The following is a 72,089-nucleotide window of genomic DNA, read 5'->3' as shown; positions in this document are numbered from 1 at the left end:
CTTCATGTTCACACCAGTCATCAAATTTCACATAAATATTTACATTTAACACTTAATGTTTCAGATTTTAATTAGTCACATAAGAGAAGAAATGTTTCTAAAATAACAGTTATGATATACATGTATGTGTGTATATATACAAATATTATTTACACACACACATAATCATGCATAGATATATGCATACACACATAATATTTTAACCTAAATGGAACCATGAGATATACTATCATTCATCAGCTTTCCCTACTTACATTGTTTTATTCCAAATATGTCTTTCAAAGAGAACTGATGTAAGTCTTTCCCATTTCTTTCTTCTTTTACAGTGGTAAGAATAAAATAATAATATCTACTCCTCTTCCTTTCCTTAGGTGGTCTTTTCATTTTGTTTATTATTTTCCTTTGATCCATAGAAGTTTAGTTTAACATACTTCAATTTGTTTATTTTTGTTTTTCTGTTTTCTTGCTGTCATATCCAAAAATTCATTGCTAAGACTGATGTCAATAAGAAATATTGGTATAGATGTGGCAAAATATAAAAACCAATAAAAATGGCATGGCATTGGCATAAAAATAGATATGTAGACTAATGATACAGAATAGAAGATACACAGACAAACCCACATAAATACAGTTATCTTGTACTAGACAAAGGCACCAAAAATACACTGCTGTTGGAAATATAAAATATGTATCTACTTTGGAACACAGTCTGGTATTTCTCCAAAGGCTAACCATAGAGTTATCATACGAATCAGAAAATCCACTCCTTGCTACATGTGCAACCGAAAAGGAAAATATATGATGATGCATGAATGAACCTGTACATTAATATGCAAATTAACATTATCAAAAATTAAAAACTGATTCTGAAGTTAATATGGAAAGATAAATGACTAAAATAGTCAACATAAGGCATACTAAGCTTTTTTCTTGCAACACAAGAGACGCTTAATTGTCATTTCATCTGTTACTAGTGATACTAAGTTTCATAACTTGGTTAAGGTAATAAAACATTATATATTTAACCTGTATATTGATACTGTGTGAATTTGCTATTCCTCCACATTTTTCTCAGAGGTGGTAATAAGCATTGACAATACTTATTTGAATTAAATAGTATATTTGGAAGTAGAAAATGGTAATTTTTCCAATTATTGGCTTCTTTCTGAAAAACTTTACCTCAAAGTATATATCTTCAAGTAATTTTAAAAGTTTTAGAGGTTTCTTTTGGATTTATAAAATTTTGTGAAATTAATACAAAAAGTTCAGCTATATCATACACGAATATGTTCATATTATTGAATTCCATGCTTTTTAATATTTCTATAGTTCTAATGTTTTTCTGTTTTCTGATATTATGTGAGAAACAGTATTATAGGCATTTCCTAATAAAGCCTCTCAATTGGAATTTCTCCATTGATTTCTGCATAATTATACTAGGGATACTGGTTTGTGGAATGAGCACCCATATAGGTAAATTTGCATTTCATCATGTTTATCAACAGTAAATACAGTCATCATGATGTTATTCTTGAGACTAGCAGTGACAACCTGGCTACAGTGATGTTTGCCAGGTTTCTCCATTGTAATGTATGTTTGTCCTTCTTTATATACTGTGCTCATAAATAAGTCACTATACAAAAAATTGAGCACCAATTCTTTGATGGCAATGTATCTATATAAATCTGAGGCACACTTCTCCATAGGCTTTTGTCAATATGCCCTATTTATTTACTTTTTCCAACATTTATTTTAATCAATGTGGACTATTGGATCTTTATACCTTTATTTTATATCTTTTTATGCCAAATATAACTTTATTAATTTTGTGATTCTGGTAATTTCAGTTTCAGACATTGGAGTGGTATGTATTGCCTCCTGTATCCCTTTGACAAGTATCCATTAATGTGTATTTGGGGTAGTTTTCTGTTCAGTTCCTTGACCCATTTATTGATTGGATTGTTTTCTTCGTGATAAGATTTTGAGTTCTTTAAATGTCCTAAAGATTAGTGCTCTATCTGATGTGCATGTGGTAAAATTTGCTCCCATTCTGTAGGCTCTCTATTCACTTCATTGATTGTTTCTTTTGCTGAGAAGAAGGTCTTTAGTTTAAAATCATCCCATTTATTTATGCTTAATTTTAATTCTTGTGCTATAAGAGTCTTATTAAGGAAGTCAGGACCTAATCCAACATGATGAAGATTTGGGCCTACTTTTTTTTTAATTTAGGCACAGGGTGTCTGTTTTAATTCCTAGGTCCTTGATGCACTTTGAGTTGAGTTTTATGCATGGTGAGAGATATGGGTTTAATTTCATTTTCCTGCATATGGATTTCCAGTTTTCCCAGCACCATTTGTTAAGAAGCTATCATTTCTCCAATGCACGTTTTTAGCACCTTTGTATAATATAAGATAATTGTAATTTTGTGGGTTAGTCTCTGTGTCCTCTATTCTGTATCATTGGTCTACCGGTCTATTTTGGTGCTGATACCATGCTGCTTTTGTTACTATTGCTCTATAGTATAGTTTAAGGTCTGGTGTAGTGATGCTAGCTGCTTTGCTCTTTCTACTAAGGGTTGCTTTAGCTATTCTGGGTCTCTAATTTTTCCAGATAAATTTCATGACTTCTTTATCTATTTCTATGAGGAATGTCATTGGGATTTTGATTGGAATTGCATTAAATCTGTATATTGATTTTGGTAGTATGGTCATTTTGACAAAATTAATTCTGCCTATCCAAGAGCAAGGTAGATCTTTCTATCTTCTAAAATTTCTTTCTTTAGCATTTGGTAGTTTTCATTGTTGAGGTGTTTCACCTCTTTCATTAGGTTGATTCACACATTTTTTTGAGACTATTGTAAGTGGGGTATAATTTTTTTTTTGTTTCTCTTTCAGAGGATTTGTCACAGATATATAGAAATGCCTTTAATTTATGGGTGTTGATTTTATATCCTGCTACTTTGTGGAATCCATTTATTAGTTCTAGAAATTATCTGGTGTAATTTTTTGGGTCTTCTAGGTATAGGATCATATCATTAGCAAATAGTAATGATTCAAGTTCTTTTTCTATTCATATCCCTTTAATCTCTTTCATCTGTCTAATTGTTCTGGCTAGTGTTTCCAAAAGTATGTTAAATAGAAGTGGTGAAAGAAGGCATTCCTGTCTTGTTCCTGTTTTAAGAGGGAATGCTTTCAATTTTTCTCCACTTAGAATGATTTTGGCCTGGAGCTTAGCATAGGTAGCTTTTATAATGTTGAGATGTGTTCTTGTTATTCCTAGTTTTTCTAGTGTTTTGAATGTGAAGGGGGCCTGTCTTTTTTCAAATGTCTTTTCTGCATCTGTTGAGATGATAATATAATTCTTATCTTTAAGTCTTTTGATATGATGAATTACATTAATTGATTTTCATATGTTGAACCAACCTTGCATCACTGGGATGAACCCCAATTGATCATGGTGCATTGTCTTTTTGATATATTTTTGTATTCAATTTGCCAGAATTTTAGTGAGAATTTTTGTATCTATATTTATTAGAGATATTCGTTTGAAGTTTTTTTCCTTCAATGTGTCTTTGTCTGGTTTTGCAATCAGGGTGATATTGGCCTCATAGAATGAGTTTGGAAGCATTCCCTCATTTTCTATTTTATGAAAGAATTTTAGGATTATTCGTATTAGTTCGTCTTTAAAGGTCTTTTACAACTGAGCTTTGTTCCCATTCAGTCCTGGTCTTTTCTTTGTTGGTAGGATTTTCATGGTGTCTTCTATTTTATTGCTTGAAATTGATCTGTTTAAGTCTTGTATATCATCTTAGTTCAGTTTGGCAAATCATATGACTCTAGAAATTTGTCAATGCCTTTGTGGCTTTGTATTTTATTAGAGTACAAATTTTCAAAATTATTTCTAATTATCTTCTCTTTTCTGTAGTGTCTGTTGTGATATTTCCTTTTTCATCACGTATGTTAGTGATTTGAATTTTCTCTCTGCTTCTCTTTGTTAGCATGGCTAATGGCTTATCAATTTTATTTGTTTTTTCAAAGAACCAACATTTTGCCAATTTTTCAGTTGTTTATTTTATTTCAATGTCATTAATTTCAGCTCTAATTTTAATTATTTCCTGTATTCTATTGGTTTTGGTGTTGATTTGTTCTTCTTTTTCTAGGGCTGTAAGATGTAATGTTATGTCATTTATTTGTTGACTTTTTCTTTCTTTAGGAAATGAACTCCATTCAATGAACTTTCCTCTTAATACATCCTTCATACAGTCCCAGAGATTTTGATATGTTGTGTCAATATTCTAATTTACCCTAAGAATTTTTTAATCTCCTCCTTGATGATTTTTGCAACCCATTGTTCATTCAATAGCATATTATTTCATCTCCAGGTGTTAGAATAGCTTCTATTTTTATTTTATCATTGATTTCTAATTTCATTCCATTATAAACTGATGGAATGCAGGTTAGTATCTCTACTCTTTTGTATTTGCTAAGAGTTTTTTTGTGGCATAATATATGGTCTATTTTAGAGAAGAAACAATGTTCTGCTGAGAAGAAAGTGCATTTTCTTTTTGATGGAGGAAATATTGTAAATATATAAATTAAGCCTATGTTATTAATAGTATTATTGAGTTCTATAGTTTCTTTGTTCAGCTTTTGTTTGGAAGATCTATCCAGTGGTGAAAGAATATTATTGTGTTGTGGTGTATTTGGCTCTTAAACTTGAGAAGAGTTTGTTTGATGAACATGGATGCTCCATTGTTTCGGGCATATATATTTATAATTGTTAAGTCTTGTTGATGTATGGTTCCCTTGAGCAGTATGAAATGTTCTTCTTTATCCCTTTTGAGTAACTTTGGCTTGAAGTTTACTTTATTTGACATGATGACAGAGATGCCTGCTTTTTTCTGCAGTCCATGTGAGTGGTATGTTTTTTCCCAACCTTTCACCTTCAGTCCGTGGATGTCTTTTCCTATGAGATGAATCTCTTGGAGGCAGAATATTGATTTTTTTAAAATCCAGTCTGTCATTCTATGTCTTTTGATTGGTCACTTTAGGCCATTAACATTCAAGGTTATTATTGAGACATGATTTGCTTTCCTGATCATTTTTGTTATTCAATTTGACTTGGCTTCTTCTTTGATCAGTTTTTCCTTTAGTGTAATAACTTCCTCTGCTGAGTAAATACTCTTAATAACTTAAGCTTAACTGTTATACCATTGTTATTTTTCATTTCCTCCTCATGGAATATTTTTCCAAGGATGTTTTATAGTGCAGTCTTTCAAGTTGTCAACTCTTTTAACTTTTGTTTATCATGAAAAGTTTTTATTTCATCATCAAATCTAAAGCTTAATTTTGCTGGATATAAGATTCTTGGTTGGCAACCATTTTCTTTCAGAGCTTGGTACATGCTGTTCTAGGATCTTCTTGCTTTCAGGGTCTGGGTTGAAAAATCTGCAGAGATTCTAATTATTTTCTCTATATGTAATCCGTTTCCTTTCTCTCATGGCTTTTAAGATTCTCTCCTTATTCCGTATGCTAGGCATTTTTTATTATAATGGGTCTTAATGTGGATCTGTTGTGATTTTGTACATTTGGCATCTTGTAAGCTTCTTAAATTTGGTTTATCAATCAGTTTTCATGTTTGGAAAGTTTACTGATAATATTTCATTGAAGAGATTGTTCATTCCTTTCGTTTGAAACTCTATGTCTTCCTCTATCCCAATACCTCTTAAATTTGGTCTTTTTCTGCTATCGCATATTTCTTGAATGTTTTGCTCATGGTTTCTTACCATCTTCACTGTGTGGTCTACATTATTTTCAAGATTTTGTATTTTGTCTTCATTGTCTGAGGTCCTGTCTTCCAAGTGGTCTATTTTGTTGGTGATGCTTTCAATTGAACTTTTAATTTGGTTTATTGTTTCTTTCATTTCAAGGATTTCTGTTTTTTTTTTCAGAATCTCTATTTCTTTACTGAAGTAATCCTTTGCTTCCTGTATTTGCTTATGTAGCTCTTGAAATGATCTTTTGCTGCCTGTATTTGTTCTCTTACATAATTTTTTGATTCACAGAACATTTTAATTTTGTACATCCTCAACTCTTTCTCTGTCATTTCTTCTGTTGTGCTAGCTATGCATTCTAATAATGTAGTGTCTATTTGTTCAAGAACCCAGTCCTATTTTGTATTTTATTTAGGGACAGGGTCTTACTGAGTTGCTTAGTGCTTCACTTTTGCTGAGGTTGGTTTTGAACTTGAAATCCTCCTATCTCAGTCTCCTAAAACACTGGGATTACAGGTGTGCACCACTTGGCATGGCATATAAATATCTAGTTTAATTTAAAGATCTTTACAAATTTGTTTAAACAAATTCAATATAAATGTCTTACTTTAATTTTATTCACATTTTCTTAAGCATTATTCAAAACTAGAATTAATTCAAAGAACTTCTGGTCTCAAAGTAGTAAATCATTTTAGGCAGAAAATATAATCAATGTGTAGAGAGATTAATTGGTTACAGCTCACAGTGTTTTGCCTTATTTTACCACTGATGATTGACAGAAGCTCAGCTTCTGTGATTGACCAACACTCAGCTATTTGTTACAAGAGTGTACTCCTAAGTTAGGCTTTTTCTTGATTTATGTACTAATTTAAATTGCAGTTTTTTCCTAAGAAAACAAGTGCAGAGGTCCCCTTATACCTAAATTTAATTCAATTTAACAGTATTATATGTATGTGTCAGTATATTACCTGCAGCATTTGTAAGATATGTACATACATGTGATTGATAGTTGTATATACAAGCATTATGTACACATGTATATGCACATATGTATATGCACATATTGATGTAGATCAATATTATAAAATGTAAAAAATTGCTTAATCTATTATTTAATTTGGTTTAAAATGCATACAAGTATTAATTGCATTATTTTCTTGAACTTTGAAATTTTTCAAAAAATTTTTAGGTAACTGTGATTGATCCACTTGCCTCTTCAATCTCTTTCCATTTCACAGCTTGGATTCTTAAAAAGTTCTATCTCATGTTACTTTTGGTGTATGTTATTTACAGTATGACTTAATGGTTACCATTATGCATTATGGAGCCAGATATACTGGATTTGATTCCTGAGCTGTACCATTTATTTCTGTGGACAAATTATGAACCGTCTATCCCTTAATGTTTTTTTATTGAGTTATTGAAAATTGAAATATAGTAATGAGAGTGAAAGACTTAACAGATGTGCTGAATACTGAAGTGGATACTACTGAAAAGTTATTTGTAAGCTAAAACTGTATGTGAAGATTAATTTTGAGCATTACAAGACATATGTAAAATATAGGCAAGAGACATGAATGTAGACATGACTAAAGTACCATTTAATCATTTGCAAATAAACCATATTTCCCAAATAAGCTAAAATAATAAATAGATATATTGAATGAAATGACTATAAGAATTTAGTCCAGATATCTGAGGTCTGTTTTTTGTCAATCTTTTAACTGTTTTCTTTTTTCAGTGCTGACCATATTTCTAGATTAAATTCTTTCTGATGGCAAAATTAAAGAGGGCTCTGACAGGTTTCACAACCATAGACCATGACATTCAGAGGACGCATATTACTTTTTAATCTCTTTTAAAATAAAGAAAACTCATTTGTGAGAAACTTTCAGAAAAAAAATTATCTATATTGTCTTTTGGTTCCCAAATAATTCACATACTCTTTCATCTATAGATGTTTGAGGTTCAGTGTTGGTATGCATTAGGGTGGGTGATGCAGAAATACCCAACAAAACATCATGGGATTACTAAAAAAGAAAATCAATGAATGTAATTCTGACAACTGAAAATGCACATTAAAATACAGTTTGTGTAAACTATTCATTGAATTCAGAGCTTTTCAAAGTTTTTCATCACTGGATTTTTTTAATAGTCTTCAAACCTGTTTAAGACCCTAAGAGCCATTGTTTATATAGGTTATATCTATTAGTATTTACCAGGAAAGAAATTAAACTGAAAGACTGAAAAAATCTTATATTCAAACATAATAATAATAATCCCATTAACCTTTACTTAATAATTACAATGGAAACATTTTAAAGAAAACATTTAAAGAATGACTAATATCAGAGACACTATTTGAGTACTGGTAATACAAAATCAAATGTGATGTATTTGATATAGGAAGAGGCTAGTAGTTCATTTGATTTTATAAATAGTAGCAATTTATAATTTGTATTTCTTTGAAATGTTATTTATACATGTGTCCTGTCCTTTCTGAGATATCCTCAAGTTCTACTCTCATCACTTAATGTGTGAATTACTGGAGTTAGTCATTCCTCTTTCTCTCCAATCAATTGCCAGATCATCTTTCTGAAAAATGAAATCATATTTGCTGTCAGGAAAACAGGAATGTGTGATAGTTCTAAATAAATTCAAATTTTTTTGGGCAGCATTTAAGGTTCTTAATGATCTGATCCACATCCATCCTACTACCCACACCAAGAACTCTCCAACACTTTGCCACTTTGGTAGCTCTGTACAAATGTTTACCCCCTGTTCCCACTCCCAGTGACACACTCATTTCCAAAAAAAAAAAAAAAAAAACTGGTTCTGGTAATGCTAATTTCTGTTTAGCTCCCATGATCAAATATTTTTTTTTCCCTTTAAATGTAGTTTACTTCTGGTGTTATTAAATAAGTAAAGACCTTAGGTAATATAGTGTCCATTTTCTGAAACACCAAATATGAAGAAAAGACAGTATTGATTCAAAGTCCAGATCCCTGTGACTTAACCAACTGAATGAGCATGGGAAATTTATCCAGTATATAAATACATAAGGTTCTCATTAAAAACAAGTGTAACAAAGTAGGCCTAATTAATCCATAGGCAATACATGTGAAATATCTCAATTAGTACCTAGTAGTTAGTACATTTATGTATGTTATTTTTCTTGATATTTGTAATTTTAGTTGCTGAGTAAATATTCTTGTTTAGAGAATTAGGGTTTTATTACTTTTCTGAGAAATTAATGCTTGAACAACATTTCTTTTTGTTAATGAACATGAACATATCAATGCTTTTCATTGGAATCAGTTCATGTTTTGCTACTCTGAATGAACAACAAAACAGGTAATAATATCAGGAAGAAAAAAACTTGATTTAATTGATATGTTTACTCATTACATTGTAATAATGATGGAAAATAAACAAACTACATAAAATATTAATATACATATGGACTTCATTATGTTTCATATTATTAAAAATTATAGGTTGATAAATCACTAGTGTGTGTGTATGTGTGTGTGTGTGTGTATATGTATGTGTACATACACACTGTATTTCTGAGAATTTGAGAGTGAAAGCAACTGACAATATATTGTAAAATATTCTTGGATGGGTAATAAATGGTCTGCACGAGTACTTGTTCAGATACAATCTCAGGAAAGAACCAAATTTTCAAGTTGAAAATCAAATTGAAATACAGTATTAAATATATATCTATATATAAAATTAGAATTCATTGGATTTTCTTGAAATATGTAAATAATTGCACTTTGAAACTGATAAATATTTAGCCCACTTGTGATAGATATCACTATTTTAGATTTTGAATTATACTTTAGGATGATCTCTCATTTCCACTTTCTCAGTATTTGTAGGATTAGAAAAAAGTATTATTATCAAGGAGAAATCAATTTTCCAAGGGAGATGATACTTGTTTCAGAACATTACAAAATTGTCTCTTCTTGATAATTCTTTTTATAACATTTGTTACTTCCTTATTTCTTAGACTATAAATAAAAGGGTTTAATAAAGGAATGACTAGAGTATAAAAAATAGCTACAGGTATATCTTTCTCACCTTCATTAACAGAACTTGGTTGAGCATACATGAAGAGCAGAGAGCCATAGAATATTGACACAGAGAGGAAATGGGATGCACAAGTAGATAGAGCTTTTCCTCTTCCCTTTTTGGATTTCATTGTGAATATAGTGAAAAGGATATAGAAATAGGAGATTAAAACAATAGCAATAGTAAAGACTTGAATTGACCCTGCCAAGATAAGTAACATCAATTCATTAATATAAGGGTCAACACAAGAGAGTCTGTATAATGGAAGAACATCACAAAAAAAGTGATTGATTTGATGAGACCTACAGAAAGTTAACCTCAAAAAAGTCCTACTTCAACCATAGGATGCAGGAACCCTCCTATGTAGGCTCCTGTGGTCATCTGAATGCAGAGTTCCATTGACATCATGGTGTGGTACTGCAGTGGTCTGCATATGGCCACATAGCGGTCATAGGCCATTGCTGCCAGAAGAAAGCAGTCTGTAGTCTCAGCAAGACAGAGAAAATAAAATTGTACCATGCATTCATAGAGGGAAATCCTTTTGTCTTCAGAAAAAAAGTTCTGTAACATCTTGGGAGTGATGGCACAGGAACAGCAGGAATCCATGAGAGCCAGGTTGCCCAGGAAGATGTACATTGGTGTGTGAAGACGGCGCTCCATGTAAATCAAGGCCACCAACCCTAGATTCCCCACCATGGTGACCAGATAGATGGCAGAGAACACCACAAATAGAAGGGTCTTCATGTCTGGGTAATCCATAAATCCCATGAGGATAAATTCAGTTGTCATTGAGTGGTTGCCCTCAGTCATCCCTATATTGTCTGTTGAAATAGAAATTGTTGAGGTATAAGATTCTGATTAAAAGTGTAAAATTTCCCACTGTTTTTCTTTTTACAACAAAGGAGTTCTTCAAGCATATTTTGTACTCTATGAATTACAACTACATTTAATTCTATAGGGGTTTGTTCTCTTAAATTTTCAGTATATCTCTCCTCAAGCTGAGGACTGTCCACATTCACAAGAATGTTGTGATAGGTGCAGGGAGGATACTTTAAGTGGAAATGTTTTATCTTTATGCATTTCTGCAATGATAGCATAAAGTTTCGGTACCGATATTTGATCATTGTTCCAATGTAATTTTAGTGTCATACTTTTTGAGACCTCTAAAATAAATTTTAAATCATTCTTCCAATAATATGTATTTTTCTATTGAGAAGAAATTTATGTTTTAGTCTAGAGGTTCCAATATTTTTAAATAGCATATTATAGATATATTAACTTTATATACTAGAGATTATGCAAAGATCTTCTCATAGAAAATTACCTTAGATAGCTAAAGAGATAACTGTCCACACAATATCATTTGCAAACCCTTTCAGATTATTGCAACTGTTTTCATGAAGACTGCCTATATGTCACCAGTCTGGTTAATTTTTTTCACGTCTTTAAATCCTTGCTATTTTTTTTTAAAGCATACTTAATACTCAATACAACTCCATGAGATTTTAAACAAGTGTCCCAGGACAACCAAATCTCATTTCTTTAATTCAGAGAATGTTTTCTATACCCCATTATAATATATATTTTTTCATGTATAATTTACATGGCTCTGTTCTTTCACCATGTATCTGAACAATTTTCTATTGTAAGAATTTTGAGGTTAGTTGTTATATACTTCTCTGAAAGGAGCCCTAAGTTGTTATGGAATGAAGGCACAATGAATTCCAAACCTATCTCTGCCCTGTTTTCTGGAATGGGTGACCTTGTTTTCAGTATCCTAACAAACTTTAGTGACCTCTTATACTCTGCATATTGAGGAATGTTAACCATGAAGAAAAGTGTCCAAGGAAATTTTTTAAATGACAAAGTTGAGAATCTTAAGTGTCTTTTCTACTCTTTTTCTTTTTCCTCAGAAAATTATATAATATTCTCTAATGTATGATAGAAGACATGAAGGTAATAAAAAGTCATTTTAATACATCTTTTAAAAATACTTATTAAAACAGAAAACTTTTAAATCCTAATGTGTGTTTTTAATTCATATTTAGTTTGCTTTAAAAATTATTTAGTCTTATTACTTAGTGATTCATTGGGATATATTAAGTGACAGACAAAATCATAAATTCTGTGATTAAAATAGTTTGTATCTCCATGAGGAAAGCATCAAAATTAACATTGTATAAATTTTAAATATAAGCCATATAGTCATTTAAAATATAAATAACTTTCAGTATACTTGCTTTGTTTTTCAATAAGTTTTTTGGATCTTACCTCTGTATTTTGAAATTATATATTGAGATCAGGAAGTCAGATGAATTATACTTTTCTATTGCACCTCATGCTAGTTCCCAGTACCAATTTTGCTAAGATCTAGAATGAAAAACAGGGGATAAAATTTAGAATCCATGAAAACTTATAAATCATTCAGGGAAGCAAATATTTGTGGTTGCTAATATTAACAATAAAAATAAGTTCAAATATTCATCTTACCTAGATTTCACTGAGAAGAGTTTGCTTTTATGGTGAAGGCCTCAGAATTTGGAATATATATATGTACATTCTTGCTAGAACATTTGGGATTAAGAGAATACAAATCTCTGAGACAACCTTCAGGTCAGAGTTAATACTTATGTCCCTTATACAGCCAAGTTAAAGTTTTCCATCAAATCCTGGAGGGATTTCCCTGTAATGACATCAGTGTATTTCTATGGAGATATTAAGTCCTAAAAACATAAAAACTTGAAATTCATTAAAAGTGTCCTGTGAGACAGAAAAGTATAAGTACGTAACAGTCACTAAAGTCTGATAACCATCATAATTATTAGTATGAAACTGCCTTATGTTTTACAATTCTTTTCACCATTCTATCCATAAAATATAAAACACGCCAGAAATTTCTCAGGCTGTTTTGGTCTTTGTGGAAATGTGGAATTAATGTGTTTTATTATTCTTTGTTGTCTTTTGCAGCAAATTGAGTTAAATCCTGAACATGTATTGATTGCCTTGATTTCTAATTCAATGCATAATTATTTCTCTGAGTCATAAAATACATCTAAAATTATTTTAGAGGGTCCTTTATAGACTGATCACTATATTTGGAGAAAAACTATTTTACATTTGAGCTCAGAATTCTCTGAATGAAGCACTAACCACTTGTCAATATTTTTGTTGTGTCTACTTCAATGTAGAGACAAACTAAAAAAAAAATGAATAATAAAAACAAGTATTTTAAAGAATGCATGTTCATATTTATAGTGTAGATAAATTGGAAACCCATTATTGCATTGAGTTCACTGACAAACATTTTATAATAGCTTATTAGAGATGTAATTTTCTTTATTTTTAGGGAAATTGATATATTAAAAATTTGGTCTTTAGAAAATTGAGGAATAATTAATGAAAATCTAGGACAACTTTCTCTACTCATAGATCAGTGACAATAATTTTGTTAGACTTAGGGCAAGTTAAAGTTGTGTATTGATTATTGATTTAAAGGGATTTTCTTGGTGTTGACTTCAGGGTAATTCTGCATAAATTATAAAAATGTGTGTGTGTGTGTGTATGAAAGAGATAGAGGTAGGAAGGGGCAGCAGGGAAGATGAATCCTTCAGGGTATGCCCTAGTGACCCACCTCCTCCAGTCATGACCCAGGTCTCTACATTTACCATCCAGTAACTCACTGAAACCGTCACAGATTGATTAGGTCACCGCTCTCAGAATACAATCATTACATATGAGTATTCCTACATGAACACAGGAGCTTTGTGGGACCCCTCATATCCAAACCATTATATTCTGTTCCTAGTCCCCAAAAGCTCATGTATTTCTCTCAATGCAAAATTTATTTATTCCTTCTCCTAGAGTTCTCATAGTTCTCTAAACAGCTTCAACATTATCCAGAATTCCAAGTCCAAAGTCTCATTGAGACTCAAGGCATATTTAGGCTGCAATCTATGTAGAAATCTAAAGGAAGTTACATACTTTCCATGTGCCATGGTACAGAAACCAAGTTACATACCTCCAAAATGTAATGGCACAGAGAAAACATTCCCATTTCAAAAGGCAGGTTAGGAGCACATAAAGAAGAGATGGGACCAAAGCAAGTCCTAAACCCAATTAGGAAATCATTTCCTGTAGCTCCACATCTGGCATCTGGGGCAAATGTCATCTTTCAAGTATTTGGGCAACTCTGCCCCTTTGACCTTGTTGATTGTAACTCTTGTGGCCTGTCTTTTAGCCTCATGTGGCTCTTTCCCTGGCCAGTAGCTCTCCTTAGCAGATGATACATATTACTGGCATCTGTGAACAATGGGGAACTCCATTCTAGCTTTACTCCCATCTTACAATTTTATGTATCACCCTTTCAGGGTTTCTCCTTGATGATCACAGCCCTGCTACATTTTGCTTGACACCGCCCCCCCGCCACCCCCTGGCCTTCTTTGACTCTTGCACTCCAGCATCTTGCATGCTTGCAGAATCACCACCATATGGATTATGCCAAGGTCTACTACCAGCCTGAGCAATAGCTAAGTCCCCCTTTGACCATGGCTGCTACAGCCTCTGGGTGCTTGGGTTCATAAGCACAGTGAAAGGAATCCTGGAGAAACAACTTTCTAGGTGCTCCTGTGTAAGCAGCGTGCCCCACCATCTCTTAAATTAGTTTTCACATTACACTCTTGTCCTGCCATGGGCAGCCTGAGATACCCTCAAGGTACCTTTACTATTATCTCTGTACAAAGCATTAGCTTAACTTTAGTGATAGTAATCTCTTTAGCAACCACTTCTTACTTGGCTTCAGATTTACACATGATTTTCTGACAAAACTGTAGGTCTTTAAATTCTTCGTTCTCTACTTTCTGCTTCCTATTTTCATGATAAACCTTGCTAAATGTCAACAACAATACCCATGTCACTGCCAGAATGCTATGCTGCCTTAACTTATCCTCTGCCACATCAATTAGTTCATCACCTTTAAATTCACCTTCACATAAAGTATCAGGGTACGGGCAAAACGAAGACAAGTTCTTCAGCAGGATAAAATATGAATGACCTCTAGTCCGAATTCCAGTGGAATCCTCTCTAACCACTGACATATTATGAGTACAGTCTTTACTATCATCATTCCTATCAGTATTTTGTTCTTTGAATCTCTCACCAGAATCATCCATTAAGCTCTGCTTGCAACATTCTAGGTCTTCTCTAACCTGCATATCCAAACTCCTCCCACAAATGAGTTCAAAAGCATTCTGAACCCCAGTGTCAGGTTAGTCTTAGTAACAACTCAACTTCTCAGAACAAATTAAGTCAAAGTACTCATACTTCAAGCATTTCACCTCTGAATATCCTTTAATTAACATAGGAGCTGTGGAGGCCCTCTTCACATGCAAAACATAATAAAATACAAAGCATATTTGTAGAATGTAGACTAACCCACAGTAGCTAGAATTCACATAAATCCTAGGAATAGGATTCATAGATACAAACTAATGTTACAGATGAGCATTTTAAATTCTTGATTGAAACTGACTTTAATTTTCTTTTTTTAAATATATATTTATTTATTTTTACTTATTTTTATGTGGCGCTGAAGATCAAACCCAGTACCTCAAATGTGCGAGGCAAGTGCTCTGCCACTGAGCCACAACCCCAGCTCCTGACTTGAATTTTATAACCTTGTACTTGAATGGTATTTATTGCACAGTCACTGACTTACCAGCTTCCCACCCTGTATTTGTTACTAGTTTACAATCCTTAACTAATGCTCAATTCCAATCTGTTTCAAAATATACTGGAATATTGCTTGTGAATATTACTTGGGATTACTGGGCAACAATTTCAGGATTCTAGGTTCTATGGAACCATTAGTTTGAACCAGCTTTCACCCTTTATGTGAATTTGCACAGTACTGTTGTACACTGACAATTTCGTTTAGGTTGACATAGATTTGTTTCATTGGTAAGAGAAACTTCTTGTGACAATATTATTCTATGACAATGGTGGCATTCAGAGAACTATTTTCCTTTCAGAAGCAATAACTGCACAAATGGAACACTGGATTGAATTTTAAAATGTGGGCGTTAGTTGAGCTCATGCTTTTCTACATATAAACATGATATAAGTTTAGAATTTTCTCCATTCTCTGTAGAAATTGCTAAGCAAAATCAAATTTTAAAAGTTAATAATTGCCAAAATCCACAAAACTCAACCACTTTAAACCTGGAGGGAATGCATCATCCCAAGGAAATTGCCTATTTTATTATGCACACCAAGAAAATTCTGCAGGGCTAAATACACCTTCCCTTCTTAACAGAATTTATTTCATGCCTATTATGCCACACAACATATTTTAAATACTGATATATAAGTGTTAATACTCATATTACCTAGAATTCACTGAGAAGAGTTTTTTGAAAGTACATTGTTTGCTTTGTGCTGAGGGTCTCAGTATTTAAGAATATATACGTGTACCTTAGTTTTGCAACAATTGGGATTAGAGGATGAGAATCTCAGAGACAACCTATAGGTCAATGTTAATAATGTGTCCTTACTTTGCCAAGTTTTCCTGTACTTAAATAAATGTATTTTTTGGGTGATATTAAATACTAAAAACATTTTAGCCACTTGAAATTTATTAAAGATGTCTTTTGGACAATAAGATTAAAGCAAATGATGTTCCCTAAAGTCTTGTTATCATCTTGCTGATTTCTACAAAACATCTTAATTTATAACATTCCTTCCCACATGCTGAACATAAAATGTAAAAGAGTCCGAAAATAGTTTATGGCTGGTTTGTCCACTTTCTGGAGGAAGTAGAATTAATAAGTCTCATGAGAAAAAAGTTATTATTTGTAGAGGAAACCAGAAGTTGTCAGGTACAGAGAAGGTCATCAACTTCTTCACTACGTGGCTTGATTTTATGCCCATGTATTGTAATGCACTCAGTTCAAATTTGATTTTATTATTGGTCTAGTATACAAATTACTGAGACTTTTCTCTGTATGTCTTGTTCTTACCACCTACCCCTTACCTTTCTTATACTGTTCTTTTTCTCTCCCCCTTTCATTTTCGTACTGGTAATCACACTTCACTAAACCACATCTGTCAATACTTCTATAATTGGTCACTGCTTCTCCTTCCCCCATTAGCATATAGGTTTAGCAAGAAGGGATTTCTTTAATATGTCTAATCCTGTATGTCCAGAACTCTGAGTAGTGTCTGGCATTTTCTGGTGCTCATTTTTTTTTTGTTATTGAATGAATTAAAAACATGAGACTTTTTCTGCTCAAGAATTCATAACACTCATACATTGCTGGTGGGAATGCAAATTGGTGAAACAACTCTGGAAAGCAGTATAGAGATTGCTCAGAAAATCTGAAATGGAACCACCATTTGACTCAATTATCCCACTCCTTTTTATATACTCAAAGGACTTCAAATCACACACTGACATGACGTAGCCATATCAATTCTTATAGCAGTTCAATTCAGACAAGAAAAGTTATGGAATCAACATATGTGCCCTACAACAGACGAATTAATAAAGAAAATGTGCCATGTATACACAGTAGAATATTATTCAGCCATTAAAAAGAATGACTTTATGACTTTTGCTGGTAAATTGTTGAATCTGGAACTATTATGCTAAGGTAAACAAGCCAATCACCCCAAACCAAAGGCTAAATGTGCATTCTGATATGTGAGTGCTAAAACACAATAAGGGGTGGGGAGGAAAAAATAGAATTTCAGTGGACTAGACAAAGGTGAATGAAGGGAAGTGAGGAATGGGAATAGGAAAGAGAGTAGAAAGAATCACACATAACTTTTCTATGTTCATATATGAATATACCACCAGCGAAACTCCACATCATGTACAACCACAAGAATGGGATCATATGTCAAAATACTCTACTGTCATGCATATCTAAAAAGATTACAAATAAAAATACTCTTCATTGGAAATTTTTCTTTCAGAACTTTAATTATATCAATTCTTTTCCCCCAGTTTCTGTTAAGAAATCTCCTGTTGACCAAATAGGGATTTCCATATATAGGTAACTTGATGTTTTTCTTTTTCTAGTTTTAGCATTTAATTTTTTCCTTTGACTTTTGACAGCTTGACTATTTTAGACCTCCTTGAGGAATTTCTTGTTTGAAACTATTTGGGGGGCATTTAAGTTTATTGGACCTGAATATCTGCATCTTCCCAATATTAGTATAATTTTCAGCTAGTGTTTTGCAGATGGATTTTCTATGTCATTCTCTTTCTCCTTTTGGAATAATCATAATGCACACATTTGTTCAATGAAGTGTGTTTCATGAATTTTTAACATTTCTTGATTTTTTTCCTTTTGTCTGATCGGATTATTTTAAAAGCCCTAAATACAAATCCAAATGCTCCTTTTCTGCTTTATTTAGTATACTGTGATTCTCACTGTATTTTTTCCAATTTTCATTTCTTTAGCTCCAAGGTTTTTGTTTGATTCTCTTTAGTGTCATTAATAATAATAAAGTTAGAAAAATTAAAACAGCATGAACAGAAGAGGGATAAAGAGAGAACACTAAAGTATAGCAATTCCGTCATCTGGCACATAAATACTAGTGGTAATCAAATGTTATTATTTACAAATTATAAACACTGCAGATAATGGGGATTGTATATATGGTAAAGGTATTAACATAAAGAAAACACCTCAAAACTATACAGAGTGTCAAAAATACCAGAAGAAATTCCCCCAAAAGTGTGTTTAAAAAACATATAAATGAAGAGCAATAAACATAACATGATGCGAGTCAGAAATATTAAATGAGATAAGTCTGACAGAGGTGGGATTAAACCCATCAGTTGTAGAAGTTAATGTAAAGTTGTTAACTCATGTATTATAATATTTTTAGATTTTTTTCAGAAAGGAATACTTGGTTCTAGAGTTGCATAAATACAAGTTATATAGCAAATGTAAAGTGATTAAATGTGGGTAGAAAAAAGGAATAAGTAGAGATGTCTTGTAAAGTACTGACAAGAATCTCAATCCTTATCCATGAGCTTAAGGTAAATAAACACAGAGCAGAGTACTAGATGGCTACATATTTTTAAAAAAGAATGAAAGACATATTATCAGATACTGATAAAGAAAGACTTTATGATCGTGCTTAAAACTTTTTAAAAATCAAGGCCAAGATACTATATACACATTCTCTATACACACATACACATTATCACTGGCATAAAAAAGAAAAGGAAATCATTGTGTGTATATTTTTATCTACTGTTTGCTATTTTATTTATTTATTCATACATTTAAAATTTTAAACATTCATTTATTTGTTCTAATTTGTTATACATGACTCGCAGAATGCATTTCAATTCATAGTACACATATAGAGCACAAATTTTTATGTCTCTGGTTGTACACAATGTAGAGTCACATCATTTGTGTCTTCATATATGTACTTAAGGTGATGATGTCTATATCATTTCATGGGACATTCTTTTTTTTTTTTTAATTTATTTTTTTAATGTTGGTTGTTCAAAACATTACATAGTTCTTGATATATCATATTTCACATTTTGATTCAAGCGGGTTATGAACTCCCATTTTACCCCGTATACAGCTTGCAGAATCACATCAGTTACACTTCATTGCTTTACATATTGATAAACTCATGTCTGTTGTATTCTGCTGCCTTTCCTATCCTCTACTATCCCCCCTCCCCTCCCCTCCCCTCCCCTCTTCTCTCTCTACCCCCACTACTGTAATTCATTCCTCCCCCTTGTACTGTTTTTCCCTTTCCCCTCACTTCCTCTTGTATGTAATTTTGTATAACCCTGAGGGTCTCCTTCCATTTCCATGCAATTTCCCTTCTCTCTCCCTTTCCCTCCCACCTCTTATCCTTGTTTAATGTTGGTCTTCTTCTCGTGCTCTTCTTCCCTACTCTGTTCTTAGTTACTCTCCTTATATCAAAGGAGACATTTGGTATTGGTTTTTTAGGGCTTGGCTAGCTTCGCTTAGCATAATCTGCTCTAATGCCATCCATTTCCCACCAAATTCTATGATTTTGTCATTTTTTACTGCAGAGTAATACTCCATTGTGTATAAATGCCACATTTTATTTATCCATTCGTCTATTGAAGGGCATCTAGGTTGATTCCACTGTCTTGCTATTGTGAATTGTGCTGCTATGAACATCGATGTAACAGTGTCCCTGTAGCATGCTCTTTTTAGGTCTTTAGGGAATAGACCCTCCCTTTTGTCCTATCTAAAGTTCTTCCATTTCTCCCATGATCCCCAACCCCATTCCCATAAATCAGAGAAAACATTTGGCATTTGTTTTTTTGGGTTTGGCTTACTTAACATGATATTCTCCAATTCTATCCACTTACCTGCAAATGCCATAATTTTAATTTCTTTTAATCCTGAGTAGTATTCTATTGTGTATATATACCACAGATTCATCTACTGAAGGGCATCTAGGTTGGTTCCACAATTTAGCTGTTGTGAATTGTGCTGCTATAAACATTGATGTGGCTGTGTCCCTGTATTATGCTGTTTTTAAATCCTTTGTGTATAAACAGAGGAGTGGGATAGCTGGGTCAAATGGTGGTTCCATTACCAGTTTTCCAAGGAATCTCCATATTGCTTTCCATATTGCCTGTACCAATTTTCAGTCCCACCAGCAATTTATGAGTGTACCATTTTCCCCACACCCTCCCCAACACTTATTGTTGTATGTGTTCATAATACCTGCCATCTGACAGGCATGAGATGAAATCTTAAGTAGTTTTGATTTGCATTTCTCTAATTGCTAGAGATGTTGAACATTTTTTCACATATTTGTTGATTGACTGTATCTCATCTTCTAAGAACTGTCAGTTCAGTTCCTTGGCCCATTTATTTTTTGGCTTTTTTTTTCTGTTAAGATTTTTGAGTTCTTTATATACCCTGGAAATTATTGCTCTATCTGATTTCTATGTGGTAAAAATTTGCTCCCATTTCTATAGGCTCTGTATTCATCTCACTGATTATTTCTTTTGCTAAGAAGAAGCTTTTTAGTTTGAATCCATCCTATTTATTAATTCTTGATGTTATTTCTTGCACTATATGAGTCTTATTAATGAAGTTGGGGCCTAATTTGACACAATGAAGATTGGAGCTTACTTTTACTTCTATTAGGCTCAGGGTCTCTGGTTTAATTCCTAGATTCTTGATCCACTTTGAATTAAGCTTTGTGCATGGTGAGATATAGGGGTTTAGTTTCATTTTCCTGCATATGGATTTCCAGTTTTCCCAGCACCTTTTGTTGAAGAGGCTAGCTTTTCTCCAATATATGTTTTTGGCACCTTTGTCTAATTTGAGATAACTGTATTTATGTGGGTTTGTCTCTCTGTCTTCTATTTTGTACTATTGGTCTACCAGTCTATTTTGGTGCCAATGCCATGCCATTTTTGTTAATATTGCTCTGTAGTATACTTTAAGGTCTGATGTTATGATGCCACCTGCTTCACTCTTATTGCCAAGGATTGCTTTATCTATTCTGGGTCTCTTATTTTTTTTCCAGATGAATTTCATGACTGTTTTTTTATATTTCAATGAGAAATGTCATTGTATTTTTTATAATAAATCAAAAATATATACATCAGAAACAAGTGAAAATTATTACTTATAGGACCTCTTTGGAAAAAAAGTCTGATTCATTTTGAGATAGATATTACAATCACTAGCTTTGCATTCTCATATTGGAAATCAAGCAATCTATCAGAAATTACTGGGATCCTATCAGAAAAATTCAGGAAAGTTCTTAAGTTATCTAGAATAATTACAATAACAATTACTTCAAATAAGTAAATATGTAAAAAATGTATGAGTTTATCTTCACCATTCAACGTTATTCATAAATTTCCAAGGGTATTGGGAAAACAATTTATTACTCTGAAAACTAGTGATTTGATTCATATATTCTGTTTTTTTCTATGTGAATTTTATTTATTTTATACAACAGGGTTTTTTTCCCCCTTTCAGGAAGTAAAGATATAAGTACTCAACAAAAAAGAAAGGAAGGAAGGAGGAAGAAAGGAAGAAAGAAAATACAAGAGCAAAGAAAAGAAATGAATGAATGAGAGGGAAGGTCAAAAGGGGAGGGGAGGAAAGGAAAGAGACAGAGCCAAGCACAAAGCAGGATTATTCAAGTAATTGTTTTATGAACAAAAATCTAAAATAAATTAATGCAGGAAAAGCAGGTAGACCAATTTTAAACCCTTGGTTATGCTTGGGTGAGAGAGAATTGTGTGCAGATAGTGTAACAGAAGAAATTTGGTAGATAGAAGAGAGAGAGGATTGACAGTTCTTGTGAGAGTTTGGTGTGAAGGAAGAGAAATGAAGGATTACTTTTAATTTCTGACTTGCCCTTTCAGTTGGAGGAAGCTACCATTAGAAAAGAGAAGACCAGAGAGGAACAATGCTTAGGGGAAATTCAAGAGTTGTGTTTTGATCATGTTAAATTTGAGGTGTCTTTGAGACATTCAAGTTACCATGTGGATTAGGCACTGAGTCTGGAGATTAGGTGAATTAGCATACCTGGAAATCAGCATTCTGGACCATTTTTGCACTAAGACATCAAAAATAATAAAAAGAGTCACACAGAAATGAAGAATAGAGAAATTTGGTATCCTGTATATGAACTATCTCTAACCCAAACAGGAGACTGGGTAGAAGGCGAAGAGTCTTCTCCAGTCATGGTTTATCATGTTTCACTTTTGTTGATTTCTAAAAGTCTCCCTTGGCTCCTAGACAATCAGTGTAGGGATTGAGACTCTCTTGTGTTTTCTGTGCAAGACAGAGGCTAGAATTTGATCTTCCTATGTGTGCCTATATATGTGATTTTTATCAATGTGCATGTACAAAAAGGAGACATGAGAATCAATAAGGAAAGAATTCGTTAGCAAATGCTTCTGAAACTAATGCTTAGTCCTAAATCCAATTTTAATTCTCATTTCACAGTGTTGGAAAACAAGTCATACTTTAATACTATATATTAAAATTCAAGATATTGAAAATGAAAATACACAAATTTTTTATACAGATTTTTAAAAAATCATGTGTTCAATTAAAATATGTACACATTATAAATATTGAAAACAAGTATTAAAAGACTATTCACACATAGAGAAATTATTCATCATGGAGTTGAAATATTTTAACATTTTCCGCTGCAAACAATGTTACAAATAAATGTGAATCAAAAGTAGGGCTTATAGAAAATGGAGAGATGATTTATAAATATAAAAAATAGCCAATTAATACATATAATTTTCTTATATTTGTTGTCATTTGCTAACAAAAATACAAAATATATAACAATGTCTTCATTAATATGTATTAAATGTTTTGAGTTTTAATTAATATTTATTAAATGTTTTAATATGCAAGCTGCTGTTTTATATTTGATATTGTATAACATTGTTTATGCTTTCAATAATGAAACAAACCTTAACAATATTATAAGTTAAAGTATACTTTCTTCCTCCTGAATTTGTTATAATTTATTGTGAACGATTTTCCAAAAATGTGTTTATTTCTTCTCATTTCATTCTTTTTCCACTCTTGGAATCTCATCTAAATAAAACTTCATTACTTTAAATGCAGATTACTGTATTACTTTATTTCTGGTTTCTATCTCTTTAAAAAGATAACCTGTTTTGTGGGGGAAGAAAACAGCAAAGCCAGTTTTCTGAAAAGAAATTATTTCACTTTTTAGTCTAGGAATTTTTTTATTAGTTGTTCAAGACAATACAATGATCTTGACATATCATACATTTGATTTAAATAGGGTATAAATTCTCATTTTTCCACGTGTACAAATTGCAGGATCACATTGGTTATACATCCATATTATACATACAGCAATCCTATGTCAGTTGTAGTTTAGGAATTTTAAGTGTTACAAACACTCTACATAAAATCAAATAAGCTTTTGATTAGTAACTAGAAAACATTAATCAAAGAAGACTCCTAATATTTAAACATTAAATTATGATACTATGTTGATTTACTGAGATTTGGAACAGTAATTTCTCAAATGTAATGAAACTAATGAGAGCTGGCATAGCAGTTACTATCAAGTTTCTTTTGATTTATTCTGGCTATGTAATTTGAATTAAGATTTGTCAAACAATTTGGAAATTCTACTAACATATATGTTAACAAACACGACCTCATGATTTAAATAAGTATGTTAAAGAAAAAAATATTTTTTATGTTCATTATTTATGAAAACATTTCCAAAAATTAAAAACCGTTTGCAGTAGAGGCTGAAGTTTAAGAATGTTGTAGGTCCTCATGACTTTTTTGAGAACATTTATCACTTCCTTATTTCTCAGACTATATATAAAAGGGTTTAGTAAGGGAATTACTATTGTATAAAATATTGACACTAGTATACCTTTATACTCTTCTTTGAATGGTCGGATATATGTGAGAAGACAAATGTAGAATATTGAGACTGACAGAAAATGGGATGCACAAGTTGAAAATGCTCTACCTCTCCCCTCCTTAGATTTCATTCTGAAAATAGTGAAAATAATGTAAAGATAAGAAATCAAGACAGTGGAAATAGTAAAGATTTGAATTGGCATTGAAAAAATATATATCATTAATTCATTAATAAAAGGGTCAGTACAGGAGAGTTTATACAGGGGAAGGATATCACAGAAAAAATGATCAATTTTATGAGATCTGCAGAAAGTTAGCCTTAATAGAAAGGTAGTATGAATCATAGAATGCAGATTACTAGCTATTAAAGTTCCTATAGTCATCTGAATGCAGAGTTTCTTTGACATTAGAGTGTGGTACTGCAGGGGGCTGCATATGGCCACATAGCGGTCATAGGCCATTGCTGCCAGAAGAAAGCAGTCTGCAGTCTCAGCAAGACAGAGAAAATAAAGCTGTGTCATGCATTCATAGAGGGAAATCCTTCTGTCCTCAGAAAAGAAGTTCTGCAACATCTTGGGAGTGATGGCACAGGAACAGCAGGAATCCATGAGAGCCAGGTTGCCCAGGAAGATGTACATTGGTGTGTGAAGACGGCGCTCCATGTAAATCAAGGCCACCAACCCTAGATTCCCCACCATGGTGACCAGATAGATGGCAGAGAATACCACAAACAGAAGGACCTTCAGGTTTTGGTTATCTGTAAATCCCAGGAGGATAAATTCGGTTTCTAAAGAATGATTAGTCTCAGGCATTCCTGGCTTGTGCTAAGACATAAATTGTAAAGAAGTTCAATTGAGATTATAAGCAGAATGTGTTTCATTCACCCCTTTTAATTACTGTAAGAACACAAAGAAGACTTTTCTACTTCAAATCATCCTATGCTATCTCCTGAAAACTGGCACACTCATAGTATATGAAGTCTTGTGAGAAGAAATATATCACGAAGTGAGCACACAACAGGGATTGTCTGGGAATGTCTGTGTGAATTCCTAGGATGGAAAAGCTCTTTGTACATGGCCATGTACAGATCATGGTAGATATAATTATTTTTCCATTTCCCATCTTTAAAAACATTGTCTTACTGTAACTTTCTCTCTATGAATTAAAGAATAAGTTATAAATATAATTCCTGAGATTAATTTGATACTTAAAATAAATTATTCTTTAGACATTTTAATGAATAGATGTCTAAGTTTTTTTTAAAAATGTGCAGAGTCACAGTGTGTTTGAGAAATATATTCTATAATTTGGTAAATTTTCACAGGTAAGGTCACCAAGAGATATTTTAAAGAAATATCTAGTAATTCTTTAAGACAGTGTAGGAATATAAAACATACTAAAATTCTTTAATAAATTAAACATTTGTTTTATATTCCTTTTGACATATTCTCAAACCTACTTCTATCTTTTACATCAAATATTTCTGGAGTTATTTCTCTTAATTATCTGTTTGTCTCAATATTTGTCTCTAATTTAAACTGTCATATATATATATGCATATCTAAAATTATGAGACTCATTGACAAAGTTTCCATTCACAGTGTGCATATGTTTCATAATAAATGTCTATCTCCTATAATCTCAAACATCTTCTCTAGAAAAAAAAAATCCACTTTTTGTTCAGTCATATAGAGTTTCCCCACTTATTTCACTATTTAAACTTGCAGACTCAAATGTATGTTATGTTATAGCATATTCACAAAGGAAATATTATGACAAGTTCAAGAAGTAGCCAGTTGCATTCTTTTGGAAATCTATTGATTCATTTCAATGTGTTAAGTGCCTTATTGTAAAATTTTAAGTCTAAAACTCATGGTTTTCCTGACACATATTTCATTATGATATCGACTGTATGTTATTGAATAGTTTACTAATCAAATATGTATATTTCAGAAATTCTTTTCTCCTACATACCAGTAACTTAGTCATTGATCTCATGATATGAGATTTGAATTCAGGTTCTTTAATTTTTTTTAAGAGGAAATATTCTTTGGTTAGGAATGCTTTCCTGCTTTTGCTTTTGTGTTTGTAAAACATTTCAGAAAAAATTTAGGAGTATGAATATAATATACTCTTCTAAAATATGATTTTACATTTACATTTTAAGTACCTCATTGTTAGTTAAAACTAATTTATGTTTCTGCTCAAAAATTCAAGAGGCATTTCAGGTAAATGATGGAGTTGGAGAATATCATGCTAAACAAAGTAAGACAATCCTCCCAAAAAACAAAGGCTGAATGTTTTCTCTGATAATTGGATGCTACTCCATAATGGTGGGGGACATGGAGTGAGAGGAGGAACTTTGGATTGGGCAAAGTCGAGGGAGGGGAGGGGAGGGGAGGGAAGGGGGAATTGGGATAGGAAAGATGGTAGAATGAAATGAACATCATTACCATAGGTACATGTATGATTGCTCAAATGATGTAAACCTACTTCATGTAAAACCAGAGAAGTGAAAATTATGCTTCATTTGTGTACAATGAATCAAAAAGCTCTGCTGTCAGGTACAACTGAGTAAACAAATAAATTTAAAACTTTTTTTAAAAAGTTAAAAAGAGGATTTATGCACTTGGTTTTTAATCTCTTTGGTTTTGCTTTAAAATACTTATACTTTGTATTTATCCAATATTCCAGTGGCATCAATATAGTCTTTCAAAATAAATAAATAAGCAAATAAATAAATTTACAAACTCATTTAGTCACAATCTATTATATATTTATTGAGTTCAGTGGTCATACAAATGTGCTATATATTTAATATAATTTGGCAACTCTAAATTATGCTATTTCAAGTGCAGAAAAAAACGTGTTTTAAATAATGGTAAGATCATCTTCCGTTTCTTCAAGAAATTATTATAAGACTTTTGGTTTAACATACTGTAGACAGACAGTTTTGGATAAAAGCCTACTATAATTATTCAAAGGCATTGTTTTATACACATTCTGGTTAATATTTCTGTTTCTTATTCTTGTCCCCATTGAATTTCATACAATGTTTTTCTATTTGCTCACTTAATATGGTAAAATTCCAGAATTTTATGACTACAGGTTTATAATCAATAAATAAAATAAATTGCCCATTATATTTTAGGTCTATTCACTTTTAAAATATCCCTCAGAATTTTAATATTTTTTAAAAATAATATGAAAATACAAAAAATGCCAACTGCATCATTATTTTAGCAACTCTTTATTGCAAATATGCTGAAAATATTTATGTGGACTCAGGAGAAATATGTTTCATTTTCAGTAACCATTATCCTATTTAGGAGCTATTGTATCAGAATATAATGAGTGAAAACTTAATTTCTTTTCTCAAGTGCAAAGTGAAATTATTCATCTGAATCAATCAGTTTTTCTCTACAATCCAGAATTATTTTGCATGGTCCTTTATAGACTTACCTGTATATTCTGTGTTAAAAGGATGATGCTTTTGAACTCAGAATACTTAGAATAATTGCCACATTGTGTCTCATTATTTCTTTAAATGGTATCTTCAATTTAGAGATATAATAGAAAAGAATCAAGTGGATAAAATGTGAAGACAATAAAAATACTGAAATATTCCAAAGAAACATATATGTCTTCATGTTTATAGTAAAAATGAATTAGCAATCCACCCTCACACTTTGGTTTACAGATGAACATTTTATAATAGTTCATTGGGCACCTGATGTGATGGTCTTTTCTTTTAGGGAAATCAAGATAAAAAATTGGTCTTAAAACTTTGGGGAATAAATTACAAAAATCTAGGATATTTTCTCCATTCATAGGTCAGTGACAACAATTATGTTAGCCTCAGAGCACAGTTAAAGTTTCCCATTAATTCTAAAGGGATTTCCTTGGCACTGACATCAGGTTAATTCTACATAGATTCCCAATATGAGAGGAATGGTTCCCAAAACACCAGGAGCTACACAACATTAATTGAAGAGGGATACATGCTGAGATTCTGATGTTAAATCAAATGGCCATCACTAAAGTCAGTTTAACGATCATCTTGAGTTTTTATCCACTTAATTCTGCTTCTCTTTGTATCAAATATTGTTTAAATAAAAACTATAATGGATAGCAAAAAGATTCATACTGATCACTTGAAGTGCAAGTTGGAGATTTAAAGAGAGGTTTGGGTTTGTGAAGAGGCATAGTGTGGTGTGATGGGCAAGGGCAGCTTCTTTTCTCTCAGCTCCTACAGTGAGGAATGAAACTCTAACATTGTGTTCCTTTATTTCACTTATGCATCATAACAACTAGAGAAATCGTTACTGAAGTATGATTGGCATGCAAAAGGCTACTATACATATTTACTGTGTGTTGCTCCATGAATTTGAAGATAAGTATACATCCATGAAGTTTATCATAATCAATGGTATAGTCATAAAATAACTATGTTGGGGTGCTGGGAATCAAACCCAGGGTCTTGTGACACTAGGCAAGTACTCTGCCACTGAGCTACAATCCCAGACCAAGATAACTAAATTGATCTCCCATCTCTATCTCTTCTCTAGTGTAGATGCAAACTTATGCTTTAGAAATGTTTTTGTTCCTTATTACTCTTCAAACCAAGTCTTTATCTTTTATTGAGTATCTAGGCACTCCATAGATAGGGTTTATATCACTTATGGTTTTCCTTTCACCTTTATGAATCCATCTCTACGGACATCTTCTTCCTCCTCTAGTTCTTCTTGGTGCACTAGATTTCTATTCTGAATGTTTATTTGGAATCTACTCCTATGTGAAATGCCCTCTCAGACTTATTCTACTGATTCTCACAATAGAGGTCTCCTCAAATTTCTAATTAACAAACTATTAACAGTCTTTATTCTTAAAAAAAATTGGGGAGGCACCAGGGATTGAACTCAGGGGCACTTGATCACTGAGCTACATCCCCAGCACTGTTTTGTATTTTATTTAGTGTCAGAGTCTCACTAATTTGCTTAGTGCCTCCCTTTTGCTGAGGCTGGCTTTGAACTTGCAATCTTTCTGCCTCAGCTTCCTGAGCCACTGGGAGCCACTGGGATTACAGGCATGTGCCACTGTGCCCAGTTTAACAGTCTCTATTATGCAAAGAGTTGTGAATATTCATTTGTATGTTTATGGAGCTTAACTTCCTGGGCATTCTCAGAGAATTTTTGTTGTTGTTTTTGCTTTACAAATGTCAAACCTCTCATAATTCCAGATAATGTAGAACTCAGTGAGTGCTAATTAAATTGGTTGCAGAGACTTAAATTAGATTCAACATTTACAGAGTGATTATAGATCCAAGTCATTGAATCAGACATTGACAAGTAAGAAATGACCTTGATTTCACAGAATTTCTGTCTAGATGGTAAAATCATTTATACAACTACATAGAGCAGCTGAGACTGAGTTAAGTATTATGTTAAACGAAGAAAGCCAGGCTTAGAAAGATATATTCCATATGCTTCTCTTCATGTGGAATCTGAAGAAGTTGATCTCTTAGCACCTGGGAGAAGAATGGTAGCTCTCAGAGGCTGGAAAGTAGGAGTGAGGCAGAGGTAGGGAAACCTTGATCTGTAGGTAATGAGTTACAGTTAGGAACAAGGAGTTCTAGTATGCTGTTGCACATCAGGGGATTCTAGATAACATCTCCAAGGGAGATGATACTTGTTTCAGAACATTACAAAATTGTCTCGAAAATTCTTTTAATGACATTTGTTATTTTCTTGTTTCTTACACTATAAATAAAATGGTTTAATAAAGGAATGACTAGAGTATAAAAATAGCTACAGGTATATCTTTCTCACCTTCACTGACTGAAATTGGTTGAACATACATAAAGAGCAGAGAACCATAGAATATTGACACTGAGAAGAAATGGGATGCACAGGTAGATAAAGCTTTTCCTCTTCCTTTTTTGGATTTCATTGTAAATATAGTGAAAATAGTATAAAAATAGGAGATTAAAACAATAATAATAGTAAAGATAAGAAATGACCCTGCCAAGATAAGTACCATTAATTCATTGATATAAGGATCAACACAGAAGAGTCTGTATAATGGAAGAACATCACAAAAGAAGTGATTGATTTGATGAGACCTACAGAAAGTTAACCTCAACAAAAGTCCTACTTCAATCATGGGATGCAGAACTCCACCTATGTATGCTCCTGTGGTCATTTGAAGGCAGAGTTCCATTGACATCATAGTGTGGTACTGCAGTGGTCTGCAAATGGCCACATAGCGGTCATAAGCCATTGCTTACAGAAGAAGGCAGTCTGTAGTTTCAGCAAGAGAGAGAAAATAATATTGTGCCATGCATTCATAGAGGGAAATCCTTCTGTCCTCAGAAAAGAAGTTCTGCAACATCTTGGGAGTGATGGCACAGGAACAGCAGGAATCCATGAGAGCCAGGTTGCCCAGGAAGATGTACATTGGTGTGTGAAGAGGGCGCTCCATGTAAATCAAGGCCACCAACCCTAGATTCCCCACCATGGTGACCAGATAGATGCCAAAGAACACCACAAACAGAAGAGTCTTCATGTCTGGGTTATCTGTAAATCCCATAAGGATAAATTTAATTGTCATTGAATGATTTTTCTCAGTCATCTCTATCTTGTCTGTTGAAATAGGAATTGTTGAGATATAAGACTCTAATTAAAAGCACAAAATTTCCCAGCGTTTTTATAACAGAAGAATTTTTCAAGCATCTCTTGATTTCTATAAATTACAACTATATTTACTTCTAGAGGTTTTTGTTCTCTTAAATTTTCAATATCTATGATCTCAAGGTGTTACTTTCCACATTCACAAGGATGTTGTGACAAGTGAACTGGAAGTGTTTTATCTTTGTGAATTTCTGCAATGATAGCATAAACTTTGGGTACCAATATTTGATAATTGTTTCACAGTAATTCAGTTTCATACTTCTTGAGACCTCTAAAATGAGTTCACAATCATCTTTTCTATAATATATATTTTTTTAACTAGAAGAAATTTGTATGTTTTCTTAGGTGATCAAATGTTTTTAGAAAGCATATTACCCATATGTTATCGTTATGTATTAGATATTATGCAAAGGTCACTAGGGGCTAAGGAAGTGACTATTGTCTCATAGAAAACTGCCTTAGAAAGGTAAATACATAATTGTCCACAGAGTCTCAATTGTCATTCACTTTCATATTGTTATAACATTTTTCATGAACATTGACTCTATTAATTAATCTTATTGATTCTTCTATATATTCAAATTCTTCATTTTTTTGTAAATTATAGTTAATACTCAATATACTTCATGAGTTTTTAAGCAAGTGTCCCAGGACAACCCAATCTCATTTTCTAAATGCAGAGAATGTTTTCTATACCTCATATTATCTGTAATTTTTCATGTATAATTTTATTTGCTCTGTTTTATTACATGTATCTGAACAATTTTCTATTACAATAATTCTGAGACTGGTTGTTACACACATCTCTGCAAGGAACCCTACGATATTATGGAATGAAAGTACAATTAATTCCAAACCTATCTCTGCCCTGTGACCTGGAATGGGTGACATTGTTTTCAGTATCCTCCTAATAAGACTTAGTGACCTCTTGGTCTCTTCACTTGTAGGAATGTTAACTGTGAAGAAAGTTTTACAAGGAAATTCTTTAAATGATAAAGTTAAGAATCTTACATATCTGTTATCTAATTTAATTCTTTTCTACTGTTTTTCTTTTTCCTCAGGAAATTATGTTATTGTCTACTGTATTAAAGCAGATAAATGCTAATAAAACCCGAATCATTTAAATGCTTCTTTGTTTTTAATACTTATTAAAAGAGAATCCTTTCCATTTGCTTTAAGAAACTATTCAGTTTTATTACCTATTGATCCATCAGGATACATTAAATGAGAAATAAAATCATAAATCCTATGGCTAAAATAGGTTGTATCTTCATGATTAAAAACATCAAAATGAAGATTGTAAAAATTTGCTTGCTCTAAAATTTTAAATATAAGCCATATAATCAATTAAATATAAATAACTTTCAGCATACATGTATTTATTTTTAAATGAATTTTTTGATCTTACCTGCATATTTTAAAATTATATCTTGTAATCAGGAAGTCAGATGAATTACACTTTTCTATTGCACCTCATCCTAGTTTCCAGTACCAATTTTGCTAACATCTAAAATAAAAAGGGGGATAAAATATATAAATTATAAAAAATTATAAATCTTTTAAGGAGGTAAATATTCTTGCTTGCTAGTATTAAAAGTAAAAATAAGTTTGAATATTTATCTTATCTATATTTCACTGAGAAGAGTTTGCTTTATCATCAAGATCTCTGAATTTAGAAATCTGTGTGTATAATATATATTCTTGCTAAAGCATTTGGGATTAAGAGGAAAAAAAATCTCACAGACTATCTAGTCAGAGTTAATACTTATATCCCTTATACTGCCAAATTATATTTTTCCATCAAATACTGAAGGGATTTTCCTGCAATGACATCAGTGTATTTCTATGGAGATATTAAATCCTAAAAACATATAAGCCACTTGAAATTCATTAAAAGTGTCTTGTGAGACAATGAGGTTAAAAATAAGTGACAGTCATTAAGGTCTGATAATCATCTTGCTGGTTTGTGTATAACTGATTTATTTTTTACAATTTTTTTCACCGTTATATCCAGAAAATACAAAACAACAAGTAAATTTCTCAGGCTATTTTGGCCCTCGTGCAAATGTGGAGTTAATGTGGATTATGAAAAAAAAATAATTTTGGAGTGGAGACTAGAAGATTTCTCAGTTTCAATGAAAATCATCAACTTCTTTACTTTGTGACTTGAATTTATCCTCATATCCTGTAATGCACTCAGTGGATATTTGATTTTATTATTGGTCCTGTATACAAATTTCTCTATTTTCTTGTGTTTTGGGTTCTTACCTTTCTTATGAGGCTGTTTACATACCACTGGTCACATTCACTAAAATGCATCTGTCAGCACATCTATGAATGATCACTTCATTGCCTTCCTTACTATTGACACGTTGACTTAGCAAGAAGAGATTTCTTTGATAAGTCCAATCCTCAATTTCCAGCCCTCTGGCATTTTCTAGTACTCATTATTTGTTAAATGAATTTTAAAAACGATATTTTCCTGCTCATGAATTTATAACAGCACCTCATTATTTGTCAGACAAAATTTTCCTTATTTGGGGGTTGCAGATACTCTGCAGTCTGTCTGCATCTTTCACCTTGTTTTTGCTCAGCACCTCAGGAAAGGAGGCCATGACCATCATTCCCTGTTCCTTGTATATCTGCTTCAGTTAATTCGATGGCAGGCTTTCCCTTGCTTAGAGTAACTTCTCCCTCTCTTTCCATTTCCATCCTGTTCATCCTCAAGCTCAAACATGAACTCCTCCATGAGAAATTTTTCTGGTCTTTGTTATCAGATTGTCTTTTCTCTTCTTGATTTAATGCTATTTTTCTGTCTTTATACAACAATTTCTACTTAATCAGGTGTGACTTGTATTTCTCTTGAATGTATAACTCCGTATTAAAGAGAGGTATTATTTTATATTTCTCTAGGCTCTTTGATACATACTGAGCTAATTCTCAATAGATATTAATTTCCTTGGTGGTTAAAATATATTAGGGTGCTGGATATAATGATAGTAGAGAGGTCACTGTGTGTGAGCAGTGTGTAGATGAAACTTCCTGTATTGGAGACATGGCTTCAGAAAAGGAACTCACAATTTACTTGGAGAGAACAATATATCAGTTTCTAAGTAAAACACAATCCAGGCTGTGAGTCTTCATAAAGTACACACATTATATAGACATAGAGAAGGAAAACTTGGAAGAATGTTGACCTGTAGGAATAAAGAAACATTTCTCAGAAGAAATGTCATTCACACAAACCTTGCAGGATAAATACGGTTATAGTAGGCAGAAAACATGAAAAGTATCTTGAGGAACCTCATGACAAAAGCCTGGAAGTTTGAAAGAACAAAATTAATAAAAAATTGGATAGCAAGGTAGGTTCACTGAAGTGTACGCATATGATATAAAGGGACACTTAGGAGTGAAACAGGGGGAATAGTGAGTTAAATTGGAAAATGTCCTACTGGGCCCCTTCCTTTTTAGTCTTCTGTCTCCATCGTTTCACTAAAACTTCTTTCTGGCAAGATCACAACCAACTTTAAATGTCATTCCAAACAACATCTGATTAATTTCTTCACCAAGCTATAGAATTTGGTAATACTGGAAGTCTCCTCACTTCTTCCTTCTGTGATAATTCTAATGGGCCCAGCTTGTTGTTCCCCATCTTTTACACAAGATCCTGTTTCTCCCTTTCCCTTTATGATGCTGTGTTCTATGGGCCCTGTCCTTGCCCTCCATCTTCTTTCATCGCAGAACATTTCCTTGATTATCTATCTCATCTACTTTAGAGTTTCAATGGTCAACTATCTGGCTGTGGCTTCAGTAAAAGAGAGGTCGCAAACAACTTGTCTATATACTCGTATCATAAAATTATGTAGAAAATATTTTAATTATATGCATATTCTTCTTTGAATTAGATGCTCACAGAATACTAAAATATCAGCTATGTTACAGAACCTAGAATCATAAAAGAAGATTGTGTGAAAAGTGGTATGAAAATCACATTTTATATATGAAATCTAGAACATGTTTTATTACTTGTATACTACTAATACCAAAATAATAGAAATATAATATTTGAAAAAATTAATTATATATGGCTTATTATTTTTGAAATATTAGTTTGTTCAAGGAGATCTTTATTTTACTGTCTAACTTTTCTTTTAAAATTTATGTTTAACTGATAAATGCTAAGTTTAAATAGTTATAGGCACAGTGGACTATGTTGATACATTTATATACTGTGTAAATATCAAATTGGAGTAATTACAATGTTCATTTTATTTTACTTTTTTGTACATGTGATTGAACTCAGGGGTACTTAACCACTGAGCCACATCCCAGGTATTCTTTTGTATTTTATTTAGAGACAGAGTCTCACTGAGCTGCTTTGAACCTCACTAAATTGCTAAGGCTGGCTTTAAACTTGTGATCCTCCTGTCTCAATTACTGGGATTATAGGCATGCACCACTGTGCCCAGCATCATTTTCATCTGAAACACTTATCATTTCCTTGAGTGGCCAGCTTATGAACTCTTCTCATTTTGAAAAAAAAATATTATAATTTGTAGTAACCTATAGTTTCCCATGGTAGTATAGAACACGATATCTTATTCAAACTATCCATGTTTTGGTTAATGTCGTGCAGTTGTTCTTTGTCCCCTCCCTCCTACCATTTCCAGGCATTAGTTATCACTTCTACTTTCCTCTTCCATGAATGACATAAATTTTAGAACATTTATCATCTAATTTCTCAGGCTACATTAAACAAATTTAATAACAAAATTATTAATCTATAAAATACTGCTACTTTTTTTATTCCTTTCTTCAAATAGTCAAATATATGTGAAAAAGAAAAATGTAGAATATTGAGACTGGGTGTGGGGTGCAATGGTAGAAAATGCTTTACTTGTCCCCTCCTTGTATTTAATTTTTTAAAGAATTTAATATTTATTTATTTATTTGTTTGTTTGTTTTGTGCTTCTGAGGATCAGACTTAGGGCCTTACTTGTGCTAGGCAAATGCTCTACTACTAAGCTACAACTCCAGGCTTGTTCTTATATTTAACTTTTAAAATTGTGAAAACAATGCAGAGAGAGGAAATCAATACAGTGGAAAGGGTAATGAATAAATTGTTATTGAAAAATATATATCATTAGTTTATTAACAAAAGGGTCCATATAAGAGTGTCTATACAATGAAAAGATGACAAAAATTTGATCAATCTGATGAGACCTGCAGAAAGCCTTAATACACATCCTATATGAATCACAGACTGCAGGTTACTAGATATGAAGATTTCTATATTCATCTGAATACAGAGTTTCTTTAACATCAGAGTGTGGTACTGAAGGACATAGTATCATAGGCCATTGCTGCCAGAAGAAAGCAGTCTGCAGTCTCAGTAAGACAGAGAAAATGAAATTGTGCTATGCATTTATAAAGGGAAATCCTACTGTCCTCAGAAAAGAAGTTCTGTAACATCTTGGGAGTGATGGCACAGGAACAGCAGGAACCCATGAGAGCCATGTTGCCCAAGAAGATGTACAGTGGTATGTGAAGATGAAGCTCTATGTAAATCAAGGCCACCAACCTAGATTCCCACCATAGTAACCAGATAAATGACAGAAGGGTCTTCAGGTCTGGGTGATTTGTGAATCCCATGAGTAAAACAACAGTTGTTCTTGCTGGAAAGTTGAGCATCTCTAGCAATTAGAGAAATGTAAATCAAAACTACTCTAAGGTTTCATCTCACTTCTGTCAGAATGGCAGTTATCAAGAATGCAGGTAAGGGCTGGGAATGTGGCTCAAGTGGTAGCGTGCTCGCCTGGCATGCACTCGGCCCTGGGTTCAATCCTCAGCACCACATACAAACAAAGATGTTATGTTTGCCGAAGACTACTAATTCTCTCTCTCTCTCTCTCTCTCTCTCTCTCTCTCTCTCTCTCTCCCTCTCCCTCTTCCTCTCCCTCTCCCTCTCTCCCTCTCTCTTTAAAAAATATATAAATAAAAAGAATGCAGGCAACAATAAATGCTGGCAAGGATGTGGTGAAAAAGGTACATTCATACATTGCTGGTGGGACTGCAAGTTGGTGCAACCACTATGGAAAGCAGTATGGAGATTCCTCAGAAAATTGGAAATGGAACCACCATTTGACTCAGCTATCCTATTCCTTGGTTTATACCCAAAGAACTTAAAATCGGCATACTATAGTGATGCAACCACATCAATGTTGATAGCAGCTCAATTCACAATAGCTAGACTATGGAACCAACCTAAGTGCCCCTCAATAGATATATGGATATATATATATCACATTTTCTTTATCTATCTCTCTCTCTCTCTCTCTCTCTCTCTCTATATATATATATATATATATATATATATACACACACACTCAATGGAATATTATTCGGCTTTAATGAAGAGTATAATTATGGCATTTGCACCCTCTCCCTCTCCCTTACTAGTTCCCAATTAAGGGATCTCTCTCACAGGAGCTCCTATGAGCAGCACCTCGGTAACACTGTGCACCAATCCTACTGACACCTGTTTTGTGTTGGGCAGTTACTGTGCTGGGTTACCTGCCTCTAGGGAGAAGGGAGAGTTGGAAAATGGGTACTTGGCCAGCTGGAATTCTAATCTGCGAGCTGGCCCCACCAAAGATGGAGAGGAAGGTGACCCAAGATGGAAGGGGGCCACTTCCAGTGCCAGGGTGTTAGGTCAGGTGTGGGGAACCAGGCGATGGTATTGTGCGATGTGTTTAGAGATGAGCTCTGTGGCATGCAGTGTTGTGGCTGTTGGCTATCTTCAGAGCCTATGGGACGTCCCCAGGTGAAGGCAGACTTCCACACATAGGGGACTATGGCAGTAGGGGACTTGCCAAGTTGCAAGATGGAGGTGACCAGGGGATCCCCGCTTTAGTAGATGGGGGTCCACAGGAGAGTGACAGCTGGAGTTCCTGAGGGTGGGTAGCAGCTGAGTGTCCTGTGTGGCAGCAGAGCAGCATATGGGAGTTCTGTGCCAGTGTTGATGCAGTGATCCTGCTAAGGCCCCCGGGAGCTCTGTGTGGGTTAGTAGTTGGGAGTTGGGTGTTGGCAGCTGGGAGTCCTGTTTTAACTCTGAGGCCCCGAACGCTGCTGCGAGCATAATGCTAATGATATCTGCATGAGAGCATCTGTGTAGGGATCCTCTATCACTCTCAGAGAAGCAGTATTCCTGCTAGTTGAGACCTGGGTCTTGGAGCAACACAGAATGCTGTGTTCCTCTGGCCCGCCATCTTGTATCACCTAAAAGACCCTTTCTTATGCTAACATTCTCTCCAGGAATTTAAAATAAAGTTATATTGCCCTATGGGATCAATGTTTTGTTTAAAAATTAAGTGATTCTTTTGATCATTTAGATAGTTAAATGCTCAGAATTGCCAGGTTTTATTAAGGTTTTCTCTACCTAGTTATCATTTCCTAGTTAATGTCACCTGGTGATATTTTCAAGAAAGCTCTATTTATCCTTTAAGACAGGTAAGAACATAAATTATCTTTAAACAAAGTTAAAACTTTGTTTTATATTAATTTTAACACATTCTAGATCTTGGTTCACATTCTAGATCTTGGTCCTATCTTGTATGCCAGATTTCCATAGGAATCATTTCTATTTTTTAAAATTTATTTATTTTAATTGGGTATATATAACAGCAGAATTCATCTTGATTCGTTGTACACAATTGCAACATAACTTTTCATTTCTCTGGTTGCACATGATGTAGCATCTGACCATATGTGGAGTCATGCAAGTACCTACAGTAATGATGTCCATCTCATTCCACCATCTTTCCCGCCCCCATACCCTTCCCCTACACTCCCCTCCCTCACCTTTGTCCAATAAAATTCTGCCATGTTTCCCATGCCCCCCATATGAATTATCATCCATTTATTAGAGAGAACATTTAACCTTTGGTTTTTTGAGATTAGCTTACTTCGCTTAGCATAATATTCTCCAACTGTATCCATTTACCTGCAAATGCCATGATTTTATTCTCCTTTAATGGTGAGTAATATTTCATTGTGTATATATGCCACAGTTACTTTATCAATTTGTCTATTGAAGGGTAGCTACGTTGGTTCCACAGTTTAGCTACTGTGAATTGAACTGCTATAAACCCTCATGTGGCTGTGCTAATATAGTATGCTGGTTTTAAGTTCTTTGGGTATAGACTGAGGAGCAGGATAGCTGGGTCAAATGGTGGTTCCATTCCAAGTTTTCTAAGGAATCTCCATACTGCTTTCCAGATTGGTTGTACCAATTTACAATCTCACCAGCAATGTATGAGTGTGCCTTTTCTCCAACATCCTGACTAACACTTATTGTTGCTTGTATTATTTATAACTGCCATTTTGACTGGAGTGAGATGAAATCTTAGAGTAGTTTTGATTTGCATTTATCTAATTACTAGAGATGTTGAACATTTTTTATCATATATTTGTTAATTGATTGTATATCTTCTTCTGAGTAGTGTCTGTTCAGCTTCTTAGCCCATTAATTCATTGAGTTGCTTGTTTTGGGGGTGTTAAGTTTTTAGTTCTTTATATATCCTGGAGATTAGTGCTCTATCTGATGTGTGTGTGGCAAAAATTTGCTCCCATACTGTAGGCTCTTCTTTCACCTCATTGATTTTTTCTTTTGCTGAGAAACTTTTTAGTTTGAATCTATCTAATTCATTGATTCTTGATATTATGTCTTATGCTTTTGGAGTCTTGTTAAGGAAGTCCAGTCCTAATGATAAAGACTTGGGCCTAGCATTTCTATACATCAGTGATGAATCCTCAGAAAGAGAAATTAGGAAAACTACTCCATTCACAATTGCTTCAAAGAAATTAAATAAAATAAAATACTTGGGAATCAACAAAAGAAGTGAAAGATCTCTACAATGAAAATTACAGAATACTATATTAAAAAAATTGAATAACACCTTAGTAGATGGAAAGATCTCCCATGCTTTTAGATAGGCAAAATTAATGTTGTCCAAATGGCCATACTACCCAAAGTGCTATACAGATTCAATATGATTCCAATTAAAATCCCAACATCATTCCTTAAAGAAATAGAAAAAGCAATCATGAAATTTATATGGAAAAATAAGAGACCCAGAATAGCCAAAGGAATCCTTAGCAAGAAGAGTGAAACAGGAGGCATCACAATACCAGACCATAAACTATACTACAGAGCAATATTAACAAAAACAGCATGTTATTGGCACTAAGATAGACTGGTAGAACAATAGTACAGAATAGAGGACACAGAGAAAAACCCACATAAATACAGTTATCTCATACCGAACAAAGATGCCAAAAACATATAGTGGAGAAAAGATAGCCTCTTCAACAAGTGGTGCTGGGAGAACTGGAAATCCATATGCAGCAAAATGAAACTAAACCTTTATCTCTCATCATACACAAAACTCAACTCAAAGTGGAAGAAGGACGTAGGAATTAGACCAGAGACCCTGCACCTATTAGAGGAATTATTTCTCTTAATTATGCATTTGTCCTAATATTTTTCCTAGATTTAAGTGTCCTTTGTGCATATTTAACATTATGAAACTTGTTGGGAAAGTCTCCATTAATGATGTGCACCTCATTCATGATAAATACCCAGTCTTATACACTTTCAAAGTTCTCTAATGTCTACATTTTTATTCAGTCCAATGGAGATTCTTCATTAATTTTATCACTTAGATTCATAAACTAATTTACTCCTGGAAATCTGCTATATATTTATTATAATTCAATGCTCACAGAAATTTACTCTATATTTATTATCACTTGGCAACCATATTTCAGGTGCAGAAACAACATGGGTTTTAAAGAATGGTAAAATTATATTTCTTCTCTCCCAGAAATTAGCATAAGTCTTTAGCTTCAAAAATATTTCAAATATAGTTTTGGATACAAGTCTACAATAGTTGTTCAAAATATGAACTGTTTTAAAAATTTTTGGTTAGTATTTCTCTAATTCTTATTTTTATCTGAAGTATATTTAATATATGATATTTCTATTCATTCATTTAATATGGTAAGCTTTTCTGGAATTTTATCACTAGAGGTTAATTATAATCTATGAGAAAAATAAATTGTCCATTATATTTTAGGTCTATTACCCTGATAAAATACCCCTCAGAATATTTGTAAAAATACGAAAATACTACTTTTGTCATTACTTTAACAATAATTATTGGCAAATAAACTGAAAATATTCATGTGAACTCTGGAAAACAGGTTTGATTTTCAGTAATTATAATTTTATCAGGAGATATTACATCAGAAAATAATAGGTAAAAATTTATTTTCTCTTTCCAAATGCAATGTATTATTCTTCTGATTCAGAAATGACTTCACCATACAACCCAGAATTATTTTACAGGGTCCATTATAGACTTGCTTGCATATTGGGTGATAAACTGTTACTTTTGAACTCTGAATACTCTGAATGAGCCACTTACTGAGTGTCATTAGTTCTTCCCATAGTGTCTTCAATTTAGTGATGATCTAAAAAAAGTGTATAACATTCAAAGGAATAAAAATTATTAAAGTATTTTAAAGAAATATATTCACATTTTTATTAAAAATAAATTAGAAACTCCTTGTTTCACTGAGTTCACTATTGCCCACCTTATTGGACATGTGAAACTCTGTTTTTTTGAAAATTAATATGAAAAATTTGGTTTTTACAATATTAGGGAATAAATTATGAAAATCTAAAATAACTTCCATACCTATATGTCAGTGACAATAATTATGTTGGCTTTAGAGCACAGTTAAAAGTTGTCTATTGATTCTAAAGGAATATCATTGAGATTAACCTCAGGTTAAATCTTTACTGATTCCTAATCCAAGATGCATGGTTCCCAAAACACCAGTAGCCAAACAAAATTAGTTAAATAGGGATGTATGTTGAGATTCTGAATTAAATCAAGTGGTCATAAATAAAGTCTATTTAAGGATAATCTTGATTAGTTGTACACTTAAGTCTCTTTTGTATCAAATCTTGTTTGCATAAGGACTCTAAAGGTTAAGAGAAAATATTCATACTAATGATTTGAAATTCAAGTTAAAGAGAGATTTGAATAGCAAGTTGGGTTTCTGATCATTGGTGTGATCAACGAATGCTACTTTCCTTCTTCTTTTTTTTTTTTTTTTACTTCTTGCAATGAATCTGACTAAATTCTATAAAATACTTCTCTGAAACTCTGCTACTACATTCCTTTATTTAACATATGCATCACAAGACACCTAGGGAAATAAACCATTTATTCAAGTATGACTGGCATGTAAATGTTTATTGTACACAAATCCATGATTTGGAGATAAGTATATGCCCATGAAACTCTCATGAAACAAAATTTGATACATGTATTCAAACATGACACAATATCACAGTATCATGTACAATTTTCATGTTTTTATACATTCATTAAATATCCAGGATATACACAGAATCAAAAAAAAAAAACTTAACACCAAAAATCAAATAATCCAGATAACAAATGGGAAAAGGAACTAAGCAGACATTTCTCAAAAGAAGAAATACAAATGGGGCTGGGGTTGTAGCTTGGAGGTAGAGCACTTGCCTCAAACGCATGAGGAACTGGATTCTATCTTCAGCACCACATAAAAATAAAGACATTTTGACAATCTACAACTAAAAAAAATTAAAAAAAAAGAAATACAAATGTCCAACAAATACATGAAAAAAAATGTTTAGCATTCCTAGCAAATCAAAAGTATACTGAATTTTGTCTCTGTTTATTCAGAATAGAACAACCAAGAATACTAATAGAAATAAATGCTCTCAAGAATGTTGGGAAAATGTACACTCAAACATTGTGAGTGGGACTGCAAATTGGTATAACCACTGTGGAAAGCAGTATGAAGATTCTTCAAAAGACTAGGAATGAAGCCACCATATGACTCACTCCTTCATATTTTTCCCCAAGAATTAATATCAGCATTCTATAGTGACATAGACACATTAATATTTATGTCACAATACTAAATATTAACTCACAATAGCCAAGTTATGAAACCAGCCCAGGAACCAAACAACAGATGAGTGGATTGAGAAAATGTAGTATATGTACACCTTGAAATTTTACTTCATCATAAAAAAGAATAAATTTATGACACGTGCTGGTAAATGGATGGAACAGGAGAACATCAATTCTAAGTGAAATAAACCAGACTCAGAAAGCAAGAGTCAAAAGTTTTCTCTCTTATGGGAAACTAGAGGTAAGTAAGGAGAAAGGAGGGGGGGATTAGATTCCATAAAAATAGAGGGTAGGTCAGTTGAGTAAAGTAAGGGGACTAAGGATGTAAGTGGAACAGGAAAAGGGAGGAACTTCAGAATGAAATTGACAAAATTACATTAGCTACATATATGAATACACTACAGAGAATGCCATTTTATGCATACCTGTAAAGCACTAATTTATAACAACCAAAAAATAAATAGAAGGAAGACCAGTACAACAGAGAAAGGGGAACAGGTACAGGTCATAGTGGAGGGAAACAGAAAACACTGGGGACTGAAATAGAGTAAAATATATTCCAGCATGTATAATTATGTCAAATGGAACCCTATTATTATGTAGGTAATTTCACTCAAACACCATTAGTATTTTAATAATTTAATATTTTACTATGAAGTGACTGTTATCTGCTTTCTCAGTTTTTGGAGGTTTAGAAAAAGCACGATCAAATTAAAATAAATCATTCAAGGAATATGATACTTTTTTATAGAAAATTACCAGAGTGCCTCTTCAGAATTTTTTTCATAACATTTGTTACTTCCTTGTTTCTTAGGCTATAAATGAAAGGATTTAATAAAGGAATGACTAGAGTATAAAAAATGGCAATTGGTTTTTCTGTATCTCCTTCATTGACTGAACTTGGTCTAATATACATGAAGAGAAGAGAACCATAGAATATTGACACAGAAAGGAAATGGGATGCACAAGTAGATAGAGCTTTGCCTCTTCCCTCTTTAGATTTCATTGTGAATATAGTGAAAAGGATATAGAAATAAGAGACTAGGACAATAGTAATAGTGAAAATTTGAATTGATCCTGCCAATATGAATATCATCAATTCATTGATGTAAGGGTCAACACAGGAGAGTCTGTATAATGGAAGGACATCACAAAAAAAGTGATTGATCTGGTGAGACTCACAGAATACCAACCTAAATAAAAGCCCAACTTCAACCATGGGATGCAAGATTCCAGCTATGTAGGCTCCCGAGGTCATCTGAATGCAGAGTTTCTTTGACATCAGGGTATGGTACTGCAGTGGTCTGCATATGGCCACATAGCGGTCATAGGCCATTGCTGCGAGAAGAAAGCAGTCTGTAGTCTCAGCAAAACAGAAAAAATAGAATTGTGCCATGCATTCATAGAGGGAAATCCTTCTGTCTTCAGAAAAAAAGTTCTGTAACATCTTGGGATTGATGGCACAGGAACAGCAGGAATCCATGAGAGCCAGGTTGCCCAGGAAGATGTACATTGGTGTGTGAAGACGGCGCTCCATGTAAATCAAGGCCACCAACCCTAGATTCCCTACTATGGTGACCAGATAGATGGCAGAGAACACCACAAACAGAAGGGCTTTCAGGTTTGAGTTTTCTGTAAGGCCCATGAGGATGAATTCATTTGTACTGGAGTGATTGGCCACAAGCATTTCTGACTTCTTTGCTGAACTGTGTTGTAGAGAAATTCAATTGACATCATAAGTAGAAATGTCTAACTCACCCCTCTAATTATCATATGTATCAAGGGTAGCATCTTTTCTTCAAATCACCCTATGCTCTCTCCTAAAAATTAGCAGTTATAACATGTTAGGTCTTGTGAGAATAAATATAGCATGATTTTTGCACACAGGATTTGCCTTGAAATTTCTCATGTATTCATTGTGTGAAAAAGTTCTTTCTACCTAGGTCCGTGGAATGTCTCATAGTTGGTTTGATTAACTTGACATTTCTGAATTAAAATATATGTTCTCATGGTAACTTTCTTCTTAGCAAATTAAAAAAAATTGTACATATTTCTTTATGGAATAGATTCAATATTTTAAAGTAATCGGTCTTTTGATATTCTAAACAACCAATAGGCTAATTATTTAAAGCTGTGCAAAATTACAGTGAGTTTGAGAAACAGTTTCTCTAGCTTATTAAACTTTCCCAGATAATTTTATCTAGGAATATTTTATAAAAATTTCTAACTATTTTAATAGGGTAGAAACATAAAAACCTTTAAAATTCTTAATAAATTATAAAATCTTTTTATATTCATTTAAACACATTTTGAATCCTACCTTTATTTTTTTCTACCATTCCTTGTTTATTATCCACTTGTCCTAATATTTTTCTCTAGTTTTATGTGTACTATATGCATATTTAATATTATGAGACTTGTTGAGAAAGTCTCCATTCATAGTGTACATATTCTTAATGAATATTATCTTATATGTAGTCTCATGCACTCTCAAATTGTTGTCTAGAAACCAATGTCTATATTTTTGTTGAGTCTCATAGAGATTCTACATTTTTTGATTATTTAAATTTAGAAACTGAATTACTCCCAATCTGCTATATATTTATTGAATTTCAATGCTCACCTCACTTTATATTTACTATTACTTGGCAACAATATTTCAAATATAGAAACAACATAGGTTTTAAAGAATAGTAAGAATGTCTTTCTCCCAGAAATTTCTACAAGTTATTGGGTTCACATATTTTAGATATTAATTTTTGACAAGAGTCTATAATAGTTGTTAAAATATTCATTGTTTTAAAAACACATGTTGGCTATTTCTTTGCTTCTTATTCTTGTCTACACTGAATTTCATAAACCGTTTTGCTCAAATAATGTGATAAGTTTCTAGAGTTTGATCGCTAGACACTTAATGAATAAGTTGTCCATTATATTTGAAGTAGACTACACTTTTAAAATATCCCTCAAAATTTATTATTTTGAAAATAATGTAAAAATATAAAATACTGTTCTGTCATTATTTTTGCAACACATATTGGTAAATATGCTGAAAATATTTATGTGTACTTGGGAAAAGTAGTTTTTTGTTTTCAAAAATTATTATTTTATTTAGGAGATGTTGTATCACAAAATAATTAGTGAAAACAAATTTTCTCTTCTCCAATTCAAAGTATAATTAATCCTCTGAATTGGAAATGACTTTTACTATATGACCCAGAATTATTTTACCAGGTCCTTTATAGACTTACCTGTATGTTTGGTGATAAAACTATGGTACTTTTGAAATCAGAATACTCTGAATGAGCCACTTACTGTGTGTCATTTGTTCTTTCCATAATGTCTTCAATTTAGAGGCAAACTTAAAAAATTAAATGAATAAAATTCAAATACCATAAAAATTACTAAAGTATTTTAAAGAAATATGTTCAAGTTTATATTATAAGTAAATTAGTAATCTATTTTCACACTGAGTTTACTGATGAACATTTTATCATAGGGTCTTGGACACTGAATGTTCTACATTTTAGGGAAATCAAGATTTAAAATGTGGTCTTTAAAACATTAGGGAATAAATTATAAAAACCTAGGACAGTTTTTCTATTCATAGGTCAGAGTAAACAATTAGGTTAGCCTCGGGGTACAGTTAAAGTTGTCCATTGATTCTAAAGGGATTTTCTTGGCACTGACATCAGGGTAATTCTGCACTGATTCTCAGTCTGAGAGGCATGTTTCCCAAAACACCAGTAGCCAAAGCAATATTAATGAAAAAGGAATACAGGTTAAGATTCTGGGGTTCAATCAAATGGCCATCACTAAAGTCTGTTTATAGATTGGATCATGATTTTTTGCACATTTAATTCTTTGTGTTTTTTTCTCTCTCTCTTTCTCAAATCTTGTGTACATGAAAACTCTAATGGACAGAAAAAAGATTTGTACTGATTACTTGAAGTGAAAGTTAAAGAGATATTTGAAGAGAGAGTTGGATTTGTAGAGGCAAAATGTAATGTGATCAACTAGTGCAGCTTTCCTTTATTTCATGTCTTACAATGAATTTGACCAAATACTTTAGATTCATTCTCTGAAACTCTGACTTTGTGTTCCCTTATTTAATTTATGCATCATAAGATGACTAGAAAAAAGTCACTTATTAAAGTATGATTGGTTTGCAAAGCTGTCAAGGTTTATTGTATGTATCTTCAAGAATTTGGAGATAAGTATACTTTTGAAAACTCCTATCACCACATAATGGAAACAGTTATTGAAACCTGACATAGAACCCAATAACACAGGAATTTTTTATGTTTTATGCATCAGCTAAAAAATTAAATATAAAATTTTATCTTTTTCAAAAAATGTGGACCTTTAAGCAATGTTTCAATACCTGTTTATTTTGAGCTCTTGGTTTTAGAGATTCAGCCAGTGATTGGCAGGCCACATTACTCTGGGCCTAGAGGCCGAAGGACCCGGTGACTGGGAAGCAGAGTGAGAGGGCAAGGGGTTGAAGAGAAGATGAACCTTTCCAGAGCATGTCAACAGTGACCTACACCTGCCTACACTTACCACCCAGTTAGTCCATTAAATGTAGGATGGACTAATTAAAATTAGGTTAATTTTGTCATATTCCAATCATTTCATCATTGAATATTCTCACATTAACACAAAGGACATCTTAAGTCCAAGTCATAACAAAGCACAAAACACATCTACAAATAACGAATAAACCAAGAAAGCCAGAACATGGGAATATGCTAGAAACAGAGGATTTATACTTGTTACAAATTAGTGTTACAGATAAGAATTTTAAAATCTTGATTAAAACTGACATTCAGTTTCTAACTTCAAAATCGAATGAAACTTTTTGAATGGCCACTGGCTTATCAGATTACCACCCTAGTATTTGTTACTAGCTTAAAATCTTAAGGGAAACAACAACTAAAGCTAAATTCCCATCAATTTAAAGGATAGTGGTATAACATCACAAATGACCACTGTGTGACAAATTCAGGATTCTAGATTCCATAGAGATATAGAATTGAATTAGCTTTCATACTTTATGTGAATTTACACTACTGTAGAGAGAGGCAATTTTGTTTAGGTTAACCTAGATTTGTGAGAAACCCTTTTGCAGAAGGTTTACTCTTATAAACATGGTGGCATTTAGGGAACTATTTTCCTTTCAGAAATAACAATTTTACAAATGAAACACTGGGCTAAATTTTAAAATATGGGCTTTGGTTTAGCTCACATTTTCTACATATGATCATGGTACAGGTTTAGGACTTCCTCCATCCATCCTACAAATTTCTAACTAAAATACATTTTTTAAAGTTAATATGTCTTAAACTTCAAAATACCCAAGCACTTCAAAGTTAGGAGAGCATTGCATTGTAAGGGACCGGCGAAACGTCGGAGGAAGAGACCACCAAGAGACTGCCTCATGCAACAGCAAAGGGTTTATTTGGGGACCAGCATGCTGGGGCTCAGAGCTCACTAGAGCAAAGAGAGATAGGGCTCTGAGAACAGCTTAAGCAGAGCTTATATACTTTTCTTGGAGAGGGCAGGGAGGGAAGTTCATTGACGGGTCAGGGCGAGTGGGCAGTTTGCCTGCAACCGAGTGAGGGAGTGCATTCTGCAGTTTGGCAGTTGGGGACAGCACATTCTGGGAACAAGATTAGCAAACAGTTCTCAGGATTTCAACAGTGTTTTGTTATACATACAGAAAAAATGGAGTGACAAGTACCTATTTTATTAACCTTTCAGCATTATCCTATGAAGCTGCATATTTTATCATATGTACCAAAAAATGACAATGCTCATTCCAACATTCATCTGTTACAAATTTATTTTATAAAGCTTATACCACCCAGCACGTATTAACCTCTGACATGCAACTCCCTATAAAGATAAAGCAAAGACAAGAAAAGTTTACTGTTTTAGAAAGAAGGTACACATTCAGTTATTATCTTCAAACATCATTGCACTTTAACTTCCCCAATTTGACTAAACATTCATGAAATAATCTACAAACTACTTTCAACAAATAACACTTTTAGGCAGATATGACTGTGCTAAATTCTTTAATATGTATGAACTAAACAAAGATTAAATGGTGAAAATAGAGCTGTATTGTGTCTTCTCCAAACTGCAAGGAACCAAAAAAAGTGTGGTGGAACCTCCTTTGAAAGTCACCACTCTTGTGGTTTGCAAATGTCCGCTTCAACATCTCCCTGTGTTTATGAGTGGTTTGGTGATCTACTGTGTGGAGATTTCTTCTGATAACTTTATGGAATGGATCAATAAAGATAACCTGAATGAATTTTTATGTGGAATCTTCAAGGACCCTGTTGGAATTCAGGACTCACAGAATACACACAGTTGCTTCTAGCTTGCTCCTCAACAACAGGCTTTCACACCAACTTTACCTGGTTAATAGCATGATGGACAGCCTTGCCCTACATTACATCCTTAGGAACAGGGCATTTGCAGACACTATGGCAAGTATGTATCCTGCAGATGACATAACCCTGCCTGGCCTTGTATCCCAGTCTGTACACTTTATCTGGGGGAATTGGGTAGAGGGCCCTGTGAAGCAGAGAGCAGGTGGTACTGCCAGCAGGGGACCTACAGAGAAGAGCACATCATATCAGACTGCTTCTTCCTCCACAACTCCAAGATGTACTTGTATGCAACCATTGTGACTTACCTGATGGCTGCTATCTGTTATAAAGGAAGGAGCATCTCTTTCCTGTCCAGATATGTTTTTGTGGATTTCTCTAAATACAAAAGAAATGCATTTCCCAGAAACTTCCAAAAACATCACTTCTTTTGTCCCACTGGTTCCAAATAAATCACATAATCTTCTATCAAATTTGTTTGGGAATCAATGTTCATAAGGACTAGACATGAGTTATTTGGAAATGTATGGCATAAATTATGGTATTATTAGAAGAGGGAAAGGTAATCAAGAAATGTACTTTTGGTAACTGAAAATGTCCATAAACATAGTATGTACACTCTCCATTTTGTGATCTTTTCATTTGTTTACACTCTTAAAACATAAGTATGTTCCTAAAGAACTGTTATTTGTGTAGGTTGTATTGATCTGTATTTCACATATTAGATATTAATATTGAAAAATTTTAAAAAGTTTTAGTCATTTAAAAGTAAAAATAATGAACTCCACTATACATTAACTAACATAATTCCATTAAAACATTCTGAAAGAAATATGTGCTGTATGCAGATGTCAGGCACTGTTTGAGTACTGGTAATACAAAATCAGATGTGACATGATGGAGGCAGGAAGAAAGTAGGCTTCATTTTATTTACTAACAGTTAAAATTAATTTTTTAAAAATATATATGTGTACTCCTCTTTTTTCTTAAGTCATGCTTGAGTTCTGATCTCATCACCTAATATGTGAATTTTTTTCTAATCAATTACCAAGTCAGTTTGCTGAGAGATACAATTATTTTACACTATTGCTGGGAAGACACCAATATCTCATGCCTCTAAATAAATTCAGATTCTCGGAATGGCATGTAAGTTTCTCAGTAATCTGACACACTTCCCCCTCCCCTTCCCAAATACACCAAGGATCTCTCCAACAGTTAGCCACTCTGATGGCTCTGTTCCACTGTGCACCCATCTTCTCATAGGCAGAGACACACTGATTTTTCACATAGATTCTGATCAGTATAATTTATGTTTTGCTCCAATGATCAAATTTTTTTCCCATCCTTAATTGTACTGTTTATATCTCATGCTACTTTATAACTAAATACCTCAAATAATATTATCTCCATTTCCTAAATCCCCAAGCATGTGGAAAAAATAAAGTATTGATTTACACTCCAGTTTGTTTTGACTTACCTAGTTGAACTTAGGCAAGCTAGTCAACATATCAGTGCATGAGGTTTTCATTCAAGAAAAAAACAAAAAGAATGTCTCTTCAGTTAATTATTTAATACATATAAAAAGTCTAGCTTGTATTTAGTAGAGAATATATTTCAGAAAATTATTTTTCTTTTAAGTTTCTTAATTTATTTGGTGAATAAATATTTTGGTCAGGTGCCAAGGATTTTCACTCCTTTTTTTTCTTTCATTTATTTTTGAAAAAAATGTTTCCATCTCTTCTTAATTATAAATATATATTAATACATTTCATAAGAATCAGACCACGGTTTTCATAATCCTATTGAATAAAAAATCAGGCAATGATGTCAGGTTAAAAAACATCTTCATTTCATTTATATTTTCATTAATTTTAATTTTGTGATATGATGTACAAATAAACAAACTATATAAAAAATTAAAATTGAAAATGATTTATAATAAAAATATTTCTAATTATGCATTATAACCATACATAACAGTTGGATTCATTATGCCATATAAATACATGCACATAGCATGATTTGATCAATCTCATTCACTGGTACCTTCCCTTTCTTCTCTCCTTCCTCATCCTAATCTGCTTGCTCTATTCTATTGTTCTCCCTTCTATTATAATTGTTGTTACTTTAATTTGTGCATTATAATTACACTTGCATAAGTGGGACTCATGGTGATATATCTGTTCATGGACAGAGCATGTACAGATATATCTATCTAGATTTTCTAGATTTCATCCCCCATCCTTCCACATGCTCTCCCCTTCCTTCTCCTTCTATCATCTTCCTTTACTCAAAGAGCATCATTTTTAACTACATGTTGTTAAATCAAAATATACAGATACTCTATTATAGAGAATTTGAGATTAAAAGTGAATAAAATTAAACATGAAAATATTATTTATTAGAAAATAAATACATACTGAAATATAATCTCTTGAAATAACAAGTCTAATTCAAAAATCAAACACATTGTTTACTTAGACAGATGGAGTTGCTTAAGGAAAAATTAACATTTGAGAACTTAGAATATGCCAGTGATTGTAAAAAATATTCTTTGGAAAAAAACAAACAAACAAACAAAAAAACAAAAACAAAAAAAAATATTCTTTGGGATATAAGAAAGTTACTAACAATATTAAATGGAGGCAATTTATATATATATATATATATATATATATATATATATATATATATATACTGACTTTTATTTCTAGTATTTGTTTTGTTGAAAATTACGCCTAATTCTGCTACAAGAGTTATGAATAATTATGTAATTCACTCCTGATTGATTTCACCACATTTGATTTTTAAGTATATTTTTGCTTACTCACTCACTGTGGAGTTATTTTCTTTTTATTTTGAAGGGATTGTTATCCACTTTCTGAGTATTTGTAGGTTTATAAAACATACTGTAAAGTAGAAATCAGTCTTTCAATGGAGATGAAACTTGTTATAGAAAGTTACAACATGGCCTCTTCTTCATAATTCTTTTTATAACATTTAGTACTTCATTGTTTCTTAAAGTATAAATAAAAGGATTTAATAAAGGAACTATTAGAGTATAAAATATAGCAGCAGGTACATCTGTATCACCTTCATTAACTGAACTTGGTTGAGCATACAGGAAGAGCAGAGAACCATAGAATATTGATACAGAGAGAAAGTGGGATGCACAAGTAGATAGAGCTTTGCCCCTTCCCTCTTTAGATTTCATTGTGAATATGGTGAAAAGGATACAGAGATAAGATATTAGCACTACAGTAATAGTAAAGGTTAGAATTGACCCTGCCAAAATATGTACTGCCAATTCATTGATATAAGGATCAACACAGGAAAATCTGTATAATGGAAGGACATCACAAAAATAGTGATTGATCTAATGAGATCCACAGAAAACCAACCTTAACAAAAGCCCTACTTCAATCATGGGATGCAAGACTCCACCTGTGTAGGCTCCTGTGGTCATCTGAATGCAGAGTTTCTTTGACATTAGAGTATGATACTGCAGTGGTCTGCATATGGCCACATAGCGGTCATAAGCCATTGCTGCCAGAAGAAAGCAGTCTGTTGATTCAGCAATACAGAGAAAATAAATTTGTACCATACATTCAGAGAGGGAAATTCTTCTGTCCTCAGAAAAGAAGTTCTGCAACATCTTGGGAGTAACAGCACAGGAACTCAAGGAATCCATGAGAGCCAGGTTGCCCAGGAAGATGTACATTGGTGTGTGAAGATGGTGCTCCATGTAAATCAAGGCCAGCAAACCTAGATTCCCCACCATAGTGACCACATAGATGGCAGAGAACACCACAAACAGAAGGGCTTTCAGGTCTGGGTTTTCTGTAAGTCCCATGAGGATGAATTCATTTGTCAATGAATGGTTGACCTTAGTCATCTTTGTCTGTTGAGATAGATATTAATGAGACATTAAATTCTAATTAACAGCATACAATTTTCCATTGATCTTTTCTTTTTATGCTGGTAGAGGAATTTCTTCATTACTGAACCCTGCTATGTTGAGCACAAAATGCCATATACTTCCAGGGAACAATTGTCTTTCTTGAAGAGTCAGCAACTATGCCCTCCATCTGGGATTATCAAAATTAACAAGGATATTTTGATAATTCCAGGCAGGATGGTTAGAGAACAGAAAGTTGCTGGGCACAGTGGTGCATGCCCATAATTCCAGTGTCTTAGGAGGCTGAGGCAAGAGGATCACAAGTTCTAAGCCAGTCTCAGCAACTCAAGGAGGCCCTAAGCAACTTAACAAGATCTTATCTCAAAAAACAAACAAACAAACAAACAAAAAGACCCAAAGGCTGGGGATGTTGCCCAGTGGTTAAGCACTCCTGGGTCCAATTTCTGGTACAAAAAAAGCACAGAAATTTTATCTTTAAGTTTTTATTCATAATCATATAAACATTTAGGGTATCCATGTTTGATCCATTTTTTTCCAAGTAATTTCCATATCAATTTTTTTAAAAATACCTTCAATAAGATGTTCATAATATCATACTTGTAATCCCAGCAACTAGGGAGGGTGAGACGGAGGGCTCAAAATTTGGAGGCTGGATTTAGCAACTTAGAGATATTCTGTTTCAAAATAAATCATGAAAAACTAGGTGTGTAGCTCAGTGATAAAGTTCTGTGTTTGATCCTCAGTACCAAACAAACAAAAAAATCCCAAACTTTTTAAAAATCAACTTTCCTATAAATTCATGTTTTTCTATTGTGTTAATGATCTTTATTTATCCTTCTAGGGAAGGGAATGGTTTAAAATATTTTACACATATTTTAAATTAATATGTTAAATATGGCACGAAGATCAATAAGGAATAAGGAGGGTATTGTACCCGAAAAAAAATGGAAAGCCAAAGATATAAATGTCCAGAGATCATAACCTTTGCATAACTTACTGTTATACCCTTTTAATGAACAATGACTCTGTCCATTTCATTATTCCCATTAATTTTTTCCTAATTCTAAGCTCTTCCTCTTTTGCTGAAGCATAGTTTACATACAGCATTACTAAATAAACTTTTAACTGAGTATCCCAGACCACAGTAACCACAGTTTTGAATTGTGGTGCATGCGTTATATGTATACTCAGACTAAGCTTTGAAGAAAGGTCCACAAGGAACATTTTCAAAATCATCTTCTTAAGAAACCAAGGTATATTTCCTTTGTTGAAACTACCTCTTTTCTACTAGAAGATTATATGTTTTCTAAATTTAGAAATCCAGCTTGATAAAAGCAGTTTACCTTCATATTTCAGTTTTCTCACTTGAAAAACAGGAAACCCATTAAATCCTAATAGGATATTTGATTTCAAATTTTATTTACTTTAAAGGACTATTTTTTCTATTACTTAGTGATAAGGTTGATCACAGATCAGTAATTCACTGATAAAGCTGATCACAGAAATTCTATGATAAAACTGTATTTTTGTTTCCACAAATACTAAAAGGAAGCCATTAGAAATTAATTTTTCCCCTAAAATGTTAAGGTAAATACCAATGTAAGCATGTAATACTTTAGTTGAACTACAAATAACTTTCAATGTATATTCCTAAATAAATTAACACATTTTTGTATCTTACCTATATATTTTGAAGTTCTATGTTATAATCAGATATTCACATTAATCACAGCATTATAACTTTCCCCATTTACCATGCTATTCAATACTGAGAAGAATTAGAGAACTAAGTAAACAATGAAAATTTAGAAACAATGAAACATGGTAAATAATTCCAGGAAATATATTTTCTAATATGTTAAAATTTAAATTAAAAAATAAATTCAAACACTTCTTCTATGTAGATTTCACTAAAAAGACCTTTTTGAAAGTGCAATGTTTGCTTTATGGTGTTTAATGTGAAGGTCTCAGAATTTAAGAATATATATGTGTACATTCTTGCAAAAACATTTGGGATTAAGAGAACACAAATTTCAGAGACTACAGGTCAGTGTTAATAATGTGTCCCAAACTGCCAAGTTAAAGTTTACTGTCAAATCGTGAAGGGATTTCCTTGCAATTTCATCATTGTATTTCTGTGTGCTATTAAGTCCTAATAACATATGAACGACTTGTCATTCATTAAAGATGTCTTGTGAGGCAATGAGATTAACGCAAGTGACACTCACTAAAGTTTGTTTGATTCTGCCAATTTGTATGTAACTGACTTAGTTTTTATAATTCTCTTCACCATGATTTCCATAAAATGTAGAATAGGCAGAAAAATAGTCTCAGGTTCTTTGAACCCCTTTCTGAAGGAAGTAGAATTAATTGGTTTATGAAAGATAATTATCTTTTGAGAGGAAACTGGGAGGTATCATAGCTTCAGCTAGGGTAATCAAATTTTCACCCTGTGCCTTGAATACCCATGTGGAAATTTGATTTTTTAATTTGTTCTATATAAAAATTCTGAGACTGTTCTCCTGTCCTTTCTCTTCATATCATATCTTTTATATTTCTTACCCTGCTGTTTTCTCTTCTTCATACCACTAATCACTGTATAATAATTATGCATTTATCTGTGAGTACATCGGTAACTAGTCACTCCTTTCCTACCCCATAATTGGTGCTCTGGCTTAGGAAGAAGGGATTTCATTGATTTGTCCAATTCTCTATTTCCAGTCCTCTGAATTGTGTTTGTCATTTTGTAGTGCTTATTGTTTGCTGAATGAATTTCAAAGTGATACTTTCCTGCTCAAGAGTTCTTAACAGAACCTCATTATTTTTCAAACTAAGTCCGTTTTCCTAATTTTGGAATTCTATATATTTCCCACTTTGCTTTCAGGAGAAAGCACCAGAGGCAAGATGGCCATATGCATCACTTCCCTGATCCTTGTGTACCTGCTTTATTCTGTATGATCAGTTTTTCTTACACCTAAAATAAATTCTCCCTCTTTTTCCATTTCAATCCTGCTCATATTTAAGGTCATATATAAACACCCTTTATATGAGAACTTTCTCTGGTTTGTGATCAAACCTTTTTATCTTCATTACCTAAATTGTTCTTTCTGTATATCAGTATTCACTTAACTAGGTGTCACTTGTATGTCTGGATTTTTGTGAACCTCTGTTCTAAACAGCCTTAACACAGGTATCACTTCATAGTTCTTTTGGGCTCTTTGAAGTCAATTGAGCTAAATTCCTGATACATATTATTTCAATATTTATATTTTTAAAAAATTTTCCTAGTGGATTTGTGATTTTAGATAAACTTCTGTGGGTAAGAGTGCTGTAAACAGTAGAGAGCATGAGAATATAATGTACCTTAGGAAAACTCAGAACAATTGTATAGACAATAGAAAGTGTAACATATAATCATATATTGCATAGTAAAGTAATCTGGCCAAAACTTACAACATGATATAAGGGAAGCTTACAAATAACATAAGGGAAATGCAAGTTTAATTGGAAAATTTTCTGATTGGGTTCTTCCTGTTTATTCTTTGTACTTCTGTCATTTTACTGAAACTTTTCTCTGATAGTTGATGTGCAACTCTAAATGTCATTTGAAAGAACATCCAAGAAACCTCTTAACCAAGTTGACTGGTTTGGTTATCTATCTCATCTAGAGTTTCAACTGTCATCTATCTGCTTGCAACTTCATCAGAAGACCGATTGCCACCTGTTCTTTGTACATTCAAATCAATAAAATCACTTAAAAATAATTTAAATATTGCCTATTCTCCTACATATTTATATATGCAACACTCTGCTTCCATGTTATGTATATCACAAAACATAAAAGTAGAAATGAATAAGGAATGAGATTGAGTGAATAAAGAGTATGAAAATTTTTTTCTATTAGTGATACAAAAGATTGTATAACATTTATATTTTTGCTTTGAATTATATAATTTCCTCATATATTGTGGATATTCTTTCTTCTTCATATGACTGGTTTGCAAATATTTGATCCCACCCTGAAGTTTGTTTCTTCACACTTCTCTCGTTCCCTTTCACATGCAGAAACTTTTTATGTGACATTATCTTGTTTGTCTATTTTTATTTTTGTTTATTTTGATATAGGGGTGTTATAAAATACAATTGCCTATACTGTTGGCTTGAATTGTTTCCCCCTTTGATTGTTGTCTAGTATTTCACACACTATTGTAGTAAATAAATTCACAGACTCAAGCCTTACATTTAGGTCTCTGGTCTATTTTGAGTTAGTTTAGTATATGGTGAGAGAATAAAGGGCTAGATTTTTCATCATGGGGATATCTAGTTTCCACTTTTATTGAAGAGTGTACATTTTTTGGCTCCTTTTGTCAAAGTGAGTATTGTCCACTCAGGCAAGGGATAGCTGACATAATAGTGGAGTTGGGGTACCTGTCAGTTGCTTAGGGACTTATGGAAGACCAAGGCAGGTATGTTGCAGTATGCCCAGTAGCAAGGGGTGGGCACCTGAAGTCTGAGGACTGCATGGATGTAAGGCTTTCAATGGTTGCATAGAGAGTGGTACCTACTTCTTGTACCACTGGTAGTTGCATGGGTGGCTTTGTCTGGCTTTGGGAGTCCACTTGGCTCAAGGAAGGTTGTCAACTTTCTTCTTAGAGCAATGGAAGGATGTGTGGGGCTGCCAGTCTCCTCTTAATATTGGGGTGGCTAGGAAAGCCGAACCATTTGAAATAGCCATGTGGCTGCTTTAGCACCTGAGGTGGGTAAGGAACCAAGATAGCAGTGTATGGTAGGAGCCTGTAGTGGGGCAAAATGTAGGCTCAGATTTTTCATATCAATATAGTAGTGTCATTCACCACTAGCTCCTCAAAGCGAGTACAGAGGCTATGAGGGTTGCAGTATTCTCGAGCAGAAATATTTCAGTGCCTATGGCCCAATTAGGGGCTTCTGGGCACCGCTTGATTACCTATCTTTTGAAGTCCTTCTTGGTTAAATTTGATCTCAATTGGAGAGATGTGTTGTTAGATGTTTTTCTCTTTTCAAGCCTTTTAATAATACCATTATGAGCTTCATGTTCCATAATGTTTTAGCAACATCCCCTGTGGACTCTGGCACTCTAACTCAAACAATCCACTGAAAGAAGTGGTTAAGTTTTCATTCCTTTTTTTGTATTGGGAAATATACAAAGCACCACTGGTCAGTAATTTTTTGCTGTCCTATTTTCAAATGTTTCTTAATGTCTGTCTGACACAGTTAAAAACACATTTTATACAGATATATTTGTCCAAATCAGAGAAAATACTAGTTTAAATGGATCCAACTGAGGCAAAAAAAAAAATCTTTATAAAGTCTAAGTCATGTTGTAATGGGTTTGATTTTTAGGTCATGTGATTTATCAGAGCAATGTAGCCAGAGACATATAAATTATGAGATTTGTGGAATTTATATAAAGTTCATCAAATATACCAAAAGGAGCCTCCGTACAGTCACAGGCTTGTTGATGTTACTGGCTGATTATCAGGGGAATAGAGTTGCACTTACACTGTGGGATAAACAAACATTATTTTTAGCACCATGCGATCCATAGACATCACATGGTACTGCCTTTCTTCAATTTGACAGTGGGTTGATGAATGTCAAAACACTAATTATAAAAGTCATGTTGATGTGATACTAAAATCTCTTAGAAATTGTTCTTCTGGAAACCCACTGTGGTAAATATCTAACATGTGACCAGGCAAATATAAAGGGAATCAAAAGAGATTAGGATATTACAACTAGTATAGCTTTTTGGGGGGATGGTTATAGAGGACTGAACTCAGGGGCACTGGACCACTGAGTCATATCCCCAGCCCTATTTTATATTTTTTATTTCAAAACAAGGTCTCACTGAGATGCTTAGTCCCTTGCTAAATTGCTGAGGCTGGTTTTGAATTCTCCATCCTCTTGCCTCAGCCTCCCTAAACTCTGGAATTACAAGTATGAGCCACTCACTGCACCTGGCTAGTATAGCTTTGATACTAGATTAAAAGTGCGGATTGCATATTGTCCCTTTAGACTTCATCTCATAAAAATCCTCAGAAGGGATATCCAAATCAGGAGATGTCCGTTCCTAAAATTTATGAGTATCAAGTAATTCTGAACAGTGTAAGAGGTGTCCTGCAATAGATCTCTCATTCACAATATTATTTATCCAGCTGTGTGTATGCTGAGAACTGGCAGATACCAAAAGAGTCCTTGTCCAAAAAATAGCCTAAGTTCAATAGAAGAAATAAAATGAGTAAGATAAAAAAAAAAAAAAAAAAAACGAGAAAAGGGTCAAAAAGAGTAGAAAGAAGCAGCTGATGGGTATAAAAATTAACAAGGGTCATACAACACACAGAAATTGGATTACTGTAAAGAAAAAGAATAAAGAAGAAATAATTTTTTAAAATTACAATCCAAAATTTTAGGTGAATAACCATATCTTAGTCAGGTCAAATTTTTTTTTAATCACTGTAACCAAAATTCCTAATAAGAGTAATGTAGAGGAGGAAAAGTTTATTTTGGCTCACAGTGACCATTCAGTCCATGGTCAGCTAATTCTATACCTCTTGGCCCAGAGTGAGGCAGAACAACATGGAAGAATGTCATGGTGGAAGAACACTGTTCAGTTCATGGCAGACAGGAAGCAGAGAGAAAGAACTCTGCTCACCAAGGGCAAAATAAAAACCCCAAAGGCCTGCACCCATTGACCAACTTCTGGCAGCCATTCTCTAACTAACCAGAGTTACCCATTAATCCATTTAAATTATTAATCCATCACATGGACTAATCCACTGAATAGGTTTCAACTCCTGTAATCTAAATTATTTCACTTTGGAACATCCCAGTATTGTTGCAAAAATTAGCTTCTAGGGATACTTCATATTCAAACTATGAACAGAGATTTCATCCATGGTCACAGGATTCCATCAGACTGGGCTTGAGATAAAGCAAAACATAAGTGCATGTAGAAGAAAGCTGCCCACCTTATTGAAGCTGGAAAGCAGGAGAGAGATGGAGGGAAGGAAAAAAAAGGGAGAGAGAGAGAGAGAGAGAGAGAGAGAGAGAGAGAGAGAGAGAGAGAATGAGAATAATATGAGGAGTTTGGTTTGCCAGTTACCAATTTCCTCCAGAAATGCAGCACCTGCCTACAAATAAATAATTCATCTAATGGATGAACCCACTTATTAGATTTCAGCTCTAATAATTTAATAATTTCAAGTAAACAATTCTGCATTGCCACATGAGCTTTTAGGGAAATATCTCATATCTAAACCATAACATTATGGCACTGGTTCCCAAAACTTCTGTCCATCTCACAATGCAAATGCATTCAGTCTACCTCCAAGCATTTTCATAATCTTAAGAATTCCAATACCACCCAAAAGTGCAGACTGAAAGTTTACTCTGAGACTGAAGGCAAATTTTTGGCTGTGAGACACTGAAAAAAAATCATAGGACGTTATATACACCCAATGTATAATGGCACAGAGTAAGCATTTCTATTCCAAAGGAGAGGAATAGGGACATGGATGCAATCAAAGCAATCCATATAGGCAAACAAGTCCTGTAGCCCCACCTCCAGCATCTGGGGCAGGTGGTAGCAAAATGTGATCTTCAAAGGGCTTCTGCAGCCCCATCCCCATGTTCTTGCCAGTTGCAGCCCACATGTCCTTTTACTTAGGCTGGATCTGTCCATAGCATGCTAAATTTCCTCATGAATCCCCTTCTCAGGGGCCACCCCACGAATTCTGACCATGAAACACACTACCCCAACTTCCCAGACCAACCTTTGAAATATCAGTGAAAGACTCTATGACCTCCTAACTCCAGCATCCTACAATCCTGCAGAATAGCAACACATAGAAAGAATCAAGGTCTGCTTCCAGTTAAAAAGCAGCCAAACCCCTAGGAACATTTTTTTTTTTTTTTTTTTGCAGTGACCACTGAATGACTGGGTGGCTGCTGATGGTGAATGGAATCTTGGGAAATCTACTTCCTAGGCATTCTGGAATATGTGTGTGTATATGTATAAATTTAAATTGTCTACAAATAAAAGGGACCAGTAGGGATATTTCAGGAAAAATATTGGCAAGAATTTCAATATTCATGTATAAATAAAGTTAAATAAACACATAACAGACTAATATATATTTTTACAAAGGGGTCAATGTCATTTTACCAGACTTACTACTGTTACAGAATGATTTACAGAATGATGTTGCAAAGTTTTAAAAAGCAATGCCAAAATGTCTAAACAACTCCTTCCCACATGACCATTTGAGTAAAGTTATATAAGAGTATGCATACATTCATGCATTGTTTGTTCACTTATTTTTTAAATAAACAGAAAATATAGACCAGAAAACACTGAAAATTATTATGTGTAAGATATCTTTGGAAAATGTCTGATTACAATTCTGAATAGAAATTGCAGTGCCTTGAATTATATTTCTTATGTTGGAGAATGGTAAACTTTTTAGAGACTACTGGGATCATATCAGAAAGATTCTGGAACAAAAAGATTCCAGAAAAAAGTGTTTGGGAGGAGTTCCCACTGGTGAAAGTGTAATAATGATAATTTACTTAAGCTAAGAAAATATGTTAAAAACTGAGTTCATGATTACTTAAAAATGTTAAAGATTTTCATGGGACATTCACAAATAAACTTACTCTGAACACTGATAACTGGATTTATATATTCTAATTTTTCTAAGTGAAAAGTATTTATTTTGTACCCTGAGGTTTTCTCTCAAAAGAAAGTAAAGCTTTAAATATTTAGAGGGAGAGTCTAACAGAGAGAGAAAGGAAGAAAGGGAGATTAAGAGCATAATACAGGAAAAAGGAAAAGGAAAGAAAGATAAAAAAATCAAGAAATAAAGGGAAATGAAATAAAGGAGGAAGAGAGAATTAGAGGAAAAAAGAAAGTAAAGAAAAAAATGAAAAAAAAAATAAAGGAAAAGGAAGGACAAAGAATGGAATTAAGGAAGGAGGGTGTAAAAGCAAGAAAAGGTGAAGAAAAACAATGAAAGCAAAGATAAAATGCCAAGATAAGAAAACTGAGAAGCAAAAGACTAAGGAAAGAAATAAGCCATTACTATCTTGAAAACTAAATGAAAAAAAAATAAAAAATGTACATTCTGAAATTTAATAAAGTTCCAAATAAGAAAAGTTTCCTGAAAATCATTAGAGACAACAGTATAATAGAAAACAGAACATATAATTCCTTAAAAGTAACACAGCTTTCTAGAATATAAATGAAGAATGTGCTCACATTTTAGTAAAAGATTATTTCAGCTCTAGGATTCTGAGAAAACCATTCCAGTAGGTAGAATCTACCATTACTTCAAGGAGGGGCAATGTTTAGGGGAAATTCAAGAGTCATTTTGATCATGCTAAATTTGAGTTGTTTTTGAGACATTCAAGTTACCATGTGAAAAATGCAGTTAGGATAAGGAGTCTGGAAATTAGGTGAGTTAACCCAGCTATAAATATATATTCTGGACCACCTTGTATAAAGATATTAAAAGTCATGAACTAGAGTAAATTATACTCCATGAATGATTGGTTATGTCAAAATGAACCCCACTAGTATGAATAACTATAATGCAGTAATAAAAACATTGAAATATCAAGTCACATAGAACTAAAGAAGGAGAAAATTGATATTTTCTGGATCCTTAATAACAGAATGTATTAGAAACAAAAGCATCTTCCCTAGTTGTAGTTTTGTTGTTTGTATTTAAGTGTCTCTCTTATTTCTCAGGATAAAAGTGAATGCACTGGGACTGTTTGGTTTTGGCTATGCAAAGACTAGAAATAAACTTCCCTGTGTATGACTACACATGTGATTGTATCAGTATGCACATACAAACGGAGGCAGGAGTGAGAAAGTAAGGGAAGAGCTGGTTAGTAAATGCTTCTGTAACTAATGGCTGGTCCAAAACCACATTTTAATTCTTACTTTGCAACATTCCAAAACAAATTTTATCTACTTCAATTCTATACATTAAATTCAAGTTATGAAAAAAATAAAAAATTGTTAATAACATCTCTCTCAATGTAGGGTGAGGGCTTATAAATTTTGCAGTAATGAAAACGATAAATATGTACTCAACTGTCCCAGGATCAATAAACAGTACTTTTATTCTTGTTGAATTTTGATTCCCTTCTTATTTTTTGTGGGAATTTACTTTGAATAATCTGATTTGTTACATTCTTATGTGTATCAATTCTTGATTTAAAACCAGAGTGTTTTAATTATTCAAACTTTATCATATATTTTAATATATAATGTATTTACTATTTCTTTTATTTATTTTTCTAGAAATATCTAAAATTTAACAAAAAGCTATGTGTATAACGAGAATTGTAATGCATTCTGCTGTTGTGTATTTAAAAAATAAATAAAATCAATTAAAAAAAACGAAAAAGTTTTGAATCATCCTCCAGAATTCCAAAGCAATGTTTTGATGCTTACCTAAACTATAAACAAAATAATCACGGATTATTATAATTCAAATAAAATAACACATAATTCAAATAATATATCATATTCAATATATACTAAGCATATAATAAATTAGTTCTAAGAAGAATCAACAGCCAATGACCCTACATAACAATACTGTTCGTTTCAAAAGGCCAGCAGAAAGGATTTTGAAAGCTTTCATCATACTGAAATGATAAGTGCTTGAGGAGATAGCTTTTTTTTTTTTTTTTCACCTGGTTTACGCATTATCCTGTGTACAGGGTAAAACAAGTTTGTAATTTCATTCTTTTGAATATGTATACCCAATTTTCCCAGTACCATTTATTGAAGAAGATTTACAAATGTCCAATAGTACCTGACTATTGCATTATTAGCCATCAAAAACATGATATATATATATATATATATATATATATATATATATCATAAGTACATTAGTACATATTACAAAGGTGTGGATATAAATTGTATATCTACAAATTAAACAAATTCAGTTTTAAAATTTCAACTGGCTTATATTCAGCATTTCTGAATCAGGCAGCCTTCAGAATCAGAATCAATTCCAAGAACTTCTGGGCTGTAATGTGGCCAAGCATTTTTGGACAGAAAACAAAACTAATATGTAAAGACAGGTTAATTAGTTACAATTTACTGATTTGTTTTATTTTATTCAGCTAGACAACTGTAACTGAAGCTCTGCTGCTGAAATTGACTAAGAATCAGCTGCTGGTTACAAGGACATACTCCTAAAATAGGCTTTCATTTGGTTTACATACTAGATTAGGTTGAAGTTCATTACATAAGGACTCAGAGGCAGAGGTATCCTCACACTTAAATTTAATTTAACTCAAGTATATTATGTGTATAAATATGCACAGTATACACAATATATGTAAAAATATGTATATGCGCGTCACATGTGTATATTTATTATATTTATGCATATATTTTACATGTGTGTATAAATATTTTGAGATGAATAAATGTAAACAGGTGACAATCACTTAATTCATTAATTGGCTAAAAATGCATGTGAGTTTTAGCTGCATTGCTAAATCTTTTTTTTTTAATTTTTTCAAAATAAATTTGGGGGTAACTGTAAATGAGTGGCATCATTTGTGAATATCTGCCCACTTAAACACTTAGATTCTTAAACAGTTCTCTGTCATTGATTTGTACTTTATGTTATTTCTTTTATGATTTAATGTTTTAGACTATAGATTCTGAATTCAGATAGCCTGTATTCGATTTCTGTACTTTGCCATTGCATTTCTGTGGACAAATTGAGATCTCTCTTAATTTTTTATTGTGGGGTTATTGAAACTGAAAAATAGTAATGAGAGTAAAAGACTTAAAAGATGTGTTGAATGATGAAATAGATACCACTAAAAAGTATTTGTAAACTAATAGTGTATGAGGATTAACTTAGATATAAAGGGACATTATAAGAAAGAGACATGAATTAGCAATTAACATTTAATCATTTGCAAATAAAACACCTTTCCCAAAACAAGCCTGCATACTAGTATCTATTGTATTATATAAGCAGAAGGGATGGCTTAGGCCAGATATTTTTATGTCTGTTTATCAGTGAATACTTCAGCTGTTGCTTTATTTCAGTGTTGAGCACATGTCTAGGCTGATTGTTTTTTGGAGATAAAATGGAAAGAGACTCTGACAGTTTTCACATCCATACACCTTGATATTCAGAGAGACCAAGATGATATTTTTTTTTGTATAGATCTCTTTTAGAATAAAACAAACTTATTCCCCAGACACTGACCCTAAATAAGTTACAACTCTTCCATAAATAGATGTCTGGGATTAGTGTTTATAAGGTTTAGGAGTTGTTGATAAAGAAATATATAACATAAATCATGGTATTACTGGAAAAGTGAAAGAAATCAAGGCAACTGAATATATCCATTAAAATAGAGTGAGTACTCTATTCAATTCAGAGCTTCTCAAACATTCTGGTCTCTGCATTTGTTTTCACTAAAAATGTATTTAAGTCTCTAAAAAATAGTAGATTTTATCTATTAGTATTTAACATATTAGATATTGGAAATTTTTGTCTTACTATCCCCACACAATTCACATATTTTCATGTGCAGACGTCTGGTATTCAAGGTTGCTATGGATTAAGGCTGGGTAATAAAGAAATACTCAGCAAAAAATCATGGTATTACTAGGAAAGGGAAATAAAGAAATGGATGTAATTCTGACAACTCAAAATGTCCATTAAAACACAGTGTATAATCATGTATGGTGGTGCACAGGAGGCAGCAGGATCATAATTTAAAGCCGGCCTTAGCAACTTACGGAAGCCTTAAGAAACTTAGTGAAACCCTGTCTCAAAATAAAAAATAAAAAGGGCTAGGGATGTGGCTCAGTGGTTCAATTTCTGGTACAAAATAAAACAAAACACTGCAGTGTGTGTATTTATAGATGCACATTGCATAATTTTGTCAAATTCATTATGCAAATAGTGGCCAAATTATGTTATGTACATATGTAAATATAACACAGTGCATTTCACCTGTATGTTTATCTATAAAGCACTAATCATAAATAAATAAATGAGTGAAAGGAAGACCAGTAGAGCAGAGGAAGAATAGAGGAAGGAGAAGGGAGGGAAAATTGTGGCCACCAGGTACTGAATAAAGTAAATTAAATTTCATTTATGTATTTTTGTAGAAATAGACTCAACAATTATGTAGAACTATAATTCACTAACAAGGGGTAAAATAGAGTGTGTACAACATGCATAGAATTTTCAAATGTTTTGGCCCCTGGAGGTTTTTTTTTTTTTTTAATAGTCTGAAAAATCTATTTAAGACCCTTAAAAGCCATTGTTGTAGGTTGTATTTATCTGTATTAACCTGATTAGAAATTAAACCTGAAAGAAATGAAAGAAAGTTACTAACATTCAAACGTAAAATAATTGTACACTAAGTAACATAATTACAATAAGAACTTCAAAGGAAATACTTACTGCATGACCAAATACATCAGGGATTGTTTGAGAACTAGTAATATAAAGTCAGATGTGATTTGGTGGGTGCAGAGAAGAAGATGGTATTTCATTTATTTTCCCACAGTAGCAATATACAATATGATTTTTTCTTTAAATTCTGTTTGTATGTGTGTACCCCTACCCTTTCTGAGCCTATTCTCATTCCCATATTCTCACCTAGCAAGTGAATTACTGAAACTAGGCTCATTCCAGTCTCTTTCCAATCAATTGCCAAACTAATTTTTTGAAAGAATCATATTGCTTTGCTGCTAGGAAGATGATAAAGTCTTAGCCTCAGAACCAACTCAGATTCTTTAGGGTGGCATTTAATTCTCTCTGGAATCTGATCCACTTCTACCCTTACTTTCCCACACTCATTCTCTCCTATTTTTGCCACTTTGTTGAATCTATCCCATGGTTTACCTACACTTCCCATTCTCAGTGACACACTCACTTTTATACACAATGACTTTGGTCATGATAATTTATGTTTTGCTCTAACTGTCAAAATAGTTTTCATCTTTAAATGAACAGTTTACTTCTGTTGTTACTTATATCTAAATACCACAGGTAATACAACCTCCATTTCCTAAAACCCAAGCATGTGGAGAAAAGGCAGTATTGATTCACACTCCAGTTCCCTCTGACTTAACTGAATGTGAGGTTGGGCAAGTTGCATAAATGAAATTTAATTTAGTAACTGGTGGTTCTCATTTAAAAACAAAGCATAAAAAGAATGCCTAATTAGTTCATATATAATATACGTGAAATATCTAGATTAGGGTCTAGTAGATAGCACAATTTAATAAATCATTTTTTGTACTTTTACATTTAATTGAATAACAAATATTTTGTTTAGAGCATTAGGATTTTTGTTATTTTTCTGCCTATAATACTTGAACAATATCTTCATCTTTTGTTAATAGTATGAACAGATCAATGTTTTTCATTGGAATCAGTGCATGTTTTGGTACTCCTAATGAAAAACAAAACAAGTAATAATATCAGGAAGAAAAATCCTAATTTAATTAAAACTCAATTTAATTAAGACTAATTACATTGCCATCTATAGTGGAAAATAAACAAACTGCAAGAAAAATTAAAATATATAGATTTCATTATGAACAGTATCATTTAAAGCCACAGGTTGATTGACCATAATATACAGATAGTCTCAGAATATTTAGTGTAAAAATGACTAACAATATGAAACTATTCTTCATGAGAAAATACTCTGCATAAATAATCTAAGGAAAGGACCAAATTCAAGTTGAAAATCAAATTCAAACAGTTACTTCCCACAGATGGAGTTGCTTCTGGAATGATTAATATTTGTGAACTAAAAATAAGCCTGCAATTGCAAGATTATATTTTGGGACTTGAGAAATTTGAATAATAAGTGGGACTACTTTTATGCGAACTGACTTTTGTCCCAGCATTTTTTGAATTTGATTTTGAAAATTGTGACTTTGGCATTAATGAATAATTATTCAGTTCACTCTTGATGAATCTCACTGCCTTAGATTTTGAAGTATGTTTTAGCACAATTTCTCATCTACAAACTTCTTTGATTCAAATGCCATCATGTTTAAATAATTTACTATTTTGATTACAAAGTGACCATTTCCACTTTCTCAGTATTTGTAGGTTTTTAAATATATTAAGTTGAAATCAATTTTCCAAGGTTAATTGTTGTTTTACAATATTACAAAATTGTCTTTTCTTTATAATTCTTTTCATAACATTTATTACTTCCTTATTTCTTAGACTATAAATGAAAGGATTTAATAAAGGAATAACTAGAGTATAAAAAATTGCAACAGGTATATCTTTATCCCCTTCATTAAGGGAATTTGGTCGAGTATACATGAAAAGAAGAGAACCATAGAATATGGAAACAGAGAGAAAGTGGGATACACAAGTTGATAAAGCTTTGCCCCTTCCTTCTTTAGATTTCATTGTAAATATAGTGAAAAGGATATAAAAATAAGAGATTAGCACAATAGTAATTGTAAGTATTAGAACTGACCCTGCCAAGATAATTATCATCAATTTGTTGATATAAGGATCAACACAGGAGAGTCTGTATATTGGAAGGACATCACAAAAGAAGTGATTGATTTGATGAGACCCACAGAAAGTTAACCTAAATAAAAGTCCTACATGAACAATGGGATGCAGGTTTCCAGCTATGTAGGCTCCTGTGGTCATCTGAATGCAGAGTTTCTTTGACATCACTGTGTGGTACTGCAGGGGGCTGCATATGGCCACATAGCGGTCATAAGCCATTGCTGCCAGAAGAAAGCAGTCTGCAGTCTCAGCAAGACAGAGAAAATAAAACTGTGCCATGCATTCATAGAGGGAAATCCTTCTGTCCTTGGAAAAGAAGTTCTCTAGCATCTTGGGAGTGATGGCACAGGAACAGCAGGAATCCATGAGAGCCAGGTTGCCCAGGAAGATGTACATTGGTGTGTGAAGACGGCGCTCCATGTAAATCAAGGCCACCAACCCTAGATTCCCCACCATGGTGACCAGATAGATGGCAAAGAACACCACAAACAGAAGACTCTTCATGTCTGGGTGGTCTGTAAACCCAATAAGGATAAATTCCGTTGTAAATGATTGGTTGTCCTCAGTCATGTCTATCTTTTTTGTTGAGATGGAAGTTAAGTAGATATAAGCTCCTAACAGGGAACATACAATTTTTCATTCAGTTTTTCTTTTAATGAGAGAAGTTCTTCAAGCATCCCCTCCTGTCTATGATTTACAGCTTTATTTACATCTAAGAGTTCTTGTTGCCTTAAAATGTATCTCTGACCTCAAGCTGTGACTCTAAACATTTATAAGGATGTTTTGATTAGTTCAGGGAGGATACTAAAAATGAAAATGTTTTATCTTCTCGCATTTCTGCAATGAAGCATAAAATTTAGGGTAGCAGTATTTGAACCATTGATCCCCCAAAATTTTGATGCTGTATATATTTTTTTAAATATTTGTTTAGTTGTCAATGGACATTTATTTTATTGATTTATATGCGGTGCTGAGAATTGAACCCATTGCCTCACACATGTTAGGCAAGCACTGTATCACTGAGCCACAACCTCTAAAATAATTTTAAAATAGATTTTCCTATCATATGTATTTTATTTGAGAAAACTATTTATATATGTTATCCAAGAAAAGTGAATGTTATTAAAAAGCATATTACAGATGTGTTAACTTTATATTAATTACAAATTGCACAAAGATCACTAACAAACAAGGAAGGTGCTATTTATCTTATTGAAAATTATCTTAGAAAGGCTAAAGAAATAAATGTCCACAGAATATCAATTCTCATTCTTTTCTGAGAATTTTACTCATTTTCATAAACTCTGTCTTTTTCCATTTAATTAATTTGATTGATTTTTGTTTAAATCTATGTCTTTCTTCCTATTCTGGAAGACATAGTTTATATACAAAGCTAATAATTTTAGCCAATTGTCCTAGTACAGTGTGAATTGTGGAACATGTTTTCTACACCCAGGCCATCTTCAATTTTTCATGTATAATTTATGAACAATTTTCTTATTTTATTATAAGCATTTTGAAGTTAGGTGTTACATACTTCTTTTAAAGGGGCTATACAATACTACAGGGAGAAGGCAAAATTAATTCTAAACCTACCTCAACCCTATGACCAGTTGTGGGTGATCTTCATTTCAGGATCTTACTAATGATCTTCAGTGAACTTTTTGCCTCTGCATATTGAGATTGTTAACCCTGAAAAAGTGTCTACAAGGGAACTTTCAAAATCATAATATTAAAAAAAATTGATATCTTCCTTTTATCTAATTTGATTCTTCTCTACTGTTTCCTTTTCCTCAGAACATTATGTAAGATTCTTTAAAGTGTACCATAGTCAATTAAAAGTTAAATCAGAGCCACTTTCAAATTTCATTTTTAGCACTTATAAAAAGAAGAACCCTTTAAATCCTTGTCTCAGAAGCCCATTTCCTTATTACCTTGTGATTTATGGGATTATATTAACTGACAAATGTAATTATAAATTCTGTATTAAAAAATTTGTATTTGTTTAGTCAAAACATAAAAATAAAGGTAGTAGAATTTGTTCACTCAAGTATTTTATATAAACTGTATAATAAGGTAAAGAAAAAAGATAATGCTTGAATTCTTCAAATAAGCTTTTAGATCTTACCTGTAGATTTTGAAATGATATCTTATAATCTGGAAGTCAGATGATTATAGTATTGCAACTCATCATAGTTCCCCATTCCATTCAGTTTTGCTAAGAGCTAAAACAAAAAGAAAGGAGTTTAATTTAGAAACGATGAAAATTATAAATTAGGGAAGTAATTATTTTTTTGTTAATATTAACAATAAGACTAAGTTTTAATATTTCTCTTAATTTCATTTCAGTGAGAAGAGCTTTTTCAAAGTTCCTTATTTGCTTTATGGTGAAGATTGCCAAATTTAGGAATAAAACTGTGTACATTCTTGCTAAAATATTTGGGATTAAGAGAATGAAAATCTCAGAGATTACCTATAGGTCAGTGTTAATAATATGTCTTTATACTGCCAAGTTAAAAAGTTTTTCATCAAATTCTGAAGGGATTTTTCTTCTCAGATATAAGTACTTTCTATGGAGATATTAAGTCATAAAAGCATACAAACCACTTGAAATTAATTAAAGATGTCCTTTGAGATAATTAGGTTAAAGCAAATGACATGCACTAAAAAGTCTGATGATTACCTTGCTGGTTTATATGTAATTGGCTTAATTTATACAATTTATAAAATTCTCTTTAACATGTTAACCAGAAAATGGCTCAGCTGGAGGAAGTGTAATTAATGTAGTTCATGAAAACAAAATTACTTTGGAAAGAAAACTAGAAGATTGGCAGTTTCTTCACTCTGGCTGGAATTAGTCCCCATAGTCTACAATGCATGTAGTAAAGCTATTATTTTATTTTTTCCTATATACAAATTACTGAGACTTTCACTTCTACTTCTTATTTTACAACCTACACTTTACTTTTCTTGTGCTGTGGTTTTAATCATCTTCATACTGCTAATCACACTTCACTAAAGTGTTATCTGTCAGTACATCTATAATTAGTGATTCCTTCCCCTTTCCTACAGTTAGCACATTGACTTCACGAGAAAGGATTTCTTTTATATATCCAATTCTGTATTTCCAGATCTATGAATAGTGCTTGGCATTTTTTAATGCTTATTATTTG

The 72,089-nt window shown here is 32.8% G+C and overlaps 4 protein-coding genes and 3 pseudogenes across 4 annotated transcripts; all 7 read right to left on the bottom strand.

Annotated features, from left to right (window-relative positions):
• Positions 1 to 9,695: 9,695 nt before the first annotated feature.
• Positions 9,696 to 10,666, bottom strand: LOC113178124 (olfactory receptor 5K3-like). The gene is given in 2 exon segments (XM_026382579.2): positions 9,696 to 10,180; positions 10,183 to 10,666. Coding segments are annotated over 2 exon segments (969 nt in total).
• A 13,444-nt stretch (positions 10,667 to 24,110) lies between these two features.
• LOC113178123 (olfactory receptor 5K17-like) lies at positions 24,111 to 25,091 on the bottom strand. The gene has a single exon (XM_026382578.2). The coding sequence runs from the start codon at positions 25,089 to 25,091 to the stop codon at positions 24,111 to 24,113; it is 981 nt and encodes a 326-aa protein (XP_026238363.2).
• Positions 25,092 to 29,980: 4,889 nt separating this feature from the next.
• LOC113177637 (olfactory receptor 5K3-like) lies at positions 29,981 to 30,909 on the bottom strand (annotated as a pseudogene).
• A 5,079-nt stretch (positions 30,910 to 35,988) lies between these two features.
• Positions 35,989 to 36,659, bottom strand: LOC113177638 (olfactory receptor 5K16-like; annotated as a pseudogene).
• Positions 36,660 to 43,745: 7,086 nt separating this feature from the next.
• LOC113177639 (olfactory receptor 5K3-like) lies at positions 43,746 to 44,687 on the bottom strand. The gene has a single exon (XM_026382196.2). The coding sequence runs from the start codon at positions 44,685 to 44,687 to the stop codon at positions 43,746 to 43,748; it is 942 nt and encodes a 313-aa protein (XP_026237981.1).
• Positions 44,688 to 52,321: 7,634 nt separating this feature from the next.
• LOC113177640 (olfactory receptor 5K3-like) lies at positions 52,322 to 53,293 on the bottom strand (annotated as a pseudogene).
• Positions 53,294 to 68,517: 15,224 nt separating this feature from the next.
• On the bottom strand, positions 68,518 to 69,486 carry LOC113177641 (olfactory receptor 5K3-like). The gene has a single exon (XM_026382197.2). The coding sequence runs from the start codon at positions 69,484 to 69,486 to the stop codon at positions 68,518 to 68,520; it is 969 nt and encodes a 322-aa protein (XP_026237982.2).
• Between the last annotated feature and the right edge of the window lie 2,603 nt (positions 69,487 to 72,089).

Source organism: Urocitellus parryii, chromosome 2 (genome assembly GCF_045843805.1).
Source record: "Urocitellus parryii isolate mUroPar1 chromosome 2, mUroPar1.hap1, whole genome shotgun sequence".
NCBI classification, from domain to species: Eukaryota; Metazoa; Chordata; class Mammalia; order Rodentia; family Sciuridae; genus Urocitellus; species Urocitellus parryii.
This window is presented reverse-complemented; position numbering and strand designations above follow the sequence as displayed.

What these genes read in the sequence shown, in the direction of transcription:
- LOC113177641 (XM_026382197.2), bottom strand. Translation starts at nt 69,486, where the DNA reads ATGACTGAGGACAACCAATCATTTACAACGGAATTTATCCTTATTGGG.
- LOC113178123 (XM_026382578.2), bottom strand. Translation starts at nt 25,091, where the DNA reads ATGCCTGAGACTAATCATTCTTTAGAAACCGAATTTATCCTCCTGGGA.
- LOC113177639 (XM_026382196.2), bottom strand. Translation starts at nt 44,687, where the DNA reads ATGCTTGTGGCCAATCACTCCAGTACAAATGAATTCATCCTCATGGGC.